Below are 72,089 nucleotides of genomic sequence, written 5' to 3' on the forward strand. Positions count from 1 at the left end.
TTCCTGACGCGCTAACACTTCTTCTCCGGAAAGGGATTGACATGCGTTCCCCAACTCTTGTTGTCCGTTAAAGGCCGCCTTCTGCCTCCTATAAGGGTGCTGCCTAGGCAAATAACAGCGATGACCTTGGAAGCACATCTTCCTACTGTGACTTAAATATTTAGCCACAGTATCGTCACCACAAATTGGACAACTCTTATAACCCTTATTCACGCAGCCTGATAAGTTTCCATATGCTGGAAAATCATTTGTAGTCCACAATAAAGTTGCTTTTAGAGTGAAATATGATTTACTATAGGCGTCATAAACGTTTGGTTCACCTTCTTTCCAAAGTTTTTTTAGATCATCAATCAACGGTTGTAAATAAACGTCGATGTTATTTCCCAGCTCATGTGGACCAGGAACTAAAACTGACAACATCATGAACTTCCTTTTCATGCATAACCACGGAGGAAGATTGTACGTTACCAACACTACTGGCCAGCAAGTATAACGATTGACTAACCCATTGGTATGTGGGTTGATACCATCCGCTGATAAAGCCAACCTAATATTCCTAGATTCACTACCAAAGGCAGGCCATCGGTAATCGATATTCCTCCAAGAAGGAGAGTCGGTCGGATGTCGCATCTTGTCATCATTTATTCGCTGATTTGCATGCCAAGTCATGAGTTCAGCAGTAGAGGGAGATTTAAATAACCGTTTAAATCTTGGAATTATAGGAAAATACCACATGACCTTGGCTGGAACATTGACCCTAAGTTGGCCATTCTTCCGTACTTTCCAACGTGACAGCTTGCAATGAGGACACTGAGAAGCATCAGAATGTATGACCCTATACAGTATACAATCATTGGGACACGAATGAATTTTTATATACTCTAGACCTATATTGGATAAAGTTTTCTTTGCTTCATATGCGTTAGGAGGCAACACATTATCTTTGGGAAGGATCGAGCCAACTGAAGAGAGCAGCTCAGTAAAGGCAGTGTCGCTAATACCAAACCTAGCTTTCCAGTTGTGTAATTTTAACATTGACTCTAACTTTGTGCACTCGCTTCCCTCAAACAACGGTTGTTCCGCATCAACAACAAACCTCTGAAAATCATATGAATCCTTATCGCGTAATTACCCGAATTAAAAGCCGTTTCACAAACTTCAACAGTTTCTGATGCAGCAAAGTGCTCTGTAGGTTGGTCTGAAGCAGGACGTGTACTACCTATAGAAGACCTAGTACTCCTAGTAGATTTTTCTTTATGCCAAATCCAATCAACATACCCCAAACTAAAACCATGATCGTAGATATGTCCCCTTATGATTTTGGTTGAGAATTTTTTAAAATTCACACATCGACCACATGGACAAGGAATTATTTTAGGATCTTTACAATTTTCTTCAGCGAAAATCAAGAATTCTTCGACGCCAATTTCAAATTCTAAAGAATCCCTATCTTTCGATATCCATGACTTATCCATAACTGAAAATGTATGACCAGCAATCTAGCAACCTAACTACCTGATGGTCATTTCAACATCAAATATTAGAGTAAGTTTATATATCATTTATATTCATTATATACTCATAATTCTACTATACTATATTTCTTGGTTATTAGATATAAATATTTATTAATTTTTAATAGATATGCTATGTTTTATATTTTATCCTCATTATGCATCTAAAATACATACTTAATACTAGGAATTAGCGGTATATATTTATCACAAGTTATGCATCGCTTAATTACTTCATGCTAAACAAAACCAAGAAAGTCAACATTGTTTAACTAGCATAATCAATACAGGTGCACATATTCAAGCGCGAATTAATAACAAACATGCCCTTAAAAAATTGAAAGATTTTACACAAATGACAACTAGTACATTCATGGCATCTCATCTATTAAAAGAGAACGATACACTAAATCTGATACATAAACAATAATCCAAATCAAATAATGTATACATAAATAATGACAGATCGGTTACTAGTGAATCTCTTCCTACATAATGCATACATAAAAAAGGAAAAAAGCAAACGAATAAGAATTTCTAACCTCCTTCTTGAAGTAAAATGTGCAGGCACTGTCAAATTTCAAGACTTGATGAGATAATCTGCAAATGGACAAAATCGAATTTAAAAATATACTATTACTTAAAACTTTAAACGGACAAAAATCGGAAGATATCAACCAAAAAAGAAAAATACATGCAAATATTAAACCTAATTGATATATTTAGTCAAACCTAAATATATATACACAAGAACACAAACCTAATTTATGTTAAAAAAAATGCAGATTTATGTAAATATATACATGCATATTTAAAACAACTCAAGAAAAAATATAAAATTAGAGTACAAACCTTATTTGGCTCAATGAATCTCAAAACCTGTTCAAAAAAGGAAAAAACCCATTAAAATTTATGAACAAACCCTAATTGAACAAATGTAACCTAATCGAACATACAAACCTAAATGAACAAACATACCTGTTCAAAAATTCGGGTTTCTCGTAGATGGATTTTGATTAACTGATGGTGTTCTTCAATTTGGGGTTTAATTAAAACCTATGTACTTATTATAAACTGATATGGTGTGTGTGTGAGATAGAGAGAGATGGAAGAGAGAGAGAGAGGGAGAGAAGCAGAGAGATGGGAGAGAGAGGGAAAGAGGACCAGAGAGAGTGAGCTCAGAGAGAGAGAGCAGAGAGAGTGAGAGAGAGAGCAGAGAGAGAGTGAGAGTGAGAGAGAGACAGGAAAAATAATTAGGGGGCAAACGGGTTTTTTTTGGTTAGGGGGGCAATATTTTGGGAATAAGGGGGGAAAGTTTCCGCGTATTTTTTTTTAGTTTTTTTAAGTTAACCATCGACAACGTTTGTAAAATACAACTGTTGTCTATAAAACAAAGACATCGGTTATATAGAAAGCCGATGTCTAACTAACGTTTTTCATTTTTGAAAAATAAGTATAGACATCGGTTATTTTCTGGACCGATGTCTAAAACAATAAGTAACATCAGTTTTAAAATAACCGATGTCTAAATAAACTTTAACATCGGTCGTTTGAGCAACCGATGTCTAAGAACCGATGTCTATTGACAGAGTTCTAGTAGTGAAATGGGTAATAATTGTATGGGTAGACAATTATTATTATAATCAGATTAGATATGTCTTGTTGGCTAAGTTTGTGATGGCTATATATACATAGTCATGTTATTGTTTTGATGTATGCTTGAGTATTGTTTGACTTAAGTATCGCTCAAGTGAATACCGTTTGGTGAGATTGATTGTATTATTGATAATTATTTTGATTAATAATACAAGTTGGGACGTGGGTTTTTCCGCGTCATATATTGAGTGTGTGTTTTGTATTGTTTATTTGGTTCTATACTTGTGTGTGTTCCCCCTAACAAAGGCGGTGCAGAACATATCCTATAATCGATAATTACTAATTATTAAAGTCCTTGAACCAAAATATCTCTGCAAATCTTATCACTTAAATCAAATCAATCATCTCCTAATTTGTAGCAGATCAGACTATGTGACTAAACAGTGATATTATTATATTCAACCCTTCTTCTACAACATAGATCCGGGCTAACATTTATAGCTCGCAAGGATTTTTTTAGAGAAAATTACTCCAATGCAGTCTTAATCATGTTTTGACATAGTTCATTACTCATTACAACTAGTACTAGAGCTGCAAACAAAACCATGAAACTTACGGTGTCAATATAACATAGACTTGTTATTATATATGACATTTCTTAATTAACGATTATGTATTTAAATTTTAAATAGAGCAGTGAATCGTTTAAAACTGAAAAATAAATGTCGAAAAAACTTGTTACTGTATTTATATTTCATACTCACGCATACGATCGCTATAGAAAAGAGACTGGTAAAATCACTATAATAATAAATATACACAAGATATAAATTAATTTTGACTTTATCACACGAGAGGTATGCATTTTTTATGTAACGAGGAGAGTTGTGCAGTTTTAGTTGCAAACAAAATCAAACATGAACATATGTAGAGCATGTTTGGTCTCACTATTTTATTTTTCCATACCCATTTAAAGTAAAAAACATAAGTTTAGGTCATCTATTTTTTTGATCTTTTAAGTAATTGTTGGGCTTAAAATTTTAAGTACACTAGGTTACTTTTCTCCCTCTAATTTTTTTAACTCACTTCTAACCCTAAAAACAAAAGAAGTGGGTAATGGCGATTTTGCAACCCCTTCTTCTTCACTACATATTTTTCACGAATTATACAATTCAAACACCGATCAAGGTCGACGATTATTCTAAATCTTCTCTCGGTCATACTAGACAATATTAACACCTCCACTTTATGAAGCATAAATATATAGATCCGTGTTTCTACTTTGGGTCTTGTCCAATTTGATATTAACAAACTGGGTTTACAAAAAAATTGGACACTACATTATTTCTTCCTAAATTTGGCATCTTCGATTTATTTACGATTTTGTTGAGATAATATTCCTCAACAAATAAGTTTTGATTACTTGAGAATTTTTCGAAAGTTATCGATTTGTTCACAGATCTTTAGCTGTAAAATATTACTAAATTTTTATTATTAACGTGTTTAAATTTGTATTTACAGATGTCTATCACGATTTACAGAATCATTATGGATCGAAAGTTATGCGAGAAATGAATGTGAACGAACATGTTGGCATGTGTCTAATGATTTATGCACATGGTGTTGAAAATAGGTTAATGCAAGAAATGTTTGATCAATCTAGTGAAATAACTAGTAGATCAATGTCACCCAGTCATTGATGTTGTCAATAAACTATAATGTGACATTATAACACCAGCTTGAAATTATACTCCTAAAAATGGATTTCATACACCTCAACATTCACGATATGATCTGTACTTTAAAGTAAGTGTTATAATCAGTTTTTAAATTAATATGAGAAAAAACATTTAAAAATCGTGTATTTATAATTATGCAAGGTTGTATTGGAACTATTAATGGTACTCATGTCAAAGATGTCTTACCAGAATCGAACCGTGTGCCATACATTGGTCGGAAAAATATGCGTTCACAAAACATTCTTGCAGTTTGTGATTTTAATATGTGTCTCACATTGTATGGGCATAATGGGAAGGTGTTGTCCACGATAATCAAATTTCAGGTGAAGTTCTACGTACTAATCTTGAGCTAAAATTTTCACATCACCCAAAATAAATATTATTATGTAGATGCATGTTATTCATATATGCGAGGTTATATAGTTTCGTACAGAAGAACAAGATATTACCTTGAAGATTTTATTAGAACATCTGGTAGCAATGTTTGTCGAAGTCGAAAAAAACGTTTCAATTTTCATTGAGCGAACATTTGGGATGTGAAAACCTAGATTCCCGATGTTAAAAATATAATATATTATTATATATTCACAAATCGATATTGTTACACTATAATTGTCATTTATAATTATATTCGAAAAAATGGTGGGGATGACGCGTTTCAGATTGACGCAAACACAATTGAAGATGATACTGATACTGATAATGATCTTTATTGGGATAGATAGCGAGTTGTAATAACAAGTAAAATATGTGAAAATTAATTTTCATGAAAAATTTATAATTATTTTATTTTAAATTATATGAGTTTACCTTTTTCAATCCAAATATAATTTTAGTTGAAAAATTAATTAAAGGCAAAATTTACTGAACATTAATTCCACTTTAAGTTAATTTACCCAAACACATACATCCAAATTAAAGTCAGATAATCCACTTTTCACCTAAATTGAATAAGTCGCACTTTAAGTAATAAGTAATTATTTTTAAGTTAAGCAAAAAATGGCTTATTCTGTATTGTTCTTTGAATAATATGATAACACGTGTTACTGACAGTAGCACGTACCAACTCACGATCCGTGAGGAATATGATTTTTTTGTTAATATTCAATATTTTTTGTTTTTAATATTAATTAATATAAAATTTAAGAATTTATGTACATAATATATGAATACTAATTTTATATTTTGATGAAAGATAATATATTAAATAATAATTACTCCATTATTTTTAACTATAATCTTCCTTAACCGATAAGCTTCTCTTTTTTTACCATCCTGAGCAGGGATATTGTATGACCACAAAAGAGGGGGATCAAACATAAATTCTAGGTGGGAGAGAATATCCGAAAGAATTGAGATTTAGATCATAATATTATATATGAATCATACGAATTACTTAATCAAGAACTGAGCAACGAACAACCTGTTCGTATATTCACAATTGAGAAAAGAAGAAAAGATGTTTATTATGTTGCTGACGCAATATTCGAATATGATAAAAAGGAACCTGTAACTGGGGTGGTTGAACCCTCATCAGGTTCCCATATACATATAGTGAAAAGAGATATGAATCCGAATCCGGGGTTGGTGGTTTTCTTCAAGGCTCAAGGAATATATAAGGCCCACAAGTTTTTAATTCGATGCTAGGGAATTCATACGAAAGGGGACGATAAATTCTCATTAAAAAAGGTACTCTCTGAACCGAACATAGAGTATGACAGTATTTTTCTATTTTGTATTTAATATATGCTAGCCAATAACTAGTGCGATGCAGAATTGTTTAAATAATTGTAATTATATTTTTTAAGTTTAATATTCTATTATTTAAATTTGTTATATTTTATTAATTATTTTATTTTAATAATCTTAACGTAATTCAATAGGGGAATCATCTTTAATTTAATTTTAACCTTGATTTAGCCTTCAGTTGTACACATTATTTTATTTTAGCCTACAACACATTATATCGACAAAATCCATGTAATTATATTCAAATTTTAATATATTTTATTTAAGTTCATATATTATATAAATTTTTAACCCTAATAAAAGTATATATATATATATATTAGTTGGTCAAATTATTTTTTGATTTTAAAATTTTATCTTGGATTACTATATAAATTTATTTTAGCTCTGATGATAATATATATTATTTTTTGTTTATCCGACCCTATCTTATAAATTAACAAATAGTGTTCAGTTTCGTTTTAATAAAATAATATTATCTCTAGTTTTGTTTTTATAAAATAATTTGGATATTATAAACAGAGAAGAAAATCTTTCGTTATATAAGATCTTTATATCAACCAAATTCAAGTAATTTTATTTACTTTGTTTTAATTATATTTTAGTTCGGATTGAATATTATTTAGTTTTAGACTGGATGGGTAATATATATTTAGTTTTTTTTATTTTTTATTTTAACCCGGATTAGTAGTATTATGTTGTTTAAACATGTATGAATAGTGTATATTATTTTTTTCAATCCCGGGTTGTCATTCCTACCAACCAATTATTCTATTTCTAATCTTGTTTTAGATCAGTTTGATAAGATAACTTTTTTGGCCCGGGTGATTACTACATATATTTTTTTTCTAGCAAGAGACCATTATACATATTTAATTATTTTGTTTTACACCGGCTCAATAGTATAATTTTTTTGGCCCTGGCCAATAGTATATATTATTATTATTTTGTTCCGACTCGAAACCATTATACATATTTAATTTTATTTGTATTTATATAATTATATTGCGAGTATTAGTCTATTAAGAAGAGTGTTTTATTTTAAATATAATTACAAAATTAGATTTACCAAAATAAAGGTGACCAAGGACCAACAATTAAATTTTCAATATTATGTATGTAATAGTATATGAATATAGTTAAACGAATCTTGTCAACAATAAAGAATTTGTTCCTCCTAGAAACCATTATACATATTTAATCCTATTTGTATTTATATAATTATATTGTGACTATAAGTCTATTAAGAAGGGTGTTTTATGTTAAATATAATTACAGATTTAAAGTTACCAAAATAAAGATAACCAAGGACCAATAACCATACTTTCAATGTTTAATAGTATATATATTATCAACGTGATTCGAACCTGAAATAAATGTATAAATAATATTATTATTAAATTTAACGGTTCCTAACTACGTATCTATCAAAACTATATAATAGACGAAATATTAAAAATTTAGTAGTCGGTCGTTCGGTATACTAAAATTTCTTAAGTATCTTTACTTATGATTCATCTAATTTTAAGTTAATTTTCCTTACTTAATTATTTTTTGGACATATTTAATTAAACTTATCTTAATCTTAATCAATATACTTATATAAGGAGAAGAAGAGGGTGTTGAGGTGGTGTCTCTCATACCATCTCAATCTATATTTCTAATATTTTCGCAATTTTAAAATATTAAAGTTATTACAAACTAATATAGAATATATTATATAGAGAGCATTACAAGAACAAAATGACTAAGAGAATAGAGAAGATTTTCATTTCATATATCAAAATCACATATCTTACAATGGTTTATATAGGGCTAGAGTTTGTAGGTTACAAGTAGCATGAAAAGCCAAAGGGTGTAAAATGAAAAGCCAAAGGGTGTGAGAATTAATGGGGTAAGTTGTAAGGTTAAAAGTCATTCAAATATATAACACTCCCCCTTGAATGACTCGTATAAACAACATGCCTCATTAAAACCTTACTAGGAAAAACCCTGTGGGAAAAACCCTAGTGAAGGAAAAAGAGTACATGTATTACACGTGTAATAAAGAGTGTATTATATCTCCCCCTCATTTTAACATGACTATGAAAATCAGCATAGATCTCGAAATTTACGCATCCCAATCTTGTGTACCAGCTTCTCGAAGGAAGATGTAGGAAGTGCTTTTGTGAACAAGTCTGCTGGATTTTCACATGATCGAATCTGACAAACATCAATTTCACCCCTTTGTTGAAGTTCATGGGTAAAGAAGAACTTTGGATCGATGTGCTTTGTCCTATCACCTTTAATGTAACCTTCTCGAGTCTGAGTGATGCATGCTTCATTATCTTCAAATAAAATAGTAGGGCTTCCTTTATTGACTAACAGACCGCATGATTCTCGAATATGATGGACCAAAGACCTTAGCCAAACACATTCTCGACTAGCTTCATGTAGCGCCAATAACTCAGCATGATTCGAAGAAGTTGCTGCAAGAGTCTGCTTTGTAGACCGCCAAGATATTGCGGTATCACCATATGTGAATACATAACCTGTTTGTGATCTTCCTTTGTATGGATCAGACCGATATCCTGCATCTGCATAGCCAACTAATTCCACTTTTGAGTCTTTAGAATAAAATAAACCCATATCCATTGTTCCTCGAAGATATCTAAATATTTGTTTCACACCAGTCCAATGTCTTCGAGTTGGAGCAGAACTATGTCTTGCCAAAAGGTTGACAGAAAATGCAATATCAGGACGTGTACAATTGGCAAGATACATTAGTGCACCAATGGCACTAAGATATGGTACTTCAGGACCAAGAAGTTCTTCTCCCTTTTTTCTTGGGCGGAATGGATCCTTATTCTTTTCTAATGATCGTACAACCATGGGTGTACTCACAGGATATGCCTTATCCATAATAAACCGTTTAAGAATCTTTTCAATGTACGAAGACTGGTGGACAAAAATTCCAGTAGATAAATGTTCAACTTGAAAACCAAGGCAGAGTTTTGTTTTACCCAAGTCCTTCATTTCAAACTCTTTTTTCAAATATTCAATCGTCTCATTAAGTTCATCTGGGGTTCCAATGATGTTTAAATCATCAACATATACTGCAATGATAGTAAACCCCAATTTTGTCCTTTTAATAAAAACACATGGACATATGACATTATTGGTATATCCATCTTTCAAAAGATATTCACTGAGACGATTGTACCACATACGACCCGACTGTTTCAATCCGTATAATGATCTCTGTAATTTAATTGAGTATATCTCTCGGGGTCTTGAACTATATGCTTCAGGCATTTTTAACCCATCAGGGATTTTCATGTAAATGTCACTATCGAGTGATCCATACAAGTAGGCAGTTACAACATCCATTAAATTCATTCGGAGCCCTTCTAGAATTGATAAACATATTAAAAATCTGAATGTTGTTGCATCCATTACCGGGGAATAAGTTTCTTCGTAATCGATTCCCGGTCTTTGTGAGAAACCTTGAGCAACAAGGCGTGCCTTGTATCTCACAATTTCATTTTTCTCATTTCTTTTACGCACAAATACCCATCTATATCCGACGGGTTTTATACCTGCAGGTGTTTGGACAGTAGGTCCAAAAACTTGGCATTTTTCAAGTGATTTCAGTTCAGCTTCAATAGCTTCTTTCCATTTTGGCCAATCATTTCTTCTTTTACATTCATAGATCGATCTAGGTTCATGATCCTCGATTTCCTCAGAAATGTCAAGTGCAGCTGCATATGCAAATATATCATCCATGACAATTTCTTTTCTATTCCACCTCTTTCCTGAAATGACATAATTTATCGAGATCTCTTCATTGTCAACAATTTCAGGTGTTTGATCATCTTTGGAAGACGTCTCTTCAGTGATCATCAATTCTACGATGTCATTTGATGTTCCAGCTTTATTATCAAGTCTCCTTGTTTTTCTTGGAGTTTTATCCTTGGATCCAATAGGTCTACCACGCTTCTGGCGTGCTTTAGACTCATTTGCTAGCATGATTTTATTATCTTCTTCAGGAAGTTTAATCTTACAAGGAACATTAACAGCTGGTATATGTGACTTTGTCACATTTTTGACATCAGTAAATGCATCAGGCAATCTATTTGCGACTTCTTGTAGGTGGATAATCTTTTGAACTTCAAGTTCACATTGATTTGTACGAGGATCATAATGAGACAGGGATGCTGCATTCCACAAAATTTCTTGCTTTTCTTTTTCAAATTTTGTCTTATCTCCCCCTAATGCAGGAAAAACTGTCTCATCAAATTGACAATCGGCAAATCTTGCCGTGAATAAATCACCAGTCTTGGGCTCCAAATATTTAATAATCGAGGGAGAATCAAATCCAATATATACCCCTAATCTTCTTTGGGGTCCCATTTTTGTTCGTTGGGGAGGAGATATTGGAACGTAAACTGCACAACCAAAAACTCTTAAATGAGAGATATTTGGTTCTTTACCATTTACAAGTTGCATGGGGGAATATTGATGATAAGAAGTCGGTCTTAACCGAACTAAAGAAGCCGCATGTAATATTGCATGTCCCCAGGCAGTAGTTGGTAAATTTGTTCTCATAAGTAATGGTCTCGCAATTAGTTGTAGCCTTTTAATGAAAGACTCGGCAAGACCATTTTGAGTGTGTGTGTGGGCAACAGAATGCTCCACTTCAATCCCAATAGACATACAATAATCTTTAAAAGATTGGGATGTAAATTCTCCTGCATTGTCCAATCGTATTTTCTTTATATTATAATCAGGAAATTGTGCTCGTAATCGAATTATTTGAGCAAGGATTCGTGCAAAAGCAACATTACGAGTGGACAATAAACTAACATGTGACCATCTTGTTGATGCATCAATGAGTACCATAAAGTACTGAAATGGCCCACTAGATGGGGTAATTGGTCCACATATATCTCCTTGAATTCGCTCCAAAAATTTTGGGCATTCGATTGCAACTTTCACAAGGGATGGTTTTGTTATCAATTTTCCTTCAAACAAGCAACACATGAAAAATCTTTGGACAATGGAACAATTTTGTTTTTGAGTGGATGTCCATTTGAATTTTCAATAATTCTTCGCATCATTGTTGAACCCGGATGGCCTAAACGATCATGCCATATAATAAAATTTGTCGGGTCAACAGATCTTGTATTAATAGTCATGTGTGACTCAACTGGATTTATGAAAGTATAATATAATCCAGAATTATATGATGGGAGTTTTTCTATCACATGTTTCCTCCCTGAGACAGTAGTCGTGATACACAAATATTCACTTTCAAGTTCATTTGTTGTCTCAATATGATAGCCATTGTGGCGTATATCTTTAAAACTCAAAAGATTTCTTTTTGATCGGGTGGAGAATAGTGCATTTTCAATCAACAAACATGTACCATTAGGTAACACTATACTTGCTCTTCCGGAGCCTTCAATTATATTTGATGCACCCGATATTGTATTTACATTAGCTTTGGCTAATGTTAGATGCGAAAAATATTTTTGATCTTTTAAAATTGTATGTGTGGTTGCACTATCTGCCAAACAAAAAGATTCCTCATCTTTTATAGCACATGATGAGAGGTTGCTGGCCATATTTCTTCACGAAAAATAAAATAAAATTAGAAGTAGAGGTAAAACATCTCAAGTACTTCATTAAGGAAAATTACATAAGCAATTGATAAGGATGATTATCATAGTTTAAAAATTAAGTACTAACAATCCAAAGTAAATAAGGAAAACGTTCAACAAGCAATGTAAGGGCTTTCTTAATTATTCTTAGGCTCATCACCACCAAATTTAGGCATATTCACATCAACATCTTCAAAGAAATCACCGACTTCCATGTGAGTAAAGGCCGGAGGATCAACTTGAGTATCACTTCCAAGGTGTGCTTCAAGATGGGAGAGCCCCAAGGGATCATTTTGTTCGGTGAAATTAGTTTCAACATTCTTTAAAGATGCTTGATATAGGTCAGCAAAGTGCTTGGAAGTACGACATGTACTTCTCCAATGACCTTTCATACCACAACGACTACAAGTACTTTCACCCCTTTTAACCATCGTACTTCCCTCGGGTTGCCCCTCATTTGTTGCCCGTTTCTGATAGTAAGGCTTCCTTTTAAGGTTGGGGGGATTTTGTTGATTACGGCCTCTACCACGCCCAAAACCATGACCACGGGCACGTCCACGCCCACGTCTATATCCATGCCCACGTCCACGTCCAAATGATTTATGTAAGTCATATGTCATAGACCTATTTGTATATTCGAGGATTCAACTCAACTCAAATAAGAATGTAATAAGTAAATAGTGGATCGACCGTCAAAGAGATCTCGCAAAGTAATATCTGTCAAAGGATTCAGAGACAATGTTCATCTACAGACTTGAGGAGTTAATTCACTGGAAGAAGTTCAAGAAGTTGATCATGCCTCAGTGATAATAAATCAAGATCGTGGATTTAATCAAGTGACAGAGATCTCGTCAGAGTATCAATTAATTACAAGGATTTAATCTGAAGAAAATCAGAGTGTCAAAGTCAAAACATGAAGAAACGTCACGGAAGTTAGTCACTCATGAACCAGACAGTACATCGAGTGTCAACGTTGAAGTGGTGGAATTGATTCATAATTTTCAGTGATTTTCAGAAGATTTGCAGAAGAATGGTTGCTGCTCAAGACTAGAATTAATTCTCTATTAATTAATTGAGTCATCTAATTTAATTAAGAAAATAAATTATATCTGCGAAGAATAATTTATTTATTAATTGAATTAATTGATTAATTAATTCTGATTTAATTCTAGGAATTTTAGGAATTTTCAGAAGTTTAATTGGATTAAATTTAAGCTTTAAATCAGCAAGACAATTGAAAATGAACTAGCATGACAATCAGGATTGTCATACCGATTGTCATGCTAGGCCATTTTAGATTGTCTCACCGAAAGTTACTCTAGGAGGGTGATTGTCTTGCTAGTTCATTCTGATTGTCTTGCTAGTTCATTCAGATTGTCTTGCTAGTTCATTCAATTGTCCTACCGAAAGTCATACAAGCTTAAAGGATTGTCATTCCAATTCAATTAACTCAGCTGTTGATAAATAGAAGCAGAAGACTTTTCTTTAAAACTCTCAATCATTTTTATTCAAGAACAAGAGACAGCAGCCGCCTTGAAATATAACATCCTTCATCTGCTTTATTCAAGATCATAATTTCTAGATTGTAATGTTAAATCTAATCCACTAGAAATCTTTATCTTGTTCTTGTATATCAATCTAGCGGATTAAAATCCCTAGAACTTAATCTCAAATCGCGTTTAGCATTTGATTCTAATTATTGCAAAAATAGAAAAAGTTCATGTCGAATTTATTCTAGATTTGTGATAATTGATTTGAGATTAATACCTTGTAATCGATACAGTTGTTGTAACACCTTTCAAGTTTAATAATATTTTTATTTAACTTGAATTTTGTTTCACATTTTTTATTCCGCATTTTATTCGATTATTTGGTAACGTTTGTATTCAACCCCCCTTCTACAAACACATTGGGACCCAACAATTGGTATCAGAGCCTTCTGATTAACGAACAAATCAAGATCCTAGACTTTTGTGATTTTTCAACTCCTTGAATTTTTATTTATTCAAAAATTCATAATGACTTCACATAAAGTTGGAACCGTTAAGATTCCACAATTTGATAAAGAGAATTATATCATGTGGAAGAAGAAGATGCTATTATTTTTACAAGTTGCTAATCCCAAATATTCAAACTTGTTAAAGAAGGGTATAAAAACTCCGATGATTATTGAACCGGAGGTAATAATAGATGGTGTGGTGACTACTGAAGCTAGAACCTATCCAAAAGAGCCCGAAGATTTTACTCCTGCTGAGAAGGAAGAAACCTCCTTGGATGCCAGCCTTCAATTAATATTAATTGATTCCCTTGATCCCTTGATGAACAGACATGTGATGAACTGTAAAAATTCCAAACACATGTGGGAAACTATTGAGGTGATTAATGAAGGCACAGAGGAAGTTAGGGAGAACAAGTTGGAAATCCTAACCTCTGAATATGAACATTTCAAATCAAATCCAGGAGAAGGAATTACTGAAGTGTTTGAGAGGTACAATGCGTTGATCAACAACCTGAACATCAATGGAAAGTTTTATTCAATCAGGGAGGTCAACAAAAAGTTCCTTTTAACACTGCCAGCTCATCTTGAACATAGAATCACTGCCATTAGAGAAGCTAGAGATCTGAGTGAGATTTCTTTGGACAGGCTCTATGGAGTGTTAAAAACCTATGAGTTGGAGCAGATTCAACAGAAGGAAGTCTACGGGAAGGATAGAATGGTCAGCACATCTACTGCACTTGTAGCTGAAGGTCAACAACAACAACAATCTCAACAGTTAGAAAGAATGGTACAGTTTTCCAAGGGTGAGGAAAATGAGTTAGTAGCAGAATATGATCCTCCTACTACAAATCAATCAAGTGATGATTTTTATTCCTTGGAAGAGCTGGAGCAATTGGAAGATGAATCAATGGCCCAAATTGTCAAGAGATTCTCCCATGTCAGATTCAGGAGGAATCCCAAGCTTAAGTACAAGTCCAACTACAACAAATTCCAGAAAGGTGGATCTTCATCCTCTAACACCAGCAGTGGTGGGTACAAAACAGGGATGGTTGATCGAAGCACCATTAGATGCTATAACTGCAATGAGTTGGGACACTTTGCCACAGAATGTAGGAAGCCAAAGCAAGTAAGAAAGAACTCTGAAAGGGCTTATCTGGCAAAGGGAAGAAGCTGGGATGATACTGACAGTGAAGATGAAGATGAAGGAAATCTTGCTCTTATGGCTATTGATGGAAAAGCTTCATCGTCAAGAATAGAGGTAAAACTTTCTGATGCTGAAATGGTTTATCATCTAAGAGGTAACTTAGATTGTGCACGTCGTGATAATGAACTGTTAAGTTTACAGATCACAGACCTTGAGAAAGAGGTCAATGAATTAAGACTTGTGCACATTAATCAAGACAAATTAAAAGAACAGGTATCTTTTCTAGAGAATAGAGTTGACTGTTATAGAAAACTCGAAACTATTCTCAAAGACAAGATCACCGGTCTTGAGACTAAGGTTAGAGCCTACTTCAATTCTTGTTCGAAGGCTAAAGAGTTCTACAGTAAGCAAGCTGTTAATCAAACATCTGGAATAGGATATGATTACAATGCTGCTATTGGAGAATTAGGCATAAACTCCCCTCCTCATGTATGTGCTAAAGGGAGGGAAGTACCACATGTGCTTAAGGGTGTTGATGAACCCCTCTATAAAGCATCAATTGCTGAACCATTTGATGCGACCTCTTCTGTTATTCAAGAAGAAATACGTGCTGAGGATCATGCTTATGAGAAGATTGTTTCCAAGTCAAGTGAGTCGAAAGTTCCAGTCAAAGTTGTGAAAGCAACTGAGACTAACTCAGACACACATGAGTTGGATAACAATAATGCCATGTCTACCATGCATAAATTGCCTGCTGTTAATCACTCTCATAAAGCATGTGGTGTTGCTAATTGTATGTCTTGTGCTTTTAATATGATGTATGCTTATTTTAATGGTAAGCATGTGTCTAATGATAAGACTACTCCTCGTCAGCATGTGAATAACAAGAAGCATGATAGGTCTAAGACTGCTAGTCCTTCTAAGGCTAGAAAGGAGACATTTGTGCCTAAGCTTAAACAGAAATTTGTTAAGGCTGTTTACAAGGTCAAATGTTCAGTCATTGAGAATGTTGAGACCATTAAAATTAAAAATGTTGTTTTGTCTGACAAAGGACAGTTCTACAAGTATGCCGGGCCCAACCAAGTTTGGGTTCCGAAGAAGGTCTAATCCATTTGAAGTGCAGGGCATTAAACAGGTGTAACCGGTAGTGTGGATTCTTGACAGTGGATCATCAAGACATATGACCGGAGATAGAGCCCTGCTATCAAATGTGGATTGAGAAAGCTGGCCCCCTGATTACCTTTGGAGATAACAGCAAAGGTTTATCTGAGGGATATGGCTGTTTGCAAGCTGGGAATGTTATCAGTGAAATTTTGTATATTGTGCTAGGTTATTATCAGGAAGCAGTATCTAACATATAGCACCAGTGACGAGACTTGAGAATATTACGACATATCAGACACCTGCTGCACATTACACTTGGAATTGTACTCTAGTAAGATGTGTACAAGTGTACTCCTGATTGGTGAGTTAAAAGAGGAAGTCAGGGCACCACAGTTCATGGACTTTGCAGCTGCAGATCTTTTGGACTATGCAATTTCTTCTTCACAATCTCACTTCAGGTTGGTATGAACTAGTATACTGCTCAAGCAATCGTCAAGGACATGGTATGGCACTCTAACAGAAGTTATAATTTTATATGAATAAGTAGAGTCGTCATATTAATAACTATCTTATCACTAAGCACAATCATATTGTTTTATATGTGCAGTGGTATATTGATTATGCAACATAACAATTAGTATCTAAAGTACTTGACAAGTATCGGTCAATGATATGTTGTTAACATTATGTTGCAGATATTTGTAAGCTTTTGACATGAATGAGAATTACTTAGACTTTACCCTAAGTGATCAATGTTTTATCAAAAACTCATTCATATTGAAAAACAAAATCAAACTTCTTTCTACATTAGTGATTTCTTATGTCATGTAAAATCTTTTGAAATCACTATTGTAAATCATTTTCTCTCTATTACCATATATTCTGTGTTACAGGTTCAGTCTCCAATGACTTTCTTTCATTGACAGTCATGAGGTTGAAAACCCACAACGTCTATCCCAGACTGTAAAGACAAACACAAAAACAGAACCAACCAACACTCTCTTACCACTAAAAGTAGTATGAATGAGCGTGAGGGAGATAGTGCCTAGTGCACCACATAAGGAAGGTTCTGTAGTCAACCCAGTAGCTCTGTCTCCTACATAGATGAGTAGTATTTAAACCGAGACAACTGCTAGCCCCCATACATCTTCTCAAAAAGATGTAATGGCTGAAAAGGCACAAAAACAGTTACTAGATTCATTCTCTCAACAGGGTGAGTCTATTGAATTTTGCCTGTCGGCCAAGGTATCCGATGTAGTGTCACCACTTCAAACATAATCAATTCTTGATGCACAAGGAGAGGTTACACACACAAAGGATGAGTTGACGGAAACAAGAGTTTCGACCATTTTAAGGTCAGATTCGATTGTTCAAGGTTCGTTAGTGGACCAATTGCCTTTACAGGTGTTAGGAGAGGATACTGATCCAAAAGCCATATGTCAGTGGTCAGTGTCTACCTCCCCAGGCTTAAATCCCCTGGATGCATCTGCGGATAGTGGATCTGACATAGGTGCAGATCGGCAACTTGTTGACAGTGATTCAGATATTACCTGATGAGTCACAAGGAAGTGTCTTCACAGACATTAGAAGGGAACTTTGATCTTTATGCTAAAATCGTTGGATCATTGTTTACCTTCCCAGAATTCAAATCTGGAACCCTAAAAGGGAAACTAGCAACTTGTAGATTATGACTCAGATTTATCTGACGAGTTTAACAAGGATGGGGATTTGTGAACTCCCATTGCACCACCTGTGACCTCCTTAAAGGATGGCTAAGGTGATTTTCCTTGCAGGTACAGCTGGATTATGGAGCTATGAGAGAAGAGTGATACACTTGTGAGAATGAGTGTAAACACGAGTGGAGAGAAGAGTGAAACACATGTGAGGTACACTAAACAGGATCACACACTCACAGTGAGGAAGAAAAAGAAACTACTTGTTATTTCTTTTTCAACCAAGTGAAATATGAGAACTCCTTCAGACGACGGCATACATTCCTTTTTTTAAGGGGGAGATAAAAGCTTAAGTAATAGTTTGGAGGATTCCTCAACTAAGGGGGAGAAATAGCAAGGAGGAAGAAAAAGATCCTACATGTACACTACACCACACCATTGTTGTTTGTAACTACGGATCCTATTGTACGGGAGAGGTGGTAAACACAAGGTGATTTTCTGATAAGGGAAGAAGCTGTTAGGGGAGTACCATTGATTTTTATCTGCGGATCCTATTGTACGGGAGAGGTGGTAAAACGAAGGTGATCTTCTTTAATCAGTTGATTCTCATAGGGGGAGAAGCAAGAGATATGGGCTTCTCAACAGGAAATGTGGTTGTACAAATGAAGATGGAACTACTTGAAGATATGTTCAGTCTAGAGGAACATCTACTTGGAATCTGGAAAATGTTAAATCTCATCCAGAACTTTTCTGCTATTTACTTTGCATGTATGTTTATATCTTTTTCTTATTTGTTAGTTGAGTTATCCTCTAGGTATTTGTGTGTTATTGTCTAACAAACAAATAGGGGGAGATTGTAAGTCATATGTCATAGACCTATTTGTATATTCGAGGATTCAACTCAACTCAAATAAGAATGTAATAAGTAAATAGTGGATCGACCGTCAAAGAGATCTCGCAAAGTAATATCTGTCAAAGGATTCAGAGACAATGTTCATCTACAGACTTGAGGAGTTAATTCACTGGAAGAAGTTCAAGAAGTTGATCATGCCTCAGTGATAATAAATCAAGATCGTGGATTTAATCAAGTGACAGAGATCTCGTCAGAGTATCAATTAATTACAAGGATTTAATCTGAAGAAAATCAGAGTGTCAAAGTCAAAACATGAAGAAACGTCACGGAAGTTAGTCACTCATGAACCAGACAGTACATCGAGTGTCAACGTTGAAGTGGTGGAATTGATTCATAATTTTCAGTGATTTTCAGAAGATTTGCAGAAGAATGGTTGCTGCTCAAGACTAGAATTAATTCTCTATTAATTAATTGAGTCATCTAATTTAATTAAGAAAATAAATTATATCTGCGAAGAATAATTTATTTATTAATTGAATTAATTGATTAATTAATTCTGATTTAATTCTAGGAATTTTAGGAATTTTCAGAAGTTTAATTGGATTAAATTTAAGCTTTAAATCAGCAAGACAATTGAAAATGAACTAGCATGACAATCAGGATTGTCATACCGATTGTCATGCTAGGCCATTTTAGATTGTCTCACCGAAAGTTACTCTAGGAGGGTGATTGTCTTGCTAGTTCATTCTGATTGTCTTGCTAGTTCATTCAGATTGTCTTGCTAGTTCATTCAATTGTCCTACCGAAAGTCATACAAGCTTAAAGGATTGTCATTCCAATTCAATTAACTCAGCTGTTGATAAATAGAAGCAGAAGACTTTTCTTTAAAACTCTCAATCATTTTTATTCAAGAACAAGAGACAGCAGCCGCCTTGAAATATAACATCCTTCATCTGCTTTATTCAAGATCATAATTTCTAGATTGTAATGTTAAATCTAATCCACTAGAAATCTTTATCTTGTTCTTGTATATCAATCTAGCGGATTAAAATCCCTAGAACTTAATCTCAAATCGCGTTTAGCATTTGATTCTAATTATTGCAAAAATAGAAAAAGTTCATGTCGAATTTATTCTAGATTTGTGATAATTGATTTGAGATTAATACCTTGTAATCGATACAGTTGTTGTAACACCTTTCAAGTTTAATAATATTTTTATTTAACTTGAATTTTGTTTCACATTTTTTATTCCGCATTTTATTCGATTATTTGGTAATGTTTGTATTCAACCCCCCTTCTACAAACACATTGGGACCCAACAATTTATTATCTCTATATTCATTATTAGTCACCGCATTCACTTCAGGGAATGGTGTTGAGCCAGTTGGACGTGCTTGATGATTTTTCAACAAAAGTTCATTATTTTGTTCAGCAAGGAGCAAAACAGAAATCAGCTCAGAATATTTCGTGAACCCACGTTCACGATATTGTTGCTGCAAGAGCATATTATTGGCATGGAAAGTCGAATATGTTTTTTCCAACATATCTTTATCGGTGATATTCTCGCCACATAATTTCAATTGAGATGTAATTTTGAACATTGCAGAGTTATACTCGCTCACACTTTTATAATCTTGCAATCGCAAGTGTAGCCAATCATAGCGAGCTTTAGGGAGTATCACCGTTTTCTGGTGGTCATATCTTTCTTTGAGATCCTTCCAAAGAGTTGATGGATCTTTAATAGTCAGATATTCAGTTTTCAATCCTTCATCAAGGTGATGGCGAAGAAATATCATGGCCTTTGCCTTATCTTGTTCAGAGGCCTTATTGCCCTCTTTGATTGTGTCACCGAGGCCCATAGCACTTAGATGGATTTCCGCATCAAGAATCCATGTCAAATAATTTTTGCCGGTGACATCAAGTGCGTTGAACTCAAGTTTCGTAAGATTCGACATTATGACTAAAGAAACAAAAATATAAATGAATTATAAGTGAGAAAATATTCACATAAAGATGATCTTATAACAAATATACACATCCATGAATTTTTATTTAATGATAATTCAAAAGGGCATGAAAGCAGGAATAAGATAAAAATAAACAGAACAAAGATGACATAAAATTCCAAATATAAAGGGGTAACAGATTTGTAAGAATTGCATGCAATAATTTACCAAGGCACTAGTTTTTTTTTTTTTTTTAAGCCATCTTTCTGAAACCTATAAGTACATATTCATCTAGTAATATCAATACAGTGAACTTATTTCTTTTACGGAGCTAAGCAAAGACCAACCAAAGTCCATGTGACAGCAGATAAGACAGTAGAAGTTCAAAACACACACATGCACTTTAATGCATTGTCCGTAAGAATTCTCAAGAGATCTTAAACATGTATACACATTATGTAATATTAAATCAAAAATGATAAAATAAACACGGAAACAAGGCCATGCAAAGTCATGAGGTACAAAAATGGGTTCTCAATCTTCACTTAACTAATACTATATTCACTTAATTCCGTTGCACATGTATGATTTTTAATAAGATTAGCTTAAATATAGACTGGAACTTACAGCCACATGGAAATATATAAATATGTGTACATGTGATTGTGGAGTGGTGCGCTTGTGTAGGGTATATAAATAAAAACAATAGATCAGGTTGGCCAAGACTTAAAACTTTCCGCAGCCAAGGCCAACACTTGTACTTGGACAGACTAGATGCAAAATGCTTTATCTATACACACAATTTTCATAGGCAGAAAGAATAAGTGGGAAGAGTTTTTACCGTACAGTTTTTGTCTTCAGATGATTAAGCTTGAATAGAAGGCCTACTAGTGTTGTTCCGAGAATTGCCGCAAACTAGAAATCCACCTCCTCTTTTTTTTTACTATCGTGCTGATAACGTATTACAAACTAATATAGAATATATTATATAGAGAGCATTACAAGAACAAAATGACTAAGAGAATAGAGAAGATTTTCATTTCATATATCAAAATCACATATCTTACAATGGTTTATATAGGGCTAGAGTTTGTAGGTTACAAGTAGCATGAAAAGCCAAAGGGTGTAAAATGAAAAGCCAAAGGGTGTGAGAATTAATGGGGTAAGTTGTAAGGTTAAAAGTCATTCAAATATATAACAAAAGTGAAATTTTTATATATTTTTCTAAATGTTTTTTTCCAAGTTAAAGTTACCAATTTAATATTTTTCACAAATTGCAAGGCCTGCAATTTTTCTTAAAGTATTATTATCATTTTAATATTTTGCTAACATGTCTATTCAATTCAAATTAATTACCATATTAATATTTTCATAAACATTTTCATCAAGTTAAAAATAACATTTTAATATTCTCACAAATTGCAACTTCTAAAATTTATCTTAAAGTCTTATTACTATGTTAATATTCTGCTAGAAGATCTATTCAAGTTAAATTATTTACCATATCAATATTATCCTAAACTTTTTCTTCAAGTTAAATTTATCATTTTAATATTCTATGAAAATTCAAGTGCTAAAAATTCTCTAAAAATCTTATTTCCATTTTAATATTCTGCCAAAAATTTTATCCAAGTCAAAGTTACCATTTTAATATTATCACAAATTGCAAGTCCTACAATTTTAATTAAATTATTATTACCATTTTAATATTATGCTATATTTATATTCAAGTCAAATTAATTACCGTATCAAAAAATTTCTTAAATTTTTTCTTAAAGTTAAAGTTATTATTTTAATATTCTCACAGATTGCAAGTCCTAAAATTTCTCTTAGAGTGTTATTACCATTTTATTATTCTAAAATTTCTATTCAAGTCAAATTAATTACCATATTATTACTTCCTAAAAATTTTTTCAAGTTAAAGTTAATATTTTAATATTTTCACAAGTTGCAAGTACTAAAATTACTATCAAAATCTTATCACCATTTTAATAAACCTCAAGACATTTTCAATGAAATAAATGCATTTCTCTCTATTTTGTTGTGCTCAATAAGCGGATAAAATCCAGGATGGGAAGTCGCGTCTTTTTCGGAGTTGAATCGGGAATCCTACTTTAAATAAAAGAATTTAATCGCAGGCTCTTAGGTGGCAAAGGTCTTCTTTATCTTACGATTTCCAGTCATCCATACATCTCCTACAAGAAAAGGGTCTTCGACCAGATTTCTATCTTACTGTAGTTTGCTTCCTTGATGGCGTAATGTAAAAGATAGCAAAGAGTAGTCAGTGTTAGTCACTTCAAAACTTCAAAGGAGGGTTCCCCCAAATGCGGGATTTTCCTTCAATGAAGCTTATGACTAGCAATTGCATCTTCCGGCGGAATTGTAAGAGAAAGATGGAAAGTAGAAGTAACTTTCCAGCAACTCCTTTTTGGTGGAAGGGACGGGGGCGGACTTCAAAATACTCTACTCTTATCAGCCATTTTTTGTGATATCGTATCACTTTCGACAAGTCAATCCCGCTTACCGGCTCAATAAATCTCTCAATAGATTCGCTTTGCCATAATGACCAAATAAAAGATCTCCTTCTTTAATAACAGTATCACTTTCAAAAACAACAATCCGACATTTTCATTCTCAATATTCAAGGCTATTCCTTTGACGTTGCTGGCAATTCAACCATTTCACCAGCTTGAATCATATTCAATCCATAAACATGTATGTCAGACTGACTGCGCCTTCCCTGACCAGGATCGCTCCCATACTTGTAGCGTTTGTGATCGTCCTCCTCAATTGTGTGTCGATTTAAAGGGAGGGCGGCACAGCCCCCAGCCATGAAGTTCGAGAAAAAGGAATAAAAAAGAGTTTCTCAATGAACTCTTCGTTTTGAGATATTATGAATTTGTTTTTTTATTCCAAGGACAGCGGCGTTCTTGAATGAAGTCATCCGAACACAATTAGTCTTTACTTCATAAATCAGGCTAGGTCTCTCCAACTTAGCTGGGCGCCGGGCCACAGATGCGATATAGGAGTCATTTTTACTTTATTTGTAGGATTTCACTATTTGGTAGGTAAAATCTTTGGTCGGACATATCCTGAAACTTTAGGTCAAATATATTTAGCTATTGAGCCTCAAAGTTTATGTTTTTATGTGATCGCAATATCAAAAAGAAGGTCTGAATTTTTCACGGGAACCGGTTTTAAATATTTGATCTTAGGTACATTTCTCTCAGGAATATTATTGTTTTGGTACGACTGGACAACTACTGATATCTATTAATATCTTTTTTAGAATATTGTAATTAACTATATAACTATCGATACCATAAACTATCGGATCGGGTCTTACTAGTCTTCCTGACTTGCGGGACTAGTTGAAGCGATTCCTCTTATCTTACCGTATTTTAACTGATGACTAAATATTTTATTTGTGTTTACTATGGGCTTAAACGTTGATACATGTGCTTACTTCACCGTAGCTACCATGATCATAGTTATCCCCACTGAAATCAAAAGCTTTAGTTTGATCGCTACCATATAGGGGGTTTGATGTCTAAGCTATTTGATTTCTTATATAGCTTGGGGGCCACGCACAAACTCCTATTACAAAGCGCAAAGTGAGTAGCCTTTTTGTTTCTATAGCTTCAAAGCCACCCCGAAACCTTATTATAGAAAAAAGAAACTCAAGGGCTTACGGGTACTCAATTTCGACTTATATTCTGCTAAAATTTTCATTCAAGGCAAATTAATTATTATATCTATATATTCCCAAACTTTTTCTGCATGTTAAAGTAACCATTTTAATATTCTCACAAATTATAAGTCCTAAAATCTATTATCTATGTAATACATGAACATATATTAATATTATTATATATAATACAACAACATAGAGATTCATTGAGTAAATTTTATCATAAATATTCTAATTAATATCCATAAAATATTTATTTCAACCATTAATACTAATTCATTATTAAGTATTTAATACTTACATTTATATTCAACTTAAATATTCATTTTAACCATTAATACTAATAAATTATTACGTATTTAATACTTATATTTATATTTAACTTACTATTGTATAACAAAATTTAATCGTGAATACTTTCATCAGAAATACATATATATAATTCATTAATGCATCTTTATATATCTAACTCATTATTATGTATTTGATTATATATACATATATATATTTTTTGAACAAAAATTTAGTCTAAATCGTTTAGATGATAAGCCCTTACATTAATTTTAATTTCTACGTAATATTAATTTTATCTCATCATTCATTTATTAGAATCTATTAATTGTTACATATTTAATATGCATATTTATCTATAACTTATTATTTTGTAGTGATTATAAATATATGCATGCATGCATATATTCATATATATATATATATATATATATATATATATATATATATATATATATACTCATGTATTCAAACATAGATATACATACGTGCATGTATAATAACATTATATTAATATCTATGTAATATTAATTTTATCTCATAATTCATTTATTAGAATATATTAGTTGTGGCATATTTAATATGCATATTTATTTATAACTTATTATTTTGTAGTGATTATGTTTTTTGCTCAAGAAATTTTATAGTGATTATGAATACATACATTAATACATATATACTCATATATACATACATAAATACATACATGCATACGTACATACATGTATAATAAAGTTTTTGTTAATGATTAATTGATTTGGTATAAAATAAAATTGTACCTGGCTTTAACCAAACTTTAAATTTTGAAAATGAGAATTCATAATTTTTAACTATCAATGTAATAATGTAAACATGTGAATTATAAATAGTAAGTAAAAATATATATTTTATTTATAATTTTAAATCTTATTGAAATCTCAAAAACACACTTAATTCGAATTATTTATTTTTGAATAGTAGGTCTAATAATAATAATATATACAATAATTATAAGTTTAAAACTTGATCACATAATGTTATTTTATGGGTGATGATACTATATAAATAAAATAGGAAAAGAAAAGGCAATTCAAATTGCTGAATCTGGGATGGAAGTGATCAAACTGCCGAGCAAAAAAGATAAACTTAATGTGGTATCAACTAAATATATCACACCAATTAGCGACCAATCCATAAAATAATTTTTATCTAGCATCTTGCGTCATTACAAAAAATGATTATCTCCAAAAGTGCATGTAAAAGCATACAAAAGAAACTAATGCAGAAAAAAGAATTGATGTTCGGTATAATTTCGATACATTAAAGTCTAACGGCGTATACTTGAAATGCATAGTATTTACTCCAAGAAGGGGTAATCATATATAAGATATGGCAGCAAACCTCACATCTATTTCAATAAATTTGTGTTTATTTACTGTTTGAGTCATCAAAATATCTAACATAGATATTAGTACAAGAAAAGGTAAAAAAAAATAACACCAACTTAAGACTATGGAGAATGAATGGTGCTAATTGAGATCTGAATTGACTCATTTTATTCAATGATTTATAACGGAGAGTTACTAAGTATAAGTGTAAATATGGGCAATATAGATAAGAGATAAGGAACCACCCAGAGAGAGGTCTTTGGAGACGGTTATGACAAAAAATAGAAAAAGGATGAGGTTGAGGGGAGAGATGAGTACATTTAACTATGTATATTGATGTAAAATAAATACGCTATTGTGGTTAACGCATTAGGTGGGTATTTAGGACCAACAAACTGATAACACATTTACTAGGTCAAGGTATATCTAAAATTGGATATATCGGTTATTTTCTCTTATCATAAATAAGTGGCAGTATATTTGAATTATTATATATAGATTAGTTATTACAAAAATATTGTTATTTGTCATCAACCTTAATATTTTTCTTCACAACTTATCAATAATATTTCATCACACAATTTTCTAACATATACCATATATCATATTGGTATTAATATTTAGACCCCCTTTAAAAAATTTATGATATCTATACTATACTATAATAACCGGAATGGGGTATAATTTGTAGTTTGGTTAACCCTTTATTTTGGTTATCCATTTTCATCACGACCGTCGGATCTTCTTCATCAAATAATAAGAGCCGTCAGATTTAAATACTAAAAAATACACTCCACAGGTTCTCAAGTTCGAATCCCGTCAACAACAAACATTTATATTATTATTATAAAGATACATATAAGTTCTCAGGTTCGATCCCGTTAACAACAAATATTTATATTATTATTTATAAATATGCATATAAGTTTTGATGTTCGAATCTCACCAACAACAAATATTTACATTATTATTTATGAATAAGATCCCATCAATGATATACTATTTAAACTTAACTTGGAATTATACACAACAAAAGTATAATAATATAATTATTATTTAGTATTTAATTTTTTTAAAAGAATTTTAATAAAATTATATAAAATAGAAATAAAAATATATAAATATTAATTAAGACCCGTGCATCGCACATGATGTAAGCTAGTAAATATTAAAAAGACATCACCTAAAAAATATATGAAATAAGCATACATGAGTATTGTAACCATTCATGCCTCTTATAAAATAAGTTACATATGCCTTTGTCATATTTTAATTATAATATTTATATGGTACAACCAAATTTAAATTGACAAAAAAAATAATAAAATAAGGAGTTTTTATGGATATAAATACAATACCAACTTGTATTAAAATTAAGTATTGTGTGACTTGCTTAGAAAAAAAGTTTTATATGACTCATCTATCACATTTTCAACACGGACACATAAAATAATTATGAACAAATCAATACTTATATAAACCAATTAATGTACCATTTTCTTCCTCAAATAATGTTGCTTACTTCTTTGAAATGTATAATATATATATATATATAAGCTAAAGCTTATATTATTTATCAAACATATATGATCACGTTTGTTTACTTTGATGTTTGGTTGAGTCTTTACACATCACCGCATTAAAGAATGATATTGACTAAAACGAAAAATCTGGGTAAGGTTTCTGTATCGAATGCAACCAGAAGACGCCTAGCATGTCCCAAAATGTGTATTTGTTAATATTGAACGAGGGAGGGGAACGAGTTATTACGTCAAAAATAAAAATTTAATTAAGAAAACTTTAATTCAAATAATAATGTATAAAATAAAATTATAAGCGACCAAACTATTATCTTCCACAGTAGTTTAAACAACCACAAATATTTTTATATTAACCTCTATAGACCGCCTCAACAGTGATAAGGAATATCACTACATATGTAGTTTCAAATTAATGTCAAATATGGAATAATTTTTACTATAGATTTATTAGTAAAAAATCTTCTCCTATTTTTAAATTTTCAAAAAAAGAACTTTATGTAAGAGAAGAAGCCCCAAAAGAGCTTTTTGATAGGAGATAAGGTATTTTTCCTTGGAGCTAGAAAAACCGACCATTGGGTTTTATCAATTTGCGCAGAATATGTTATATACCAATGGCACCACACCCCTGCTCATATACACAAACAAATAAATTATCCGTCCGTCAACCCAGAGACAACATGAATATATTAATAACAACGAAAGCTAAAACAACATCAATTCAAACAATGTAGAGAATGTCGTGCATTGCACAGGTTATATAGGTAGTTTCTTTTAAATTGTGAACAATGAGAAAGGTTTATTAGGAAAAAAATATGTTTAACTATAGGGAGGTTTTCTAGAATACTATATATACATAAAAGTTCAAAACAATCAACACGAAACGGGAAACCAGAAAATCATTATATTATTTTAAAAATGATTTTATTTATTTTATTTAAACTAGTTAATATATAAACTAGTTATTTTCAACTAAAACACGTTATCATTTTAATTCTTTTCAACCATATCAAAAATATCAGGGATAATTTTATTTAATATAATAATAAAATATTATAATTACTAATAACTAATGACTAACCAATTAAAAATTTTAACTAACACACGTTACCTTTTCTTTTTAAATATAAATTTTGCTATTTTTCCAAAATAACACGGATAATTCTAGTTAATTTTCAGTTTAAATTAAATTAAGAAATTATGTAATAGTAAAAAAAATCCGTGTTTTGTACGATATAAGCTGTTACTATATAATAATACACAAAATATTAAAAATTTTACTTAATTACCCTTAGTTAACTAATTTATTTTTTCAATTAAATTACGTTACCTTTTTTTTATTTTTCCCGACTAAAACACTTTCATTCCAAAAATATCACGGTAAATCCCATTTATAAAATAACAAATAATAATATTAAATTACTACTCCCTCCGCCGCTCCGGATTTTTTACAATGGGGGACGGGGACTCGGCACATAATTTAAGACTCTGATTAAGTATAGTTCCTTAAAATTATTTTATTTTTCTTTCTTCTAAATAAAAATATGATGTTTAAACTTTTATATAAAAATAAAAATTATGAAATTATACTTTATATTAATCTTAAAATGCGTTCCAAGTATGAGAAAAATTGTAAATAAATGAGTGGGATGGAGCGAGTAAAAAATAATTAATTACTTCTTTTCAGTTGAACCACATTACTAATTATAATTTTTAAAAAAAAACTCCTCTCTTTTTCAAAATAACACGAACAATTTTATTAACAAAATAAAATAGTAGTACCATAATTTAGAGATGCACAAAAAGCCAATCTGATCGCGTTTCATCTCGGCCTTAAAATGCTGAATTTTTTAGAAATAGTTCGGGCCGAGCTTTTTGAAAAATTTAGCCAAGCCGGACCGGGCTTCTCTAACACATGAGGCTCGTTGGCCAGACCGAGTCGGGCTTTATCCAGATTTTTATTTATTTATTATATATTTAATAATTTTTGATATTTTTTGACATTTTTTCCGAATTAGATCAGATTTTGGGATTTAAATTTTTGAGCATCTCAAAAATAATTACTCATACTGGCCCATTACCATTTTAAACTATTACGTACTTTTTTAATATTTTTTATAATTACATCTTTATGTATATAATACACCAACATGGGTATAAAATTAGTGAGACATTTTGTTCATGAATTAAAATATCTAATTTGCCCATATATTTGATATTTATTTAAAAAGATTGTTGTTGAATGGAATCGAACTTGAGCCTATACTTCAAATATTGATATTCATACCACTACACCATATTATCATATGTGTAAACACATAATATGTGAGTATACTAAATAATAAGACACTTTATTTTTCACTTCAAACATATTTATTAGATTATTCGTTAGTTAAGTTTACAAAATTGAATTTATCTCTATATAACACATGAACATGGATATAAAGTTTTTGAAATGTTTTATTTATAATTTGTAATGACTAACTTGTCCATATGCTTAATATTTATCAAAACAAAATTTGTTAGTGGAAATAGAACTCGAGTTTACTCATTCACATGTACATGTTTATATCACTACACAATAAAATCACATGTATTGTTAATCATACATATAATACGTGAGTGTCGTAAATATTAAGATATTTTATTTTTCACTTTAAACATAATTATGAGATTATTTATATATATAATTAATTTAAGAAATTTAATTTAAATAATTTGTCATGAAATATTATAAAATATCAAATACTTGCTTACAAATAGATAATACTGTAATCTCACTTTGTCTTACGCGAAATTTCTCTCCATATAATACGAAGAACACTATATAGTATCAAATATTTACCAGCAAGTTGATAATAATATAATCACATATTCATGCGCGTCCCTTTCTCAAAATTTACTATTTGGTATCAAATTTTAACTGGTAAGTTGACAATTATATAGTCACATTGTGAACTTCCTATAGATACGACAAAAAAAAGTTGTTAACCTCATATCAATTATTACTAACTTAAATTTTCAGATATCTTTAATATAAACTGGTATAAAATAAAAAAATATAACATACTTGAATATATCACCATTCTCGTATTGTCATTTATTTTAGACATTTTGTTTATGAAAATTGGTGAGAAATTTTATTAATGTTTAATGACAAATTTGTCCTCGTGTATTATTATATTAATAAAAATAGTTTTTAGTGAGAATTGGACTTACATATATATTTCTAAATAATGTAAGTTTACTATTAAAATAATAAAATTAATAAAAATTTAACATATAAAAGTGGATATTTTATGAAAAAGATAAATGAATTAACACATAACAAAACATTATGTATTTTTATGTATGTGAAGAGGCAGATATGAGTTTCGGAAGGTGTAAAGACTATAACAGAATTTAAGACTAAGATTATATCAGTTCTTTTTTAGAGAGGCGTGAGGGACTCCGGGATAATAAAATATAACAAAGGAGCTCAAAAAATAGAAATATTACCGGGAAGAATGCTAGGACTGTCACGTCAGTCGTCTAAGATTTTCCTTTATATAGATATAAGATACTTTTTATGTCATCAATATCTTTATATTTACGAAAATACTCACAAGATATGATTATTAAAGTCTTATTGTCAATTATGCATTTATACTAAAAAAATTAAATTAAAATCATAATTTGAGTTTATTCTACATTGATACGATATATATTAATTACACAAACAAAAAATGATAATTAATATTTAATGATCATGTATACACTTATACCAAAACAAAAATTTATAAAACGTGTTTGTTCAATATTTATACGATGTATTTGTTAAGTACTATGTAGATTAAAATTATCGATACAAGACACATGAACATTTTATCGACTAAATAATTAAAAAAATATTATTTTTCGTACATACACCCGCACATATGACATATTATCGTTACTAATTATAAAATATTTAATGTTAATTACTTATTTGGATTCATTGATCAATTGAAGAGTAACAAAAAAATTATGTTAAGAAATTAAGAATGATAGATTGGATTTGAAATTCTGTTCACTGAGATAAAAATTAGGCGGATTATATCAAATTTAATTGATAAACTATGACATTGACAGTTACCCGACATCTCATAAAACTATGACTTTGCTCAAAAGTTTAAAAAATTAAGTACATTGAATCAAGTTTAGTTGATATGTTATGATATTGATAGTAATATAATATCAACATAAATGGCGATATTTTATAATCTAACATTTTTTTTTTAAAAACGACTTATATTTATGTTTGTGTACTTTTTAAATTATTCAATACTACGATTATAAGTTTTTACGACTTTGTTCAATATTACGATCGTAAGTTTTGAGACTTTTGTTATACATTTTTAAAATTGAGTATGGTACTTGGAAGTTGGAAGTAACTTTAATAACTGATAGTTTATTTAACCAAAACTAAAATTTTTTGGTGAATTATGCAGTTCACAATTCACAGTATGCATTAGTTTTTAGTTACTTCTCCTGCACACATTGACCGTATTATAGAAAACAATTTTTAACATTTTACTTTTAAGCATACACCGACTTGCATTCATTCAGAAAATAAAAATTACATGGCATAAAAAAAAGAAAATGTAAAAATTGTTTAGTGAGCTCTATTAGCATATTAGCAATGTTGTGTTGGTTGATAACGTATTACATACAAATTAACGCATTGATAATTAATTGATTATATTTGATATATCTGATATATTCCATAATATTTATCAATTAGAAAACAACAAAAAACGCTTTAATTACATCATGCACAAAAAAAATCTAGAAAATGACCGGTGTATCGCACGAGTTATTATGGTAGTTCAAAAAACAAGACTAACATAAAAAAAATTAAATTTTATATCTCAAAATTTTTAGTTAAAATTAAATTAAAAAATTATATACAATTAAAAAAATCCGTACATTTATAACCAAGTAAATCTAATTCATTTATATAAATCTAATTTGAAGGTTCAGTATAAATAACATTGTCACTTGTAGATTATAATTTTTTTCTTTTGCAAAAATATTTTTAAATTTCATCCTCATTATTTCGATTATAAATTTTGAAAAATTGGAAAAGAAGGGATTAATTTTTTTTCGATCCTCTAATATAGACAAGGAAATATCAATGTAATTAACCTTGCTACACTTGATTTAATTCTATCAATTTAATTTCACACTTGGTATCCAAATCGTTAATAAACTATCAGTAGAATTTGCTCTTTTATGTCTCTCGAATTTTCGCAAGTCTTCGATCTCTTACCCTAAATAAAAAAGATTGTAAAAAAATGCAATCCGATAAGCAAGAAAAATGAGCCCCTAAAAACTAGTGAGTTGCGTTTTGGAGGCGGTGCCACACGTACACACAAAGATACGCTGCAGAGGCGTCTGCATGGCAAGAAAGTGTATAGTGTCCATCTCTAAGTAAAATCTTTGAGGTGTATGGTGTAATGAGTTGTAACTCCCTTTGGTTCTTTCTCAACCTCTCCACACAAATTTCTTTCTTTATTTCATCACTATATACATTCCCAACTTTCTTTCTTTCTCTTTTCTAATTATGGATACTAACTTGTCATCATGTGTGTTTGCTTCAAAAGATTTGTGTCTATCCATACTCACCCAAAAAACCCTCCTACTGCCCCCTATTAATTTCCCCTACTTGTATATATACATAACCCTTGCTTGGCCTTCTTCACAATTTGCTTTAACTTTCTCACTCTAGGCCTCTCTCTCTCTCTTTATGACTGATATGATCAGGGTCAAGTCTTGTGAAGAAATCGCCACTTTACAAAAAGATTTGGTAATTTTTGTGCTTTTTGTATGAGTTTTAGTTATCCTTTTGATTATTACTCCTTTTGATTTTAGTCAATTTATGATACTGCATTTAATGGATTGTGATTTTTTTAAGGTATTATATTTAGTGTTTTTACTCTTTGTAATTAATTGTATGAAGTTTTCTGTTTTTAGGGTTTTATTGATGAATAGTAGTAGTATCAGATTGTTTTAGTTTCTCAGGACTGGATAATTATCACCATTCTGTTTACTGAAACTTCAGTTTGTGATTTTCGAATGGCGCTTTACTGAAAGGATGCTGATTTACCAGTGTGGAAGTGTATAGTGTAATATTATGGCTAATATATATGTTAGTGCAAGTAGAATGAAAGTGACCCTTTTGATTGATAAGTTGATGAAAGTGGTTTTATGTATTATGGATCTGTTGCTGATTGATTTTGAGATTGCATATCAAAAAGTTGCAGATAGAGACCTTTGTTGACAGCGAACTTAATGAGTTTTCCTTTTTTGAGCTCGAGACATATATAAGCTGCCCTTCAAATGAAAATTAACTTAAGTTCTCGTTATGTAGTTCTGAACAGTGGTCACTTATGGAAGCACTTGCTTCCAAAAAGTTCTGTACCATATAGCATCGTACTAAATCCGAGCAATTAGTATGTGACAAACTGTCCATGGGAGGCACTAACTCACATGCAATCTATCACAATATGCAGACGGAATTGCAGACTGGAGATATGTCTTCTGAAAACTATGATCACAGTTCTGCCATGATGAGGACTAGACTGGAGAGGCTTTTGAGAGAAAAAGAACTCAAGAAATCCAACAGGTCACTCAATGCAAATGAGGAAGAAGGGAAAGATTTTAAAGGGGATAATGGCACTGTCGAGGACAGCCAAAATTTAGTTGGTGGGGAGGGCCTCGATAATGAACAGTCGTCGGATGGAATCACAGAGGCAGGAGTTCTTAATGTCTATAGACAGAATACACAAAAGAGAAGGCTGCCAAAACAACGTTTATTGGTGGTTGCAAATAGGCTACCTGTAAATGCAAAGAGGACAGGGAAAGACTCATGGACACTAGAAGATAGTGTAGGGGGACTAGTCAGTGCACTTCTGGGTAAGTGTCCATTCAGTTTACATCTGTATGATCATAAAATTTTACATCAGTTCTTTCTTGTCTATAATACTACTGCTGTTTATAATATTATTTTCACCTTAAGGTCAAAGTTAATATTTTCTGTATTACTTGTGTCATTCTGTATTCACTATGCATGAATAAAATTTTGAGGACCATTGAGCATGCTGAAAGATGTTGCAAAATTTTAATGTAGGCATTGATGAACTTGAACCGAAATGGATAGGATGGGCTGGGGTGAATGTACCTGATGAATTTGGACAAAGATCACTTACTAATGCTCTTGCGGAAAAGGTTTTTTATCATCAAGTCTCATACCATTTTTCTAATTTGTTTAAGAGTGTACACAAATTTACTATGTAATGTTACTGCTTTGGTAGCAGCTGATGTTATTTATCTACTCTTAAATTCTCTTATATTGCAGAAATGTATTCCAGTTTTCCTTGATGAAGAGACTTTTCATCAATATTATAATGGCTACTGTAACAACATCTTGTGGCCACTTTTTCATTATCTTGGCCTTCCACAAGAAAATCGTCTTGCCACAACCCGTAGTTTCCAGTCCCAGTTCGATGCATATAAGAGAGCCAACCAAATGTTTGCAGATGTGGTCAATGAACATTATGAGGAAGGCGATGTTGTCTGGTGCCATGATTACCATCTGATGTTTCTTCCCCAATACCTCAAGGAGCATGACAGAAAAATGAAAGTTGGATGGTTCCTTCACACACCTTTTCCTTCTTCAGAGATTCACCGGATGCTTCCATCTCGGTCAGAGTTACTAAAATCAGTACTAGCTGCTGATTTAGTTGGGTATATCTCGAAATATCATGTTTATATCAATTTTATTTTCCATAAAAGTCTTTTATTTTAATAATATGGAAAGGAGTCTGTATAAGACATACAGTGCTGGAGAAGCTTATGGGTCTAATATTGTTTGATATGTCATTACTCATAAGTCTCAAGCTTAATCTGGTTAACTGTGATAGGGTTTTAAGGCTTTGAGGTTAATTATTAAGGGAGGAGTAGAAAATTGCCATGTTCAATCCTTGGCCTCATCTACGAAAAGGAATTTCATTGTTACTATTGTTTTTTCTTCATCATTTAAAGTAATATTTCTTAGTTTCTTTCATAACATTAGAACAGTGAATATCAATAAATAGTTTCTAGACCCAAGAAATCACCATATCATAATGTCATATTTGTAAAATTAGATATTTTAAACATCATTCTTGAAAAATAACGTTGCTAACAAAACTTTTAATAAGCTTGTAATATAACTTACAATGAGCCATGGTTCTAATTGCATTTAACTGTACATATATTATTTGACAAATTAGCGACACACTTGCAAAAGAATTTGATTTACTCTTTGTCTCTCAGATTTCACACTTATGACTATGCGAGGCATTTTGTAAGTGCTTGTACTAGGATTCTTGGGCTTGAAGGCACACCTGAGGGAGTGGAGGATCAAGGGAAGATTACAAGAGTGGCTGCGGTATGCACCTGTTTACTTGTATTCTTTTGACGTATTATTTTTGAGATACTAATACAATATTATTATGTAATAACATTAACTATGAAATTTCAAACACAGTATCCCATTGGGATTGATCCCAGTCGATTCATTAAAGCTCTTGAACTCCCAGAAGTGCAGATGGATATCAAAGATCTAAAAGAAAAATTCTCTGGTCGCAAGGTTAGTGATTAATTTTAGTCAAGATGGTTATCAATTTAATATTTTCTAAATCAAGCTACATTACTTTCAAATTTGAAGAAATTGTATTGCCTTCAAACTGTTCAGTATACTTGTATAGTGCTTTCTAATTTTTTTCATACTTCTGGAACTGTTACATATTATTGTCTGAATATTCTTTGCTGTTGCATTCCACCGAGACTAATAAATTTTTCATGCAACTTAACTTTCTTTCTTTTTTTGCTACAGAACTTTTCTTTAACATATTCTTGTTAATATTTATATTTTTTAGGTTCCATGTAATAATTTCAAGTGCATAGATATCGCTTTCAGCTATTTTCTTAAACTAGGGAAATCCAATCTATAGAACTCATACATGATAGAATCAGTATAGGAGGAATCAATAATACTATGTCACACAATGAGATGTATAAATAGGAGACAGTTATGTCCAGCGCACATAGGTAAGCTGCCAAATGGGGCCAGGTATTCTGACACAGGGCTGCGATGCCCAATATGCTTTCATCTGTATCTGTACTTTTTGCTGTCGTGTGTACTTTTTGCTGTCGTGTCAGTAAGTAATTTTCTAGCTGCTAGTCAAGCACTTGACAATTTTCTAAAAGCATGGTCTAATCCAACAAAAAAGGCTCTGATTTGGCTTTTCTGGCAGCCTCAACATCACAGTAGATTTGATTGTGTAACAGGCTTTCCCGAGCCAATCACACCCCTCACACCAGCACATAAAATGTTACACCACACCGGGTTTTTTTTGACATCATAGGCTTATTCAGTCAGCTCAATTCTGGGTGGTGTAGCACTTAACTGTCCATTGTGCAGGATTCTAGAGGAGATTCCTACTTATGGGGTGGAATTTCCCCATCGGCTACAATTATTATTCCCTTACTACCACCTTCCCCCCGGGTGTATGCCTAAACTATTTTTAATTGTCAACTAACTTTTTTACAATTATTTTGATGTTTTATTAGTTAAATGGTAATATATTCCGGTGACTCACATTGATTGTCATGGAAAGGTAATGCTGGGAGTTGATCGTCTTGATACGATTAAAGGCATTCCTCAGAAGATTTTGGCATTTGAAAAGTTCCTGGAAGAACATCCAGATTGGCATGATCAAGTAGTTTTGATACAAATTGCTGTTCCCACAAGGACAGATGTTCCTGAGTGTAAGCTCTTGATCATTACCTGGTTTTTGCTTATTTTTATGATTTGCATTTTACTAATTAGAATGTGGTACAATATGCATATTCACAAACTCAGTCCTTCATAGGAGCTCTTAACACTTTTTCTCCTGGTTTAGCCGGATAAAGTCTACCAGGCATACATTGCATGTTAAGTATAGCTTTTAAAATTCATCTTTGGACGTTTGAATGTGAAAAAAAAATTAATGGAGCAACGAATTGACTAAGTGGAGTTCAATAAGTTCCATAAATAGTTTATTCATTTTGTTTTAGAGAAGTTATTTGAGGAATGGATGTTGATTGACAATCAGATAGTAAGCTATGCATTTTGAGGTTGGTTTAATGAAGAGATCAAGGCCTGAAGATACTTTCTTCCAGAAGAATAAACTTAACCATGTTTCATGCCACTCAATGTGAATGATCATATCCCCAACTTAGCTTTAATACCTACGAAACGTGTTGACTTTATAGGAAATTAGAATTAAAGATTTGGACTTCACAATTGTTTGCTCGGCAGATTGGTTGAAGGGGATTTCAAAAAGGTTGGATTCAATAGGAAAACAAGTTAATTCTATTTTAAATAGAAAGTCTAATATATTTGAAGATTATGCAGCATGCTGACTTGGCATTCAGTCTCATTGAAAAAATGAGTTGAAATAAATCATTATTGCCATAGCTAGGATTATTAGATTAATTAATATATGATTCTTTCTTATGATGCTTTCTTTCCTTTAAAGTTTTTTCTGGAACATAAATCTCTCTTATTATCATGTCTATTGAATTGTAAAATTAAATCTTTGATGAATGTTTATTTCTAAAAAATTCCAAGGTTGTGTCCTTGTAATGTTTTTTTGTTAGTTTGTTGATGCAAGCTTGCGTATTTCGTGTTCATTGGTTTTGACAGATCGAAAGCTTGCACGCCAAGTTCATGAAATAGTTGGACGCATAAATGGAAAATTTGGAACGCTTACGAATGTTCCAATTCATCACTTGGTTTGTCTTTTCACCCCACTGGAAATTTCCTACAATTAAGCTTGAGTTACTCTGCAAACATAAGTCTTCGTTTATAGTGATGTTCAGTATTTTTAATTGTTGTTAATAATATAATGATTGTGTATTAACACAATGTTAAACTGTGGCTAAAGTTACTTATTTGACTAAGCTTGTGTTTTTGGGCTTATAAATTCACTAGAATGGAAACGAATCATTACTTGTCACTGTTAAACTAGAAATTGACATATGGTTAAGTTTACTACATTTCAGGAGTAAAGAGTGATAATAGAAGCTTCCTGTCTACCTTTGTGTTTCCGAATATTACGTGTGACAAGTTATTCCTATTTTTATTAAAGTTCACATGTTTCCTGGTATGTCATGGAAACAATAGATTGTGCAGCTCATTTTGTCTGTTAGTATTATGAGGATGCAAATTTACTTTATGGCTGCATGTCAAGTACTTTCAATTTTTTTCTGAAAAAGTTAATAATGTAAATGAATATTTCAATGACTTGAAAAGTTATTTCTTGCTTATTTACAGGATACACGCCTTGACTTTAAAAAATTATGTGCACTCTACGCCATAACTGGTAACTGTTTCAGCCTTAATCCTCATGTAATTGATCATTATTATATATGAAAATCTTGTTGATTCATTGAGATGGAGTGGTGAAATTTTGGATTCCAAATGATATGCAGAATGGGTTCAGATCTTTTAGATTACTGTCATTAGTACAGTTTCCTTTTCTTTGATCTATTTTCACTGATAGCTGTAGACTATTTGATGATATGCACTGAATCTACCTTCCTATTAAGAGTTTTATATATCAGCTTGAAATTGATAGTGTTTTGTTGTCTCACTTTCTAATGTTTCGTTGCTGCTTAGATGTAGCACTGGTTACGTCCTTGAGAGATGGAATGAATCTTGTCAGCTATGAGTTTATTGCCTGCCAAGCCCAAGCTTCAAAGAAAGGTGTTTTAATTCTTAGTGAGGTAACTAAGTTTGTGCCTTCTCCTTACTATGATGTTATAGTTATTTCATTTTTAATAATAAGCAATATTTTGAATTTTTTACTTGACTTTGTTATTTAACGAAACCTAAGACAGTAGACAGATTCTCTGATGAGTTACCCTAAAAATATGCATATATATAATTTAGTCGACTGTTGCTGAATATACTCTAAACCTGTAATTAAATTTGAACCTAATGAAAGGGATAACATAAAGCAACCTGCATAGCTGCATTTAAGGGATCCTTCTAAGAGTATCCATTAATATTAGCCAAAGAAATACCATTAAAGAAAATGATGGAAGTATTACTCATCCTTAATTAACTACATCCTTCCTCTGTGTAAATCCTTGAAAACAAAAAACATGGACCGGGAGATCTTCATATATTGCCAACTTGCGCATTGTGGAGGCCACAATCGTCATGCATGTAAGCATGTTGCATATCCAAGACCCAAAATGAGCTTCCAAATTGCATACCTAAGACCCAAAACTGAGTTTCAAATTGCAAATCCAAGACACAAAGCTGGGAATTATTGATTATATCCCAATTTTTACTCCTTGAGCTAAATTTCAGTACAGGCGTTTTGAGATAAAACTACCATGGTGTAGCATGAGGTGCACTATTGGGAGTAATTAGTATTTCTGGTTAGTTCATTTTTTGAGGTGTATGTAATGTAATTTCTTAGTATTCGAAGATCAAACTTTCACTTCGTCGCATTGTTTGACAGTTGTAATGATATTGTGGTTCAGTGGTATTGAGGAAAGTGTTATTACTGTTAGCTTTCTTTGTTTAGCTTTATGATTCCTAAGAACTTTAGCAAAATAATCAGGGAAAGTAATTCTCTAGTAATCTTTCTCATGCGTTTCCTTTCATTGAAATTAGGACACAAATTACATCTCCTACTTCTTTAGTTTGCAGGTGCAGCACAGTCTCTTGGTTCCGGAGCGATTTTGGTAAACCCTTGGAACATTAGTGAAGTTGCTGCTTCAATTAATGGCGCTTTAAAAATGGAAGATGATGAAAGGGAGAAACGGCATTACTACAACTTCAAGCATGTTATCACTCATACATCCCAAGAATGGGCTGAAAACTTTTTGAGGTACATGCAGTTCATGTTATAATGTAGCATAATAGAAAAAACTGGTCTTGAGATACATTTAACTTATAATTTAATGATATTGTATTCCGTGTTATGTTCTTGGTTCATTTGGAATCTGAAATAAATGAAATTATTTGAAAATTATTCTCTCCTAACAAGTAACATGAAAGAAAGAGATTGTCTTAACCTGGAGGTTTAGAGTTGGTTATACAATAAATTGGAGGGATTCTCACCACAAGGGCCATGTGTAAAATAATATAGTTTCACATAAGATTATATTTTTATCAGATTATAAGCTTCTGATAAGCTGCCCTTTAAGTGATGAGAGCAAATGATGAAAAACTAATAAACAAACTTTCAGACTCCAGCATTTCTATACTGTAATTCTCCTGGTATCTTTTTGATGTCTTTCTCTAGTTCAACTGCGAATGATCTGATTACTGTTGTGGTGCAACCCAAGTCCCAAACTGGAAGATCGAGGAAGACTTATCTAAAATATAACCTCGAGTAACTCCCTTATGTTATGTGCCCAAATCCGAGTATGTGTGGACTGGCCCTAAGCTGAATATGTGTTAGTAACACTAACTGTTCCACTTGGTTTATTTCTTTTCCTTCCTAATTAAAGATAATTGTGATTACAAATGATGCAATGCATAGGAACAAATTCTGATCTTCAAAATTCAGATGAGGATAACCCTATCTGTGGGTTTTCCTTGTGATGTTCACAATAGTCAGCTCCAATCTTTATACTGAAATATCAGGGACATGCTGCTTAATTAATTTTCAGTCAGATTTTTCTATGGAGGGTCTTCTTATCTGAGACCCCTACTTTACCCCTCTCTTTCCAAATTAGTTCTAAGTAAGCATTTGGGTCTGAATCTGCCCTGTTTTTATTCCTTTTTTAGCAATGTTCCTCCTCTTCTCTGATGCTTACTGAAAGACAGAAATGTGAAACTTTATCTCAGTGCATGAAGAAGTTAACTGAGACCAGTGATGATCTAATGCTTAGATAGGTTGTCTTTATTGATTGGAAGTATACAGGAGTTCAAACCTGTGTTCGTAGAACTTGTATGTTAGAGGAATTCAGAACTAAGCTCTAACACTGGGGAAGATGGTTTTATGTGGATGGTGCATCCGCTTGAAAATTTTGTTCCTGAGATCTAACAGGTCTGATACATTAAGATATCTGATAGAAAGGAAAAGAGATCGCGTGCTACCTTATATGCCAGTATACAGAATCATTTGCTGGAACTTGACATGGAGTTGTCTTGTTGACGAGAATAGGTGATTCCTGAAATGAAGTGAATTCCAGGATTGAAGAAAGAAAATAGATATATACATGTTTTTTTCGGGTCACTAAGGCCTCTCACCAAAATTCCATGTTACCTTCTGTTAGATGAAGGTAACATTGACTTACTCAGCAGCTTATGTTAGTAATGCAGTTTAGAACTTGTGCAATTGTGCTTGAAAAATTGTCAACTCTTTGTATGAAGATATTACATCATTAAATTTCCCTACATGTGTTTTTTTCTTATCATATAAAGATGACCTTCCCCTTGTACGTTTTTCCTTATATGCGCCTTAATCCTACTTTTCTTCTGTATAGGGAATTCAATGAAACTGCCAATGAAGCTCAGATAAGAACAAAACAAATTCCACCATCACTTCCAAGTAGGGATGCATGTGAAAGTTTTTCACAATCAAATCATCGGTTACTGATCCTGGTATTCAATCTCGCCTCTGTTTAACTTTTAAAGGAATGTAGATTTACTGTTTAGCATTGAAATTGTTGAAGCTCCTTGTTCATCTTCCATCCAAACACATTGTGGTTTAACTTTCTTGTTTAACTTTAATAAGAATTAAACCTTACCCGATAAGGATTCATAGAATCAGTGCACGTCTTGCTATAAAAGATCTGCAGTCATTTGGTGTTGTCATGGTGCCTATGTGTAGAGAGAGAGAACTCTCATTGTGCAGACATTTTAACTGACTGAGATGGGAAAAAATTCTTCACAAACCAAAAATATTTAAATATATTGTATGTTTATAAATTTAGCGTCATAAAGTGCCCAGGGTAATTAAAATGAGGTACTATGGTGTTTCATTATTTCTTCTTTATCATGATTATAAATAGTGATCATTCCTGGGATAATGTTGAAGAGAGTTTTAATTATGTCATAACCAAGAAGTACGGTGATACATGTACAATCGACTTGCTAGTTCTACCCAGTAAGTCTGGAGGAAGCTGCTCTCAAGTGTATTTTAGGAAAGGACAATTTGGTTACACTTGGATTTGTTTGCGTTTTTCTACTGTGTAACATGCTTTATACAGGGGTTCAATGCAACACTTACTGAACCACTAGATTTCTGTGTTTTTCTAATGTACAACATGCTCTATACAGGGTTTCTATGCAACACTTACTGAACCACTAGATGCTCATGGTAGAAGAATAGACCAGTTCACAGAAATGCAGCATCAGTTGCATCCGGATATTAAAGATCCACTAAAGAAGTTATGCAATGATCCGAGGACTACTGTTGTAGTTTTTAGTGGAAGTGAAAGGAATGTTTTAGACAAGGTAATCTTATTTTACCACAATATCCCTAAGCTTTAGCAAATCTACTTTCATATGTTGACTGATTACTCCCGCAGATTTTTGGAGAATATAATATGTGGTTGGCAGCAGAGCATGGCATGTTTTTACGTTCTACTCAGGGAGAATGGATTATTACAATGCCAGAAAATTTTCACAGGGACTGGGTTGACAGTGTTAAGGTGCATTTTATAGTACTTTTAATTTCACAAATGACTTGTCTATATTTATGTTGATAAAACTAAAAGTTAAGGTTCTTGTACATCAATCCAGAATGTTTTCGAGTATTTCACTGTGAGGACGCCCCGTTCTTACGTCGAGCTCCGTGAGACTTCAGTTCTTTGGAACTACAAGTACGCAGGTAACTTTCCTACACTTATCACTTTTATAAGCAATAATATAATTTAATTACTCTGATCTAGTAATCTTGCTTGCATTTCCCAAAATTCATGGCCACTGTAGATTATGAGTTTGGGAGGAAACAAGCAATAGATATATTGCAGCATTTGTGGACAGGTCCCATCTCGAATGCTTCTGTTGATGTAGTTCAAGGTGGCCGCTCAGTTGAGGTCCGGGCATCTGGGGTAACCAAGGTGCATGTCTTTGTTATTTTTTAAATCTTTGTTCCTGTTGCATAAAATGTGGTAGAATTGAATGATTATGCATCTCCATTTCTTTAATCAGGGTGCAGCTATTGAGCGTATAATGGAAGATATTATTCGTCACAATGATTTTAAATCTCCTGTAGACTTTGTCTTCTGTATCGGCCACTTTTTGCCGAAGGTATATGTTCTCTTTCAACTATATCATTTTTCTCTTCATTTGACCAATTCAGGTATAACAAGCTCTTGAGTAAGAAAATGTAAAATGACAGTGAAAATATGAGATGCATGATTCACATTTTGTTTGTCAAACATTTACAAAATAAGTTTATTTTGCTCCTCCTGTTCAATCTTCTCCATTCCTGTACATCTCAATTACATCAAAAAAGAGGCATCAACTTACATGAACAATATGACTACATGAGCCGTGCTATGTACTCTTTGGATTCTTAATGCATAAGTTACACCACTACTACCATTTCTTATGTCTGTTAAAGCAACACCGAATACGTTCACCAGTTTTGATCATGAAATTAGCGACTTTTCTTCTATATTCATTTGCTTAGATGCAATCTTGAACTACACATGCTCTTAAAAAAACGAGGAATAAATATTATATGTTCTGCTTCGGTGATAACGTTGCATTGTTAAATTCTGTTAGAGTATGAAAGTTAACTGTTAAGGGAACAGATTCAAGGGCTTGTGTCAATGCATGTGTAAGTACAACAACCTAGTTTTTGATTATTTATATAATTTTTACTCAGGATGAAGATATCTATACCTTTTTTGAGCCACACTGTCAAGAACGTAAAACAAGAATCTCCTCATCCTGTCCTGTCAATGAATTGGCTTCTAAGACCATTTGTTGCAAGGGGAATGGGAATGGAACTGACGGGCGTTCTGCAATGCTTAAGAAACAAGCAATCCGCAAGGTTTCACATGTTCTTGATCTTAATAATGAGAATTATTTCTCATGTACGGTTGGGCCAAAGAGGCTGTCAAGTGCCCGATATCTTCTTAATTCATCAGCAGACGTCGTCTCTCTTATGAAGGAACTTGCGGAGTCACTACATAACTAGCCATACATTGTCTTTGCTTCTCATAGTACTGCTAATCTGAAGGGTTAAAAAGTCAAGAATGAGAATTTTGGTAAGTGATCTCTGCCATACTTGGCAAAAGATAGGAAAAGTGGTATAAATATATGTAGACTTGGTCACTCGGGCTTCTGTTGTGTTGTGTGGTACTCATTATAGTTGAAATGGTTAATGATACATGTTCCTTTTTGACAATTACTGCTATGTTTTGTTGAAAAACAATCTCATTTAGCCTTGAACTTTCGGGTATAATCTGAAGTTTGATTTAATAAACTTCTGAAATCAGTCTGGCGATGGAGTCAAACAAAGATAACTCTCCTATCTTGAGGTGTGTGAGTTGTGCAGTCTGAATACTTGTACGAGTTGAAATCCACTCTCTGTTCAATCTTGCATCAGTTGTTAGGTAGTTTTGTCTTAATTCGTGTCATTTTTAACTTGGCACGTTGAGGTACATGCGTTAATATATTTGATTGAAGTCCACTCTTAGCTAGTAGAAAATCGACGTATTTTGGCATGAATCATTTAGCAATAATCTTGTTTTCCACAGGTTTCGGAATGGGAGCGAAAGGCATGGGAAAGAGATATACATAGATATTGCAAGCCTACAAATCATCTGTGCTAGCTGATGAGTAACTAATCTCATTCTAGAACACAATGATAATACAAGTTGGCAGTGCTGGGAGTAGTTTTCTTCTCAACATATTCCATTTTGCACTTTAAACTATGTATGTATCTTACTCATCTAATTTTGCTTAATTAAAAGCTAAAAATAGCATTTATTTTTAAATAAATCTCGACAAGAAATAAGTGCGGCTGCTTGACGAGAGTGACTCTGTGGAAATCCGGGATGTAATCAAATTAGGACAAATAGACTTTAGTTTGGTAGATAAAATTAATTTGTGTATTTCATTCCCTTTTCTATTAAGTCAGGAACCACAGCCTTTCTTGTGCAAGAAAAATTTATTTTGGTTCAATCATGACATAACAGTACTACAAAGAGAAAAGACAAGTAAGATGAAAAGTTTGAAAATCTAGTTTAAAAAGGTTTTCAACAAAGCTATATACATGGTATCCTTGAAATTGCATAAATCAAATATTGGTCCCGTATCCCACCCGATTGGGCTTAGCATATATACATTGATCATCTTGGATTTTGATCAAAGGAAAATGTGAGGTTGTACAATTCATCAATACATGGTCAATACATGAACTTTTTGAACAACAGTACATAATCCGAATTTTTTTTTAAAATATTTCCAAATAAATGGGGCGTTATTTTATTAATCCACAAAATTGATTGATTGATTCATTTCATTAATGCGAAAACAACCATAACACCGCAACACTCAACATTTGAATTGGAAACGATATTGGGTAATCTGGTATTTCTTTTTTATAAATATTGTGATAGCTTTTGATTTTGTGGTTGGTATGTTTTACAATTTCGTCAGAGTGGATCTTGGATGTACGTAATAGCGGAGATATCGAAAACCGAGTATATAGCGAAAATGTGGGTCAAATGTTTTTTTAGCGACTATGTTGATGAGTATATGATAGAGGGAGGATATATAGTATATAACTTAGAATTCATGCACGCCTTGGATAGTTGGATTGTATCAACTGGTCCATTTCAAGCAAGCCCCATCTCGTTAGTGGACTTACATATCACTAGATGGAGTCATGAATAATAATATTACAAATACTCAGTTCACAACGTAAACTAGTTTCTAGTCAACTAGCAAGGCCATAAGCTAAGGTACGTAGAGCTATCTATTCAACCTTACCGGCTGAAGTTATGGTCGACATTCGCTAATTACGAGAAATATACAAGAGGCGTTGGATACACCAGAGGAATGAGAAATTAGACCGAAATTGAAGGTATAAGAATGGAATTTAATAAGAATTAAACTGAAATCCAAGAAATTTTATGGGAAGTTCTCAGTTTACGTCCTTGTTATTTCAAACACTGTTATTCAATGCTATCAAACTGTTAATTCAAATATTATTATTTCACGATTAAAGTTTTGAATTCAACATGTTAACCGAACACAACTATAATTATCAATTATCCAATTATATAATTCTAGCGTATAATCCCGTGCGATCACGAGTTATCTAGTCAAGTGTTAAATGGTTTATTTTATATATATATATATATATATATATTTCAATTTATTTATCTTTCAACTATAATGGCCTTTGTGTTATTTCCAATTGAAAATTAATTTTTTATTTATATTATCTTAAGAGATTAAAAAAGTTAATAACTAAATTTTTTATTTTCTTAAAAGCTTTGAATTTCTTTTTCATTTTCCCTTTAATTCGTATAGATGTAAATTTCGTTTATATATCCCCACTTAGTAAGTGTACATGTTAATTAATAACAGGCGAAATATATGGAGGGTTTCTGCTGACACTTCCATTAGTAGAATTTTTGGCTATGATGGGAGTGTGCAAGTGTTGTAGGATATGTAATTTTACCTTTAATTATACGGAATTAACGTGTTTCTAAATTAATTTTATGTATATATTTATTTTTTTGGAAAGTTTAAATAATCTTTTTTGGAAGGTGTTAATCAACCAACCAAATTATCCTATGTTTAAAAGTTTTAGTTTTTTTATGCTAAAAACTCCATTTAACAATTTTTATAGTTGTTATAGTATTATAGAAGGCATATATATTCTCAACAGTTGAGTTTACTATATTTGAATTTCTTTTTCATTTTCCCTTTAATTCGTATAGATGTACAATTCATTTATATATTCCCACTTAGTAAGTGTACTCCTTTTTTTTATGAAGATCGGCTATGTAGACATGTCTCCTACAAAGTAAATAGAAAAAATTTAGTGAATACTGAAGGTGTTGATAATAGTAACTTAATTGAATTATTATATATTAATTAATAACATGCGAAATATATGGAATGTTTCTGCTGCATTAGTAGAGTTTTGGCTATGATGGAAATGTGCAGTGTTGATAGTTATGTAGGATATGTAATTTTACCTTTAATTATATGGAATTAAAGTGTTTTTAAATTAATTATATATATTTTTTTATTTTTATGAAAAGTGTTAATAATCGTTTTTGAAATGTGTTAATCAACCAAACAAATTATGCTATATTTTACTTATAATAGTATAGTATAGATAAGTATATTAGCATAGTGGTACGAGCTCTTAACTTCCTGCAGACATAACAAGATCATGAGTTTAAATCTGGGATGTACGTGTATTGTAACTATATATGAAAAAAAAACTAACCACCCTATAGTCAACTTTATATATAATGCAAAAGCTACAAGTTGTTAAAATACATTAGGTCAACTTTATATATATGTAAAAGCTTGGAGTTTTTAAAATACATTAGGTATAGCCTAGAAAATATCAGGATATATAATTGGTACACATATTTACCTTTTTCTCTTCATCTAAAAATAAAATTTATTTAGAAAAATATACGCACACTAATGTTGTTTACACTAAAATGGAGGTGATTGAATATGTTTTGTACATTTAAATAAGTGGTCTAGGGGGAAGATTTAAGTGATTTACATTTAATCTAGGTATAAAGTTTAAGTGATTTATATAGAATACAACTCAGTTTTGTATTGCTAGATTTATTGAATTCATATCAATCACATGTTATCTGTAATATAGGTAATAAGTAAATTTTTATATTACTCCAAAAATCCAACTAACACAATATATTTTAGGAAAAAATTTAGATAATCATCTATTATTGACTATATTTATTGAATCAAATTTTCATATAATTTTTCCTAGCTGGTATTAAATATATAACATTATATTTGTTGAATCAATTTTTTACTTGGATATATATATATAACTATTAGAGCATTTGTACAACTCATAATTAAAATATTTATAACCGGTCAATTTAGCCGGCTAATATAATATATAACATTTGAGATACTTCTAAGAGCATGAGAAATCATTAATTTAAAATTTTACGTATCATTCCTTAAATAAATAAAAAATCTAGAGATTTTGTCAAATAATCGGCAGTCGGTCTTAACCTTTAGAAAAAATTAGCCAACCAAAAACTATTGACTTTATTTGTTGAATCTGTACAAACTCGTATAATACCAAATTAAAATACTATATTCTATTTATAAAGTTATAATATTTATAACATGAGAAATTGCCAAAATACCTTTTTTTAGGAGGGAACCGCCCTAATTACCCATTGTCTGCACAACCTGACTTATTTACTCACTACGTGAGGGGCACGTTTTTCAAGATTGGAAATATAAACCAAACACTACATTCCACTCCTAGTCTCTCCCCTACCCCGTCCCCCAATTAATTATGTATCTACGTCTTCTTGTATCTCTCGAATTCTGGTTACCGCGAATTAAGTTTATCTCTCTCCTTCAACCAAGTATAGGTAATACATATAGTAGTCCAACAAAGCATATGACTACATTGGTCAGGTTGAATCCACAACATAAAGTTGCAATTATAAAGGCTATTGGCTTACAAATATATTTCACTTTCTTCTTCACCACTCCGTCTCCGTAACTAACTTCTTTTATGCTCATAGCTGTAATTTTACAATTCTATTATGGTATCAGAGCTAGACATGACTAATTACGATTCGATAGATACTACATTTTCTTCGTATTCTTCGTTATTCATTTTGAATTGTTACAGCATCTACGATCTCCATTGACGACATTTTCAAACCTTAATTTTCAGGTTTTCTCATTTTTTTATCAATTTTCACGAGTATTCGTTCTCTGAATCTTCGATTCATAGTAATAGAACCGTAATAGTTTGATCAGATGTGGTCGTTAAATCGTCAATTAGACTTGTTTCCGTAAACAAATTGACATTTTATCAAACAGTTTATATACATTCAGTCATGTTGAAACATGCTTCTATAAACGTTGTTCATGCTTTGTCTTCAAATAGTCATTCAGATGATGTTGTTGATGATAATAATGAACATGAACAGGTTACATAACAATTTTACAATAATATAATAGTAGATAGCAATGCACATCCTTTGTTTCTTCATAAGAATGATCATTTAGGCTTGCTTTTACTTGCTAAAAAACTCACTGGTCAAGATAACTATGCATCTTGGAGTAGATCTATATAGATTGCTCTAAATGCTCGTAACAAATTTGTTTTGGTAAATTGAGTTTATCCGAAGCCAAAATCAGATTCACCGTTGTGTGCACAATGGGAGAGAGTAAACGATTTGGTTATAACCTGGATTCTCAATTCGGTTGCTGATGATATCAGATGGATTGAACTATGTAACCACTGCCAATGAAGTCTGAAATGAATTGAGAGAAAGATTTTCTGGTGTTAGTGGACATAGAATTTTTCAAGTGTAAAGATATTCACAGTTTGGAGCAAGGCAACAAATCGGTAGAGGTTTATTTTCATAAACTGAAAGGCTTATGGGATGAGTATGATGTACTTGAGCCGACTGTTGATTGTGTATTTGATGCACATAAAATTCAGACTGGAAGAGACCATGAGAGAAGGCTGCTGCAATTTTTAATGGGACTTCATAAAAAAAAAATTATAATACGTGGTCAAATTCTTATGATGGTTCCATTACCTACGGTTTCACATATTTATGCCTCTATCAAATAGGATGAAAAGACCCGCCAAGGTCATCAGACCGTTTCTTCCCTTGTTAGTCCTTTTGTTAATACTTTAGCAGCAACAACATATTTTCCTAATCCTGTTGCTGGTTTTAGGAGGTCTTTTACTCCTAATGCAGTTAATCCAGTCATTAAAAGCTCACATTATAAGTACAATGGACATAACAAAGAGAATTGCTTCAAATTATCGTTTACCCTCCTAATTGGAAAAAAGAAGAAAGAGATTAATACTGCAACACAAGGCAACTCATCACAGTTTAGAACATTTCCTAAACAGCCACAAGCTAATTTTGCTTTGACTGGATCTTCTAGTTCTTCTCCTTATCAGATAAATCAAATGCAGAATCAGATAAATCAGATAAGCCAAATGATGAGTTTTTTATGGGAAGCACAAAGAGTACAGGAAGTCTAGAAGATCACTTGGCTGGGATGATAATTACTTTGCGGGCTGGTCTTATTATTTTTGAGACATCTGCTTACGTTTGGTTGGTGGATATAGGAGCCATGAATCATATATGTTGCTCATTTGATTTGTTGACCAATGTTTAAAATCTTGTGCAGCCTATCAGCTTGGCACTGCCAAATGGCATCACTATCTTAGTTACACAAACAGGTACATGTGATGTCCATCCTAATCTTCAGTTGCAGAATGTATTGTTTGTGCCTACTTTTGGCTATAATTTATTTTTTATTTCCAAGTGGCTAGCAGAAGGTAGTGTGATTTTTCTTCCTGCACATTGTGAATTTTATGGTTCTCGATCTATGGTTATTTTGATTACTGGGAAGTTGATTGAAGGTCTTTATCATTTAGATTATTATTTGCCAAGTAGGATTGATCCTTGTAATTCTCAGCTCGTGAATAGTATCATTTCTAAAAATCAACTCAGTGCACGATGGCATTTACGTTTAGGGCACGCTTCCACTGATGTTTTATATCAAATTTCTGACATCAAGAACACTATCTTGGACAAAGCAATCAAAGTTGTCCTATTTGTCCTATTTTAAAATAAACTAAGTTTCCATTCTCATTGACTGTTGGTCATGCTGAGAAGGCTTTTCAGCTTGTCAATATCGACTTTTGGGGTCCTTATTCCCCAAGATACATCAAGGATGTCGATATTTTCTCACTTTGGTGGATGATCACACACGAACAGCTTGGACTTTTCTATTTCCATACAAATAGTTTGTGTTTAATCAAATTCGAGATTTTCTGGCAACTGTTGAAACCCAGCTTGACATTAAAGTTCAACAAATTCGTAGTGATCATGGAACTGAATTCTTTAATACTATCATGAATTCACTATTATCGGATAAAGGGATTTTACATCAGGCTTCTTGTGTTGGCACACCTTCTTAAAATGGTCGAGTGGAACCCAAACATCGACATCTTTTATCTGTATCTCGTGTCATGCATTTTCAATCAGGCATTCCTATTCAATATTGCGATGAATGTATTCTGACGACTACTTACATTATCAATCGGTTGCCCACGCCCATTCTTGGCAATAAAATTCCGTTCGAATGTTTGTATGGTAAAGTTCCTGATTACACAAAATTTCGTGTGTTCAGTTCTTTATGCTACTCTTCTGTTTATGATAAAGATAAGTTTAGTCCTCATAATATACGTTCGATTTTTCTGGGTTACCCACTTGATCATCGAGGTTTCAAACTTTTAAATCTCTCGACTAACGAGATTTTTTTATCACGACACGTTGTGTTTCATGAAACTCGTTTCCCATTTCATGATGCTACTTCAGGGATTTCTCAAATAAATCCATATCATTTACATCATTGGTTAGAAAATTCAACTGATTTTGACGTTCCTTTTGGGGTTTCTCCTGCTCATTCAAATTTTATTTTCCATTCATTTATTGTTTCTGGGTCTCTTACTTTGGACCTTGTGCCTACTTCTTCCTTTATTGATTGGCAAACTTTGTCACCTGATGAAGATAGTCTTGTTACTTTATTACATGATCATACTTTGGCCAATGATAGTCATGATTCTTTGCTTCGGAAATCCAACAGAGACCGTAAGCCTCTTGTTTGGTGGACAGATTATCTGGTCAACACTGTACAAGGCTCTACGAATGTCAAATATCATATGTCCAATTTTCTTTCTCTTGCTTCTTTTTCTCCTACACATGTTGCTTTCTTCAGTCGTATTATTCAACATCATAAACTTAAATCATTTGCTCAAGCAGTACGGGATCCACGTTGGATAACAGCCATGAACAAGAAATTGGATGCCCTTGAATCTAACCACACATGAAATTTGATCCCTCTTCCATCTGGTAAGCAAACAATTGGATGTAAATGGTTGTTCAAGATCAAATACTTGGCCAATGGTTAAATTGACAGATTCAAATCTCGTTCGGTGGCCAAAGGGTATACTCAAGAACCTGGTGTTGATTTCCATGACACATTTGCTCCTGTTGCGAAAGGGGTTACTATTAAATCAGTCATGGCCATTATAGCATCTAAGAATTAGCCTCTTTTTCAACTGGATATTAACAACACCTTTCTTCATGGAGATCTTAGTGAAGAGGTCTATATGAATTTACCACAAAGCTATATTATCAATTCTGATTATATGCATCTCGTCTGTCAGTTGGTTCGCTCTATATATGGTTTACGCTAAGCCTCTCGTCAGTGGAACAAGAAAGTGTCATATTTTTTGTTGGTTCTTGGATTCACACAGTCTTTGGCATATTATGCATTGTTTACTCATCAATAAGGTGTTTTCTTCACAGTGGATGTCATTTATATTGATGATATTTTGTTAAATGGTAATTCTACAGATTTATCACTTATGTTAAGGATGCTTTATATTCCAAGTTTAGCATCAAAGACTTAGGGCGAGCTAAATATTATTTGGGACATTAGATTTTTCAGACAAATTCAGGTTTACTTTAAGCCAACAAAATTTTATTCTCGACATGCTTTCCCACACTAATTGGCTTGATTCTAAGCCACTCCCTATTTCACTGGATCAACATACTAAACTCTTTGATAATAACAAATTTGGTACCCTCATCAAGAACCCATCTCTTTATCGAAGCCTGGTTGGCAAGCTCTTATATTTGACCTTTACTCGTCCTAACATCAGCTATTCCGTTAATTTACTTAGTCAATTTATGCAAACTCCTCCCGATAAGCATTTAGTTGCTTTATTCAGGGTCCTTCATTATTTGAAGTTTATTGCTGGCATGGGCCTTTTCTTTCCAGTTAACACGCCTTTGAGACTCAAAGGCTATTGTGATAGTGACTGGGGATGATGCACTATCTCTGGTCGATCAGTCACTGGTTTCTTGTTGCAATTAGGTTATTCTCTTATTTCCAGGCAGGCGAAGAAATGGACTGTAACTTTTTAGAGCACTATTGAAATTGAGTACCGAGCATTAGCCTCGATTACTACTGAAGTTATGTGGCTTAAGTATTGTTAAGACTTACATGTTTGTTAGATATATTTGATAATGTCATGTGTAATATGATTTGTGTTTAGTTTTCAGATCTTACCTAACAGGACAAATCAGTACTTAACTGGAAATCAGCACTTATACTGAAGACAGAACTTAAGATTTCAGAACTTAAGTTATCAGAACTTAAGTTATCAGAAGATATTTATCAGGAGATAATATCAGGACTTAAAGAGACTTTCAGATAAGGCAGGTGGCTGATTGAAAGGAAAGAAGATTGAGACTAAGACATGAAGAAATATGCATGAAGAAAGAATTCTATGAAGAATAGAATACTTGAAAGAAAAGATAACTAGTTGATATATTTTAGGAAGCAGAATTATATTCCATATTAATTAGAATTTATCTTGTAACTGTGTAGTATATAAACACAGGCATAGGGTTTACACTATATGTGTTATCATTAATCGAAGTTATTATTCTTTGTAACCCTAGCAGATATGTTAATACACAAACAGTTTAAGATCCAAAAACAATCATGTCTGAAGAAGAAACTCCAACCAAGCCCACCAAAACTGAAGAACCTCCAAAAACCATAACTCATATTCGATATGAGACTATAAGAGTTCCCATATTCAAACCTTCTGAGTATTCCATATGGAAAGTGAAGATGGCTATGTTTCTGAAAGCTACAGATCCAGAATATCTCGACAGGATTTATGAAGGACCACATATGCCAACCAAACTCTCTGTGGAAGTTGCAGGTCAGCCAGCAAAGTCTGTACCAAAGGAGAAAAGTGATTACACTGCTGAAGATATCTCATTGATTGCAAAGGATGCAAAGGTAAGACACTAGTTGCATAGTGTCATTGATAATGTCATGTCAAACAGGGTAATTCAATGCAAGACTGCAAAAGAGATATGGGATGCTTTGGAAACAAGGTGTCAGGGAACTGATTCAATTAAGAAGAACAGGAAGAATATACTCACTCAAGAGTATGAGCACTTTGACTCAAAGCCTGATGAGTCATTAATTGATTTATATGACAGATTTGTCAAACTCTTGAATGATTTGTCACTAGTTGACAAAGAGTATGATATTGAAGATTCAAATCTTAAATTCCTGTTAGCTCTTCCTGAAAGATGGGATTTGAAGGCCACAATAATAAGAGACAACTATAATCTTGATGAAATTTATGGGATGCTCAAGACTCATGAACTTGAGATGGAAGAAAGAAGCAAGAAGAATGGAAGAAAGTCAAGGACAGTTGCTTTTGTGGTTGAGGAGGAAAGTCCCAAAGTTGTTGCCTCAAAGAAAGGCAAGGGCAAGGCTCTCATCACAAAGTCTGATACTGAGTGATCAAGTTCTGACAGTGATGATGACTCAGAAACTGAAAGTATACCTGAGATGGACCCTGATGAGGAGATGATGAAGTTGTGTGCTCTTATGGTGAAAGGAATCACAAAGATTGCATACAGGAAATTCAGGAGAGGAAAGAAGTTTTCCAGGAAAGGTGCAAGTTCTGATAAGAAAGGTTTTAGAAAATCTGAAGGCAAAGGAGGAAAGTCTGACAGAGGAGATTACTCAAATGTTAAATGCTACAACTGTGGTGAGAAAGGCCACATATCTCCTGATTGCAGAAAAGGGAAAAATGACAAAGGCAAGGCTCTTGTCACAAAGAAGAAAAGCTGGTCAGATGTTTCAGATTCTGAGGATGAGGAAAACTATGCCTTGATGGCAAATGTTAATAGCAGTTCTGATACTGCTGACTTAAAGGTACCTCAAACTACTTATGCCTTTCATACTGATGATATTACTGAGTTGAGAAGATATCTTTAAATCATGTTCATTAGTTATAAAGATCAAACTTTAACATGTGAAAGATTAACTTCTGAAAATCTTGCTTATAAAAAGAGGAATGATTATTTAGAAAAAGAGTTAGTCATGTTCCATCAAACTTAGAAAGATAGAGATGATGCCTTTTATGTTAGGGATGAAGTGCTAAAAATAAATGAATCTCTAAAAACTGAGTTAGAAAAGGAAAGAGAAATTATCAGGACTTGGACTAACTCTGGTAAAGCAACTCAAGATATTCTTAGTAGTGGAAACTGAAAAGAGGGCTTAGGTTATGGAGATGATAAGAACAGTAAGGGAACTGTAGAAACTGAGCCTATAGTTGTTAAACAAAAACCAAAGGTAAATCCTGATAAGTTTGTAACTGCAAAGTCTGAAATTGAGAAATCAGAAGTTAAGGAGAAAGTAACTTCTGACAAACCTAAACAGGATAAGCCAACTGAAGTTTGAAAGGAATATGTCCTAAGTCCAATCATGTATGAGGATTTAGGAATAACTTTTTATATAATCTTTTTGATTTCATTGATTTTAATAAAAGACTTGTTTTGTTTTTATTACGGGCTCTATCTATTTAAGTGTTTAAATAAGATATACCATAGTTTAGAGTAAAGCTTTTTATGGATTATGATGAGATCATAATAGTGAGACCTAAAAAGATGATAACTCTAAACTTAAATAGTTCCTGGTCATAGGATTACTAACTGGTAATTAATAATCCGCAAATATCGGTACATACTATGCTTGCTTCATTATGAAGGATGTCTGTTCTCATAGACATTTGTGTGGTGACACTATAGCTAGTATGTAGGTGCTTATTAGAGAATAAGTTCACTGAACATGACTCGCCCAGCTGAACAACTGATGGAGTTCACTCACGTGTCAGCAGTTGTTCACATAGTGATAGTTGTACAAGTATCCTTAGACTTGAGGTCATCATAGTCATCTTGTGTATACTGAACTATGTTTTGGTTTAGTTCTTAGTCTCCAGGGACAATTATTAGGGCTCTTCTGGGTATAGGAATTTGTAGACGAAGATAGTGTATGATCAATAAAGGATCTACCCCTTCCAGTGAAGGAAGCGAATGTTCAAGGCTGATCCACTTATGTTAGTTCAGGAATCTCTGGCCAGAGTGAATGAAATTAGAAAGGAGTTTCTAATTTGCATAGAACTACGCATAGTAAATGGTAAGCAAGTGATTAAATTAGATAGGCTTGACACGAGATCCATGCCTTGTATTTAATCGGGACATTGTAGGGTAGAAGGAGTTTATTGTACGGTAACTATTCACTGAATAGGTTCTTGGTATTCTAAGCAGTGAATTCGTATTATCCGGATAGTCGCGATATGCTGAGAAGTATCCCTCACGATGTAGAATAAATGTGATTAATTAATTAATCATATTTAATAAATTAGAGAATTTATATAAATAATGATAAAATAGTTTTATTATTATTTATTTCTACTACCGACTTAATATTGAACCTACAGGGTCACACCATAAAAAGAGAATGATTTAATGGTGGAGGAATTAATTAATAATGGCTAAATAATTATTTATTTGTGAAATAAATAATTAATTAATTGGCAAATTTAATAATTGATTAAATGAGATTTAATTGATTATAAATTAATTAAGAAAAGTTCTTAATATTATTAATTAAAGGATTTAATTTTTGGAAATTAAATCAAGAGAGAGAATTATTTCTAAAGTGTTTAGAAAAAGGATTAATAATTAAAAGGTGTTTTAATTATTAATGAGAATAATAAATGGGATAATAATAATATTATTTATGGGAAAATTTCAGCTGAAAATTTTGCCTATAAATACACTATTATAGACCCTAATTTTATTCTAACCCGAAAATCCAAAAAGTTTGGAAAACTCAATTCTCTCCACCTCCTTCCTCCTCCTTAACATCGTTTTCTTGGTGGATACCGGTGGAGTGCTTCACACTTGAGGAGCAACTGCTAAGGATCTCTGATCGTTGTCTCCGAATTATTTTAAAAGGTTAGATTCGATCCCTCGAATTTTTATTCGTGATCTGTATGCTTTTATTTGGATTTTGTATGTGTAAAAGTGTTCTGCCATGCCCCCGCTGCGTTTAAAATCCAACAAAGTTAACATAGGCTTAATGACAAAGAAACAGCTTAAGCATAAGCTGAAAGATGTTAAGAATGTAAACAAGGTAAAGCCACCTAGGAAAAATAGGAATGGAAAGGAAGGTGTGAACAAAAGTAACAATTATAAGCCCGTTTCTAATGCTCCTATAAAAACATGTCATAACTGTGGAAATTCTAACCATCTGGCTTCTTTTTGCAGGAAGAATAAGAATATAAACTCCTTACCCTCTAAGTCAGGAGTTAAGAGTCAGTCTGTTAGATATAAGCCACAAAATCCTTGTTTTTATTGTGGTAGTTTATGGCATTCCATTAATACTTGTAAGAAATATCATAGTTTGTACTATGATTATTATCAAATAAAACCTTCTATAAAGAAAGTTATCATTATTTCTTCTAGTGTAAGTTCTGACACAAAGTCTGATATTGCAAATTCTGATAAGAAAACTGTTAACATAAACTCTGATGTTAAATTCGCTGCAAATGTTAACAAACTTAAAAAGGCCAAAGGATCCAAACAAGTCTGGGTCCTTAAAACTAATCATTAGTGGTCTTTGTGATTGCAAAGCAACAGGAAAATATCCTAGTTCTGGACAGTGGATGTTCAGGACATATGACTGGAAATAAAGCCCTGCTATCAGACTTGTAGAGAAAGCTGGCCTAGGTGTTTCTTATGGAGATGGCAACATTGGAAAAACTCTGGGATATGGCAATATCAATCTTGGGAATGTCATCATTGAAAAAGTAGCTCTGGTCTCAGGACTTAAACACAATCTGCTAAGTGTGAGTCAAATCTGTGACAGAGGTTATCATGTGGATTTCTTTGAAGAACACTGTGAAGTTGTAAGCAAATCTACATGCAAAGTTGTTCTGAAAGGATACAGGCATGGTAACATTTATGAAGCCAAGCTTTCAACAAGTACTAAGGGTTCTGCAATCTGTCTGTTAAGTAGAGCATCAATTGAAGAAAGCTGGGATTGGCACAAGAAACTCTCTCATTTAAATTTTAACAATATAAATGAACTGGTCAAGAAAGATCTTGTGAGAGGACTACCAAAATCAGTATTTGCTCCTGATGGCCTTCATGATTCATGTCAAAAGGAAAAACAAAGAAAATCTTCATTCAAGAGCAAGACTGAATCATCAATTCTTGAGCCTTATCACCTACTACATGTTGATCTATTTGGTCCAGTTAATGTCATGTCTATTGCAAAGAAGAAATATGTTATGGTCATAGTGGATGAGTTCACCAGATACACATGGGTGTATTTCTTGCACACAAAAAGTGAAACGGCATCTATCTTGATTGATCATGTCAAGCAACTGGATAAATTGGTCAAAGATTCTGTGAAGATCATAAGAAGTGATAATGGCACTGAGTTCAAGAATTTGATTATGGAAGAGTTCTGTAAAAACCATGGAATAAAGCAGGAATTTTCTGCTCCTGTAACTCCACAGTAAAATGGAGTTGTTGAAAGAAAGAATAAAACTCTTATTGAAGTTGCACGAATTATGCTTGATGAAGCAAAGTTGCCAACCTACTTTTGGGATGAAGCTGTGCAGACTGCTTGTTTTACTCAGAATGCAACATTTATCAACAAGCATGGAAAAACACCATATGAGATGGTGAAGAAAAAGAAGCCAAATCTGAATTATTTTCATGTATTTGGATGCAAGTGTTTTGTTCTTAAGACTCATCCTGAACAGCTATCCAAATTTGATCTAAAAGCTGATGAAGGAATTTTTGTTGGATATCCACTTTCTACAAAAGCCTTCAGAGTCTACAATTTAAGAACAAGGGTTGTCATGGAATCTATCAATGTCTCTTTTGATGATAAGAAGATTATTGGACTTGAAGATTTCAATGATCATTATCAGCTGAGATTCGAAAATGAAGTTTTAAATTCTGATTCTGTAAATCCTGACAGTCTAAATCCTGATACTGCAAACTCTGATGGATTAAACTCTGATATTATTGAAAATGTGGTGACTACGCCTAAAGAAAATGCACCTATACAGGGGGAGCATACTGAAGATTCAACAACATCTCAAGGAGCATCAGAATCTACAACAGGCTCTTCAAGTTCTGATTCGTCAAGTTCTGATGGGCCAAGTTCTGATAATTCTGGAAACTCATGTTTTGATATTTCTGGAAACTCAAATTCTGAAGGATCCAACTCAGAGAGCATAATTTCAGGGGGAGCATCAGAAAAAGTTGATGGAGACAGCATGGATCATGGGGGAGCATCCAGTTCTAGAGAAAACCTTCCATCTGCAAGGAAGTGGACTAAAGCACATACACTTGACTTAATTATTGGAAATCCTGATGCAGGTGTCAGAACTAGAACATCTACATCAAATGAATGTCTCTATCATTCTTTTCTTTCTCAGACTGAACCAAAGAAAGTGGAAGAAGCACTTCAAGATGCTGATTGGGTGCAAGCAAAAACAAGGGTTGTCATGGAATCTATCAATGTATCTTTTGATGATAAAAAGATTACTGGACTTGAAGATTTCATTGATCATGATCAGTTGAGATTCGAAAATGAAGATATAAATTCTGATTCTATAAATTCTGATGACCTAAATCCTGATCCTGTAAGTTCTGACGGGTTAAATTCTGATGTCATTGAAACGGTGGTAACTGCTCCAAGGGAAAATGCACCTATTCAGGGGGAGCAAGCTGATGATCATACCACATCTCAAGACTCTCAAGAAGCATCAGAACCTGTCACTGGCTCTTTAAGTTCTGATTCATCAAGTGCCGATGAGCCAAATTCTGATAATTCTGGAAACTCTGATTCTTCAATTCCTGAAGGATCCAACTTAAATTCTGGAATCTCAGAGAGCATAACTTCAGGGGGAGCATCATAAAATGTTGATGGAGACAGCATGGATTATGGGGGAGGATCCAGTTCTAGAGATCAACTTCCATCTGCAAGGAAGTGGACTAAATCACACACATCTGACTTAATAATTGGAGATCCTGAAGCAGGTGTCAGAACTAGAACAGCAACATCAAATGAATGTCTCTATCATTCCCTTCTATCTCAGACTGAACCAAAGAAAGTGGAAGAAGCTCTTCAAGATGCTGATTGGGTGCAAGCAATGCTGGAAGAGTTATTATAAATTTGAAAGAAATAAAGTTTGGACCCTAGTGCCAAGACCAAAGAACAGATCAATTGTTGGCACAAAATGGGTGTTCAGAAACAAAACTGACAGTGATGGCATAATTACAAGAAATAAAGCAAGGCTGGTTGCTAAAGGTTACTCTCAACAGGAGGGTATTGACTATGATGAAACATTTGCTCCAGTTGCTAGATTGGAAGCCATAAGAATCTTTTTGGCTTATGTTGCTCACAATAAGTTTAAAGTCTTTCAAAATGATGTGAAAAGTTCTTTTCTCAAGGGAGAATTGGAAGAAGAGGTATATGTTGAACAACCTCCAGGCTTTGTAGATCCCAAATTTCCCATTCATGTCTGTAGGCTTGATAAAGCACTTTATGGCCTTAAGCAAGCTCCAAGAGCATGGTATGAAACTTTAGCTCAGTTTTCTTCTGGAAAGTGGATTTAACAGAGGGACTATTGATAAAACACTGTTTTATCTCAACCATGGGAAGGACTTACTTTTAGTGCAGATATATGTTGATGATATCATTTTTTGTTCTAAAAATGACAGACTTTGTAAGAAGTTTGCCAAGCTGATGCAGTCAAGATATCAAATGAGTATGATGGGAGAACTTAACTATTTTCTGGGCCTTCAAGTCAAGCAGAATGAAGAAGGAACTTTTATTTATCAATCTAAGTACACCAGAATTTTGTTGAAGAAATTTGGAATGCAAGATTGTTCAAATGCATCCACTCCTATGGCCACTACAACAAATTTGGATAAGGATACTGGTAAATCAGTAGATATTACTGATTACAGAGGTATGATTGGTTCACTACTCTATCTAACTGCAAGTAGACCTGATATCATGTATGCTACCTGTCTTTGTGCAAGATTTCAAGCAGATCCAAGAGAACCTCACTTAACAGCTATGAAAAGAATTTTCAAGTACCTCAAGGGTACAGCTAATCTGGGATTGTGGTATCCTAGAGAATCAGACTTTAAGCTAATAGGTTACTCAGATGCAGATTTTACAGGATGCAAAATTGACAAGAAAAGCACAAGTGGATGCTACCAATTTATTGGAGGCATATTGGTTTCTTGGTTTAGCAAAAAATAGAAGTCAATTTCCACATCAACTGCAGAAGCAGAATATATTGCTGCAGGAAGCTGTTGTGTACAGATTCTTTGGATGAAGAATCAGTTACTGGATTATGGGTATAAAGTTGTTTATATTATATCATATTATAGTTGTATATTTTATTTGGGCCTAGTATACTTCATTTCGAAGTTATACTAGTGGGTTTAGTTTTGAGTTGGAATTTATTGAAAAGAGTTTTAAAAGGAAGTGAAGAATTTATTGATGGAATTTGGAATTCTTGTTTCTAGAACTGTAACCTTAAAAGATCCTGGATTAGTTTGGGGTCATAAATGATAAATATCTTCCGCTGGCATTTGTTTATTAATTAAACAGGTTAATTTGGATTGAAGTTTTATAGTGACTACCAAATCCTCTGACCCCGGATTTGGGGGCGTTACAGCTATTGCAACTGCAGAAGCAGAATGCATTGCTGCAGGAAGCTATTGTGCACAGATTCTTTGGATGAAGAATCAGTTACTGGATTATGGGTTAGAAATTTCTAAAATTCCTATTTACTGTGATAATCAAAGTGCTATTGCTATGACAGGTAATCCAGTTCAACACTCAATGACAAAGCACATCAGCATTAGGTACCACTTCATAAGGGAACATGTGGATGAAGGTACAGTGGAATTGCATTTTGTTCCAACAGATCAACAACTAGCAGATATCTTCACAAAAGCACTGTGTGAAGCTACTTTTACAAGATTGGTAAATGACCTTGGAATGGTTTCAGGTTCTTTCTCTAAATCTGCTTAGTTTATGTTCTGATACATCAGACTTTATGATCAGTATTTACAGATATTACTATCTTTGTATATTCTGTGCTTAAATTGAAATTTACTTAAGTGCTGATTGTTGTCTGATGTGAATTTCTAAACTCTGATAATGATATGAATGTTTCTGTGACTATTCAATCCAATGAGGATAATTGTGCTAGATGCTGACCTAGTAGTCTTTAATATACTAAAGATCCCATGAATGAAGTAATTGTTTATGTGGAAATCTTTTAACACAAGCAAATTCTGATATTGAGCTTAGTTAAGTTTACTTTGTGTATCTTATTACTAAGTCAAAAACTAGAATAAATGCTTCTTATCTGTTATGTTCCGATGTTAGTAAATCTGATTAATGTACTAAGTGCTGATAAGCCTTACTTATCAAAAGAAAAAGAAAAGAAAAGAAATAAATATCAGGTACTCCTTTGAGATCTAGAGTAAAAATGTGGAAGGGAAGACCCAAGTGCATTGCTGGTATTAAGTAATATGCATTAGAAAAGCAAAATAAAATTTTCTTGGTGATTTTTCTCACTCTATGATTACTGGAGAAATACTCTGATAACAACATAAATTCTGATAAGCAGTCGTGACTCACTTACACTGAGAAGCCACTGTAAAATGGAATTTTAAAAGATGCATAAAATGAGCACAAAACAGTTGAGGTGGACTCATGCATGAACTCATTCTAAAGTAGACTTCAGAATATTGACAGATTTTGAGCTAAGTTCTTAGTTATGCCTTATTTCTAAGATTTACTGAAGTGAATCAGACTTTACTCTTTGTCTGATATTTAGCTTAATGCACACACTTACACTCCATATGGATGATGAAAATTACTGTGGTAATAAATGTTGTTTTAGATGAACAGTTTATGTGTCAGATTGCATAAATTCTGAGGACAAGTTCTGATGGAAGTTCTGATGATTAAGTTCTGATGAAACCATATCTGTATTTGTGTAAAGAATTACAGGAATACACATTCACTTTTCGAGTTAAGGAGCCATATTCTGATGACTTTTTAAATCCTGATAATAATCAAGTTTTGATGCTGACGTGGCAGTATTTATTTACTTGGTTTATTTTTGGTCATTACCTGAAAGATAATATTTTTATAGAATATTGGTTTATGTGAGATAAAACAGTCATAATCATTATGGGTTAGTGGTTAGCGTGTATGTCTTGGAAAACTGCATGCATACAGTAATTATTATTATATCTCGTGCCCATTAACTCTGGCATTAGATCTTTTACTGACTGTTATTATTACACATCAGTCTAGGGAGTCGAGGGATCATTATTTTTACTTGTAATTCTTACACAGTCCTCGCGTCCCTTAGTATTCCATTGCCTATTTAAATGACTGATCATTCATTCCAGCCAAAACATCTTTCATTTTCTCACAAACTTACTCTCTTTTTATTCATATCAACAAAAATGGTCTGTTTCAACATGTTTTTGAACTATGAAACCTTTAACATTGAGTTGAGTTGTGATGAATGGCAACAGGAGTGGCATGTCACCGCCATTCCTGATGAGCTTTGGAACTCAGTTCCACAAGAGGTTCACACAGAACTCTTGTTCTTATCAATGGATTATCACCTCCATCTTGATAGGTTGGAAGAAGAAAGGAGAGAAGCTCTCCGTCAGCAAGAACGGATCATCTGACTTGCAGTGCTTTTCGTCAGCAACAGAAGAGTTAGTCGTTAGGTCTTCTTAGGCTAGGACTAAGGCTGTTGATGTTAAGAATCGTAGAATAGGACTATCTTGTAATTATTGCATGTAATTGCTAATGTTAGATATATTTGATAATGTCATGACTAATGTGATTTATGTTTAGTTTTCAGATCTTACTTAAACAGGACAAATCAGTACTTAACTGAAATCAGCACTTATACTGAAGTCAAAACTTAAGTCATCAGTACTTAAGGTTCAGGAGATATTTATCAGAAGATAATATCAGGACTTAAAGGAAACGTTCAGTTAAGGAAGGCAGCTGATTTACAGGAAGAGAAGATCAAGACAAACGTAAGAAGAGATATGCATGAAGAAGGAATTCTATGAAGAATAGAATACTTGGAAGAAAAGATATCTAATTGATATATCTTAGGAAGCAGAATTATATTCCATATCAGTTAGCGATTATCTTGTAACTGTGTAGTATATAAACACAGACATAGGGTTTACACTATAAAGATTATTCATTGTAACCCTAGCAGCTCTCGTGATATTTGTTCATCACTGAGAGAGGACAGTTCCATACTGTAACAGAGTTTATTGTTTTGAATAAAGTTTGTTTTCTGTTACTTGGATTATTAAAGTTCGATTTGATTGTGCTATACACTGTATTCACCCCCCCCCCCCCCTCTACAGTGTGTGTGACCTAACAAGTGGTATCAGAGCCTATCTGTTAACACACAAATAGTTTAAGATCCAAAAACAATCATGTATGAAGTAGAAACTCCAACTAAGCCCACCAAAACTGAAGAACCTCCAAAGACACAAATTCAAAGCCGATGTGAGACTATTAGAGTTCCCATATTGAGACCATCTAAATATCCCATATGGAAAGTGAGGATGACCATGTTTCTGGAAGCTACAGATCCAGAATATCTTGATAGAATCAAGGAAGGGCCTCACAAACCAACCAAGCTTGCTGTTGCAGTTGCAGGTGAAGCAGCAAAGTCAGTACCAAAGGAGAAGAGTGACTATACTGCTGAAGATATCGCATCAATTGCTAAGGATGCTAAGGTACGACACTTACTGCATAGTGCCATTGATAATGTAATGTCAAACAGGGTAATAAACTGTAAGACTGCAAAGGAGATAGGGGATGCCTTGGAAACAAGATGTCAGGGAAATGATACGATTAAGAAGAACAGGAAGACAATACTCACTCAAGAGTATGAACACTTTGACTCAAAGACTAATGAGTCATTAACTGATTTATATGATAGATTTGTCAAACTCTTGAATGATTTGTCACTGGTTGATAAGGAGTATGATCTTGAAGATTCAAACCTTAAATTCCTGTTGGCTCTTCCTGAAAGCTGGGATTTGAAGGCAACAACAATAGGAGACAACTATAATCTTGATGAAACGAATCTTGATGAAATTTTTGGAATGCTCAAGACTCATGAACTTGAGATGGAACAAAGAAGCAAGAGGAAAGGAGGAAAGTCAAGGACAGTTGCTCTTAAGGCTGAAGAAGAATCCCCCAAGGCAGCTACCTCAAGGAAAGGCAAGGGTAAAGCTCTCTTCACAAAGTCTGATACTGAGTCATCAAGTTCTGATAATGATGATGACTCAGAATCTGAAAGCTTGCCTGAGACGGATGCTGATAAAGAGATGATGAAGCTGTGTGCTCTTATGGTGAAAGGAATCACAAAGATTGCATACAGGAAGTTCAGGAAGGGAAAGAAGTTTTCCAGGAAAGGTGCAAGTTCTGATAAGAAGAATTTCAGAAAATCTGAGGGCAAAGGAGGAAAGTCTGACAGAGGAGATTATACAAATGTCAATGCTACAACTGTGGTGAGAAAGGCCACATATCTCCTGATTGCAAGAAAGTGAAGAGTGACAAAGGCAAGGCTCTTGTCACAAAGAACAAAAGCTGGACAGACACCTCAGATTCTGAAAGTGAGGAGAATTATGCCTTGATGGCAAATGCTGAAATGGCAAGTGCTGAAAGCAGTTCTGAAACTGCTGAGTTAAAGGTACCTCAAACTACTTATGCCTTTCATACTAATGATATTAATCAGTTGAGAAGATATCTTAAAACCATGTTCATTAGCTATAGAGATCAAACTTTAACATGTGAAAGATTAACTTCTGAAAATCTTGCTTGCAAAAAGAGGAATGATTATTTAAAAAAAGAGTTAGTCATGTTCCATCAAACTCAGAAAGATAGAGATGATGCTTTCTATGTTAGGGATGAAGTGCTTAAAATGAATGAATCTCTAAAAGCTGAGTTAGAAAAGGAAAGAGAGATTATCAGGACTTGGACTAACTCTGGCAGAACAACTCACAATTTGTTAAGTAGTGAAAACTGGAAAGAGGGCTTAGGTTATGGAGACGATAAGAATGATAAAGGAACTGTAGATATTAAGCCTATAGTTGTTAAACAAAAGCCAAAGTTAAAACCTGTTAAGTTTGTAGCTGTAAAATATGATACTGAGAAATCAGAAGTTAAAAAGGAATTAACTTCTGACAAACTAAAACAGGAAAAGACAACTGAAGTAAACGTAGGCTTAATGACAAAGAAGCAGCTTAAGCATAAGCTGAAAGATGTTAAGAATGCAAACAAGGTAAAATCACCTAGGAAAAATTGGAATGGAAAGGAAGGTGTGAATAAAAGCAATGATTATAAGCCTGTTCCTGATGCTCCTAGAAAAACATGTCATAACTGTGGAAGTTCTAACCATCTGGCTTCTTTTTGCAGGAAAAATAAGAACATAAACTCCTTACCTTCAAAGTCAGGAGTTAAGAGTCAGTCTGTTAGATATAAGCCACAAAATCCTTGTTTTCATTGTGGTAGTTTATGGCATTCCATTTATACTTGTAAGGAATATCATAGTCTGTACTATGATTATTATCAAATAAAACCTTCTTTAAAGAAAGTTAGCATTGTTCCTTCTAGTGTAAGTTCTGATTCAAAGTCTGATAGTGTAAATTCTGATAAGAAAAATGTTAACACAAACTCTGATGCTAAATCCGCTGCAAATGTTAACAAACTTAATAAGGCCAAAGGATCCAAGCAAGTCTGGGTCCTTAAAACTAATCATTAGTGGTCTTTGTGATTGCAGGGCAACAGGAAAAACATCCTAGTTCTGGACAGTGGATGTTCAGGACATATGACTGGAAATAAAGCTCTGCTATCAGATTTTGTGGAGAAGGCTGGCCCAATTGTTTCTTATGGAGATGGAAACATTGGAAAAACATTGGGTTATGGCAATATCAATCTTGGGAATGTCATCATTAAAGAAGTAGCTCTGGTCTCAGGACTTAAACACAATTTGCTGAGTGTCAGTCAAATCTGTGATAGAGGTTATCATGTGGATTTCTTTGAAGAACACTGTGAAGTTGTAAGTAAATCTACAGGCAAAGTTGTTCTGCAAGGATACAGGCGTGGTAACATTTATTAAGCCAAGCTTTCAACAAGTACTGATGGTTATGCAATCTGTCTGATGAGTAGAGCATCAATTAAAGAAAGCTGGAATTTGCACAAGAAACTCTCTCATTTAAATTTCAAAAATATAAATGAACTAGTCAAGAAAGATCTTGTGAGAGGACTGCCAAAGTCAGTATTTGCTCCTGATGGCCTTTGTGATTCTTGTCAGAAGGATAAACAAAGGAAATCCTCATTCAAGAGCAAGACTGAATCATCAATTCTTGAGCCTTATCACCTACTACATGTTGATCTATTTGGTCCAGTAAATGTCATGTCTATTGCAAAGAAGAAATATGCTATGGTCATAGTGGATGAGTTCACCAGATACACATGGGTGTATTTCTTGCACACAAAAAGTGAAACTGCATCTATCTTGATTGATCATGTCAGGCAACTGGATAAATTGGTCATAGATTATGTGAAGATAATAAGAAGTGATAATGGTACTGAGTTCAAGAATTTGATAATGGAAGAGTTCTGTAAAAACCATGGAATCAAGCAGGAATTTTCTGCTCCTGGAACTCCACAGCAAAATGGAGTTGTTGAAAGAAAAAATAGAACTCTCATTGAAGCTGCACGTACAATGCTTGATGAAGCAAAGCTTCCAACCTATTTCTGGGCTGAAGCTGTGCAGACTGCTTGTTTTACTCAGAATGCAACACTAATTAACAAGCATGGAAAAATACCATATGAGATGGTGAAGAAAAAGAAGCCAAATCTGAAGTATTTTCACGTATTTGGATGCAAGTGTTTCGTTCTTAAGACTCATCCTGAACAGCTATCCAAATTTGATCTAAAAGCTGATGAAGGAATCTTTGTTGGATATCCACTTTCCACAAAAGCCTTCAGAGTCTATAACTTGAGAACAAGAGTGGTCATGGAATCTATCAATGTCTCTTTTGATGATAAGAAGATTACTGGACTTGAAGATTTCAATGATCATGATCAGCTGAGATTTGAAAATGAAGACTTAAATTCTGATCCTGACAGTCTAAATCCTGGTACTGCAAACTCTGATGGATTAAACTCTGATGTTATTGAAACTGTGGTGACTACCCCAAAGGAAGATGCACCTATGCAGGGGGAGCATACTCAAGATACAACCACATCTCAAGAAACATCAGAACATACATCTGGCTCTTCAAATTCTGATTCGTCAAGTTCTGATAAGCCAAGTTCTGATAATTCTGAAAACTTAAATTCTGAAGAATCCAACTCAGAGAGCATAATTTCAGGGGGAGCATCAAAAAATGTTGATGAAGATAGTATGGATCGTGGGGGAGCATCCAGTTCTAGAGAAAACCTTGTATCTACAAGGAAGTGGACTAAATCACATATACCTGACTTAATAATTGGAATTCCTAATGCAGGTGTCAGAACTAGAACAGCTACTTTAAGTGAATGTCTTTACAATTCTTTTCTTTCTCAGACTGAACCAAAGAAAGTGGAAGAAGCTCTTCAAGATGCTGATTGGGTGCAAGCAATGCAGGAAGAGTTAAATATATTTGAAAGAAACAAAGTCTGGACCCTAGTGCCAAGACCAAAGAACAGATCTGTTGTTGGTACAAAGTGGGTATTCAGAAACAAAACTGATAGTTATGGTATAATTACAAGAAAGGCAAGGTTGGTTGCAAAAGGATATTCTCAACAGGAGGGAATTGACTATGATGAAACATTTGCACCAGTTGCTAGATTGGAAGCCATAAGGATATTTTTGGCTTATGCTACTCATAAAAAGTTTACTGTCTTTCAAATGGATGTGAAATGTGCTTTTCTCAATGGAGAATTGGAGGAGGAAGTATATGTTGAACAACCTCCAGGCTTTGTAGATCCCAAATATCCTAATCATGTCTACAGGCTTGATAAAGCACTTTATGGCCTTAAGCAAGCTCCAAGAGCATGGTATGAGACTTTAGCTCAGTTTCTTCTAGAAAGTGGATTTAACAGAGGAACTATAGACAAAACACTGTTCTACCTCAACCATGGAAAGGACTTACTTCTGGTTCAGATATATGTTGATGATATCATCTTTGGTTCTACAAATGACAGACTTTGCAAGAAGTTTGCCAAACTGATGCAGTCAAGATATCAAATGAGTATGATGGGGGAACTTTGCTATTTTCTAGGCCTTCAAGTCAAGCAGAATGAAGAAGGCACTTTTATTTGTCAAACCAAGTACACCAGAAATTTGCTGAAGAAATTTGGAATGCAAGATTGTTCAAGTGCATCCACTCCCATGGCCACTGCAACAAAACTAGATAAGGATACTGGTAAATCAGTAGATATTACTGATTACAGAGGTATGATTGGCTCTCTACTCTATCTAACTGCTAGTAGACCTGATATCATGTATGCTACCTGTCTTTGTGCAAGATTTCAAGTAGATCCAAGAGAACCTCACCTAACAGTTGTGAAAAGAATTTTCAAGTATCTTAAGGGAACAGCTGATCTGGGATTGTGGTATCCCAGAGAATCAGATTTTAACCTAATAGGTTACTCAGATGCAGATTTTGCAGGTTGCAAAATTGACAGGAAAAGCACAAGTGGAAGCTGTCAATTTCTTGGAGGCAGATTGGTTTCTTGGTTTCGCAAGAAACAAAAGTCAATTTCCACATCAACTGCAGAAGCAAAATACATTGCTGCAGGAAGCTGTTGTGCACAGATTCTTTGGATGAAGAATCAATTACTGGATTATGGGTTAACATATTTTAAAATCCCTATTTACTATGATAATCAAAGTGTTATTGTTATGACAGGTAATCCAGTTCAACACTCAATGACAAAGCACATCAGCATTAGGTACCACTTCATAAGGGAACATGTGGATGAAGGTACAGTGGAATTGCATTTTGTTCCAACAGATCAACAACTAGCAGATATCTTCACAAAAGCACTGTGTGAAGCTACTTTTACAAGATTGGTAAATGACCTTGGAATGGTTTCAGGTTCTTTCTCTAAATCTGCTTAGTTTATGTTCTGATACATCAGACTTTATGATCAGTATTTACAGATATTACTATCTTTGTATATTCTGTGCTTAAATTGAAATTTACTTAAGTGCTGATTGTTGTCTGATGTGAATTTCTAAACTCTGATAGTGATATGAATGTTTCTGTGACTATTCAATCCAATGAGGATAATTGTGCTAGATGCTGACCTAGTAGTCTTTAATATACTAAAGATCCCATGAATGAAGTAATTGTTTATGTGGAAATCTTTTAACACAAGCAAATTCTGATATTGAGCTTAGTTAAGTTTACTTTGTGTATCTTATTACTAAGTCAAAAACTAGAATAAATGCTTCTTATCTGTTATGTTCTGATGTTAGTAAATCTGATTAATGTACTAAGTGCTGATAAGCCTCACTTATCAAAAGAAAAAGAAAAGAAAAGAAATAAATATCAGGTGATCTAGAGTAAAAATGTGGAAGGGAAGACCCAAGTGCATTGCTGGTATTAAGTAATATGCATTAGAAAAGCAAAATAAAATTTTCTTGGTGATTTTTCTCACTCTATGATTACTGGAGAAATACTATGATAACAGCATAAATTCTTTGGATGAAGAATCAGTTACTGGATTATGGGTTAACATATTTTAAAATCCCTATTTACTGTGATAATCAAAGTGCTATTGCTATGACAGGTAATCCAGTTCAACACTCAATGACAAAGCACATCAGCATTAGGTACCACTTCATAAGGTAACATGTGGATGAAGGTACAGTGGAATTGCATTTTGGTCCAACAGATCAACAACTAGCAGATATCTTCACAAA

General features: G+C 33.0%; 2 protein-coding genes across 3 annotated transcripts; one reads left to right on the plus strand and one right to left on the minus strand.

Annotated features, from left to right (window-relative positions):
- Positions 1–12,377: 12,377 nt before the first annotated feature.
- On the minus strand, positions 12,378–20,968 carry LOC141673689 (uncharacterized). Its single transcript, XM_074480434.1, has 2 exons — positions 20,319–20,968; positions 12,378–12,864 (listed from the first exon to the last, which is right to left on the minus strand). The coding sequence occupies exons 1-2, from the start codon at positions 20,966–20,968 to the stop codon at positions 12,378–12,380; spliced, it is 1,137 nt and encodes a 378-aa protein (XP_074336535.1).
- A 12,318-nt stretch (positions 20,969–33,286) lies between these two features.
- On the plus strand, positions 33,287–45,964 carry LOC141670502 (alpha,alpha-trehalose-phosphate synthase [UDP-forming] 1-like). Of its 2 annotated transcripts, XR_012554574.1 has the most exons (19): positions 33,288–33,673; positions 34,380–34,782; positions 34,997–35,094; positions 35,225–35,613; positions 36,184–36,298; positions 36,398–36,499; positions 37,530–37,680; positions 38,600–38,688; positions 39,230–39,278; positions 39,575–39,681; positions 40,612–40,799; positions 42,406–42,523; positions 43,202–43,378; positions 43,453–43,575; positions 43,667–43,754; positions 43,856–43,986; positions 44,078–44,176; positions 44,760–45,144; positions 45,637–45,963. XR_012554574.1 is itself a non-coding variant. In XM_074476381.1 (18 exons), exons 1-18 carry the CDS (start codon positions 33,614–33,616, stop codon positions 45,072–45,074), a joined length of 2,802 nt encoding a protein of 933 aa, XP_074332482.1. In that variant the 5' UTR covers positions 33,287–33,613; the 3' UTR covers positions 45,075–45,964. The 2 variants fall into 2 exon arrangements, 1 of the variants encoding a protein (XP_074332482.1); XM_074476381.1 differs by having other exon boundaries at positions 33,287–33,673; positions 44,760–45,964.
- Positions 45,965–72,089: the final 26,125 nt, after the last annotated feature.

This window comes from Apium graveolens, chromosome 7, assembly GCF_009905375.1.
Source record: "Apium graveolens cultivar Ventura chromosome 7, ASM990537v1, whole genome shotgun sequence".
NCBI lineage: Eukaryota > Viridiplantae > Streptophyta > Magnoliopsida > Apiales > Apiaceae > Apium > Apium graveolens.

What these genes read in the sequence shown, in the direction of transcription:
- LOC141673689 (XM_074480434.1), bottom strand. Translation starts at nt 20,968, where the DNA reads ATGTCGAATCTTACGAAACTTGAGTTCAACGCACTTGATGTCACCGGC. An exon ending in AAATTGTTGGGTCCCAATGT is followed by an intron (nt 12,865 to 20,318) that starts GTTTGTAGAAGG and finishes ATATACAAATAG; the next exon opens with GTCTATGACATATGACTTAC.
- LOC141670502 (XM_074476381.1), top strand. Translation starts at nt 33,614, where the DNA reads ATGACTGATATGATCAGGGTCAAGTCTTGTGAAGAAATCGCCACTTTA. An exon ending in GTGTTTTAATTCTTAGTGAG is followed by an intron (nt 39,682 to 40,611) that starts GTAACTAAGTTT and finishes CTACTTCTTTAG; the next exon opens with TTTGCAGGTGCAGCACAGTC. An exon ending in ATCATCGGTTACTGATCCTG is followed by an intron (nt 42,524 to 43,201) that starts GTATTCAATCTC and finishes TGCTCTATACAG; the next exon opens with GGTTTCTATGCAACACTTAC.